Source organism: Salmo salar, chromosome ssa25 (assembly GCF_905237065.1).
Source record: "Salmo salar chromosome ssa25, Ssal_v3.1, whole genome shotgun sequence".
In the NCBI taxonomy this organism is placed as follows: domain Eukaryota; kingdom Metazoa; phylum Chordata; class Actinopteri; order Salmoniformes; family Salmonidae; genus Salmo; species Salmo salar.
This window is the reverse complement of record NC_059466.1, coordinates 25,208,281-25,280,369: the sequence shown is the minus strand read 5'-3', so window position 1 is coordinate 25,280,369 and position 72,089 is coordinate 25,208,281. Positions and strand designations below refer to the sequence as shown.

Genomic DNA, 72,089 nt, shown 5'->3' with positions numbered 1-72,089 from the left:
TGACTTTTGAACTTAAAAACAAACAAATTGCATCTTAAGTTGGAGTGACCGGATAGAATGTAAATGTTGTGTGTCCACATCAGAACATGAGAATGACCTACCTCTCAATTACACACTCTCTCTCTCTCTCTCTCTCTCTCTCTCTCTCTCTCTCTCTCTCTCTCTCTCTCTCTCTCTCTCTCTCTCTCTCTCTCACCTCAAGAGAGGGGAGAACACCCTCTGAGCTGTAATATGCCAAAACATCTGGTCTGAAAAGCAAATTTTCTTATGTTTGGCACACATAGGGCGTGCATGAACACACACACACACACACAAGCACACACACACACACTCGCAGGCGCATGCACGTACACATACACACGCTCACTTTTAAGCAGTGTTGTAGGCCTAGTGTAGCCTAAAAGCTTTCTGAACCTTTTGCATGTTGTTTGCCCTTAATACAACTGTATTAAGAATATTAAAGTGTTAAAGTGAACTGTAGAATCAAGGTAAATGAAAAGGTAGACTGAATTTAAACTTATTTAAACAAATAACATGGTGAAGAACCACGGAGAAGGAGATGAAGGACTGTGGCCTGTCATGGAAAGCCATCCTGAAAAAAAGCAGAAGATCGACAGCAAGGTCACGCTCTCATGGATGCCTTATGATCCAAATAGGAACAAAGAGGATTAAGTAATGTGTTATTGCAGGGTTTGTTATTGCATGAAATGTTATGTCAACTAACACTATATTATTGCTTATATTATCATGTTATAGAGAAGCATTACATTTTATGGCTAGCATAGTCTTTTTAGCATTGGCCTATAATGATGAATGTCATATATACACTACAGTTCTACTACATTTTTTTGTCCATTAAAATAACATCAAATTGATCAGAAATACAGTGTCGACATTGTTAATGTTGTAATTAACTATTGTAGCTGGAAACGGCTGATCTTTTATGTAATATCTACATAGGCGTACAAAGGCCCATTATCAGCAACCATCACTCCTGTGTTCCAATGGCATGTTGTGTTAGCTAATCCAAGTTTATCATTTTAAAAGTATAACTGATCATTAGAAAACCTTTTTCCAATTATGTTAGCACAGCAGAAACCTGTTGTTCTGATAAAAGAAGCAATAAAACTGGCCTTCTTTAGACTAGTTGAGTATCTGGAGCATCAGCATTTGTGGGTTCGATTACAGGCTCAAAATGCCTTGAAACAAAGACCTTTCTTCTGAAACCCATCAGTCTATTCTTGTTCTGAGGAATGAAGGCTTTTCCATGTTAGAAATGGCCAAGAAACTGAAGATCTGGTACAACACTGTGTACTACTCCCTTCACAGAACAGTGCAAACTGACTCGTGTCCTCAACTGGCAGCTTCATTAAATAGTAACCACAAAACACCAGTCTCAACGTCAACAGTGAAGAGGTGACTCTGGGATGGTGGCCTGGGCAGAGTTCCTCTGTCCAGTGTCTGTGTTCTTTTGCCTATCTTAATCTTTTATTTTTATTGGCCAGTTATTGGCTAGTCTGAGATATGGCTTTTTCTTTGCAATTCTGCCTAGAAGGCCAGCATCCTTCTGCCTCTTCACTGTGGTTCCCAATGTAGAATAATACTGAAGGCATCAAAATTATGAAATAAACCATATGGAATCATGTAGTAACCAATTCAAACAAATCAAAATATATACTGCTCAAAAAAATAAAGGGAACACTTAAACAACACATCCTAGATCTGAATGAAATAAATAATCTTATTAAATACTTTTTTCTTTACATAGTTGAATGTGCTGACAACAAAATCACACAAAAATAATTAATGGAAATCCAATTTATCAACCCATGGAGGTCTGGATTTGGAGTCAAACTCAAAATTAAATTGGAAAACCACACTACAGGCAGATCCAACTTTGATGTAATGTCCTTAAAACAAGTCAAAATGAGGCTCAGTAGTTTGTGTGGCGTCCACGTGCCTGTATGACCTCCCTACAATGCCTGGGCATGCTCCTGATGAGGTGGCGGATGGTCTCCTGAGGGATCTCCTCCCAGACCTGGACTAAAGCATCCGCCAACTCCTGGACAGTCTGTGGTGCAACGTGGCGTTGGTGGATGGAGCGAGACATGTTGTCCCAGATGTGCTCAATTGGATTCAGGTCTGGGGAACGGGCGGGCCAGTCCATAGCATCAATGCCTTCCTCTTGCAGGAACTGCTGACACACTCCAGCCACATGAGGTCTAGCATTGTCTTGCATTAGGAGGAACCCAGGGCCAACCGCACCAGGATATGGTCTCACAAAGGGTCTGAGGATCTCATCTCGGTACCTAATGGCAGTCAGGCTACCTCTGGCGAGCACATGGAGGGCTGTGCGGCCCCCCAAAGAAATGCCACCCCACACCATGACTGACCCACCGCCAAACCGGTCATGCTGGAGGATGTTGCAGGCAGCAGAATGTTCTCCACGGCGTCTCCAGACTCTGTCACGTCTGTCATGTGCTCAGTGTGAACCTGCTTTCATCTGTGAAGAGCACAGGGCGCCACAAATGCCAAACGTCCTGCACGGTGTTGGGCTGTAAGCAAAACCCCCACCTGTGGACGTCGGGCCCTCATACCACCCTCATGGAGTCTGTTTCTGACCGTTTGAGCAGACACATGCACATTTGTGGCCTGCTGGAGGTCATTTTGCAGGGCTCTGGCAGTGCTTCTCCTGCTCCTCCTTGCACAAAGGCGGAGGTAGCGGTCCTGCTGCTGGGTTGTTGCCCTCCTACGGCCTCCTCCATGTCTCCTGATGTACTGGCCTGTCTCCTGGTAACGCCTTCATGCTCTGGACACTACGCTGACAGACACAGCAAACCTTCTTGCCACAGCTCGCATTGATGTGTCATCCTGGATGAGCTGCACTACCTGAGCCACTTGTGTGGGTTGTAAACTCCGTCTCATGCTACCACTAGAGTGAAAGCACCGCCAGCATTCAAAAGTGACCAAAACATCAGCCAGGAAGCATAGGAACTGAGAAGTGGTCTGTGGTCCCCACCTGCAGAACCACTCCTTTATTGGGGGTGTCTTGCTAATTGCCTATAATTTCCACCTGTTGTCTATTCCATTTGCACAACAGCATGTGAAATTTATTGTCAATCAGTGTTGCTTCCTAAGTGGACAGTTTGATTTCACAGAAGTGTGATTGACTTGGAGTTACATTGTGTTGTTTAAGTGTTCCCTTTATTTTTTTGAGCAGTATATTTTATAGTTGTGATCCTTCAAATTACCCACTCTTTGCCTTGATTACAGCTTTGCACACTCGCTCTCAACCATCTTTATGAGGTAGTCACCTGGAATATTAAAAGTTAATTTGTGGAATTTCTTTCCTTCATAATGCGTTTGAGCCAATCAGTTGTGCTGTGACAAGTTAGGGGTGGTATACAGAATATAGCCCTATTTGGTAAAATACCAAGTCCATATTATGGCAAGAACAGCTCGAAAAAGCAAAGAGAAACAACAGTCCCATCCATACTTTAAGATATGAAGGTCAGTCAATCTGGATAATTTCAAGAACTTTGAAAGTTTCCTCAAGTAGAGTCGCAAAAACAGTCAAGCGCTACGATGAAACTGGCTCTCATGAGGACCGCCACAGGAAAGGAAGACCCAGAGTTACCTTTTCTGCAGAGGATAAATTCAGCCTCAGAAATGAACAATTAACTTCACCTCAGATTCCAGCCCAAATAAATGCTTCACAGAGTACAAGTAACAGACACATCTCAACATCAGCTGTTCAGAGGAGACTGTGTGGTCGAATTTCTACAAAGAAACCACTACTAACGGACACCAATAATAATAAGAGACTTGCTTGGGCCAAGAAACATGAGCAATGGACATTAGACATGTGGAAATCTATCCTTCGGTCTGATGAGTCCAAATTTGAGATTTTTGGTTCCAACCGCCGTGTCTTTGTGAAACGCAGAGTAAGTGAATAGATTATCTCCACATGTGTGGTTCCCAATTTGAAGCATGGAGGAGGAGGTGTGACGGGTGGGGGTGCTTTGCTGGTGACATTGTCTGTTATTTTTTTTTAAATTCAAGGCACACAACCTCTTAAGGATCGGACCCTTTTTTTCAATTTTCGCCTAAAAGACATACCCAAATCTAACTGCCTGTAGCTCAGGCCCTGAAGCAAGGATATGCATATTCTTGATACCATTTGAAAGGAAACACTTTGAAGGTTGTGGAAAAGTGAAAGGAATGTAGGAGAATGTAACACATTAGATCTGGTAAAAGATAATACAAAGAAAAAAAAACATTTTTTGTAATTTTTTTTGTACCATCATCTTTGAAATGCAAAAGAAAGGCCATAATGTATTAATCCAGCCCAGGTCCAATTTAGATTTTGGCCACTAGATGGCATCAGTGTATGTGCAAAGTTTTAGATTGATCCAATGAACCATTGCATTTGTGTTCCAAATTCTGTATGAAGACTGCCCAAATGTGCCTAATTTGTTTATTAAGCAGCATGGCTACCACAGCATTCTGCAGCGATACACAATCCCATCTGGTTTGCTCTTAGTGGGACTATCCTTTTTCAACAGGTCAATGACCCAAAACACACCTCCAGGCTGTGGAAGGGCTATTTGACCAAGAAGTAGAGTGATGGAGTGCTGCATCAGATGACCTGGCCTCCACAATCACCCAACCTCAACCCAATTGAGATGGTTTGGCATGAGTTGGACTGCAGAGTGAAGGAAAATCAGCCAACAAGTGCTCAGCATATGTGGAAACTCCTTCAAGACTGTTGGAAAAGCATTACAGGTGTCTACCTCATGAAGCTGGTTGAGGGATTGCCAATAGTGTGCAAAGCTATCATCAAGGCAAAGGGTCGCTACTTTGAAGAATATAACATATAAAATATATTTTGATGTGTTTGATTTGGTTACTAGATGATTCCATATGCGTTATTTCATAGTTTTGATGCCTTCACTGTTATTCTACAATGTAGAAAATAGTACAAATAAAGAAAAACCCTTGAATGAGTAGGTGTGTCCAAACCTTTGACTGGTACTGTATATATATTGGTTAATTTTAGAACAACTACGGCTGAACACATAGTCCAAATAACATTCAGAGATTCAGAGAAAACACAATGAACTCATAATTCTAGAATGATAATGCTATGAAAATATGAAACCCGGAAGAGACTTGTGCCACCTGGCATAAGTATTACACTTTGAGCCTCAGTTTAAATCCCCTACGCTTCATCTTAAATGTTAAGCAAATAGCCCCATTTTTACTATATATCCTTCCTCTGTCCTTTTTTCAAATGTTCCTTGATTTCTTCCCCAAAAACGTAGAAAATGGGAAGTTTGCCATTTTTGCTTTTAAAGGTCACAAGGGACAGTTTTTTTGCATGAGTGCAGAATAAATAACAATGCATTGAACTGTATGACACTAACTTTTTCACTGAAACTGTAGTTCTGACCTTACACCACAGGGGGGAGTTAGACTATAACCTGAGAGGTTACCACATCATGACACATTTAGCATAAAGCTAGCAGTGGGATGACTCAATGTGTGCTTTTCAAATGGCACCCTATTCACGTTATAGTGCACACATTTTTACCACAACCCCTTGGGACATGGTGAAAAGTCATCCACTGCATAGGGAATAAGGTGTCATTTGGGAGAGTACCATTTGGGACACACAATGGCTCAAGCTGGTACCAACAAGTTTACTGTCTCAGTGTCTCTTCATTTGACACATTGGAGCATCTTCTCATTTAGACACATTGTTTTTAAAATACGACTTAATGTGATGAGCATTTAATATCGATGACAACAACCTAAGTGATTAAGAAATATAATTCTTATTCCTGGCTCTAAACCATTTCCAATGGCTGCCTTTTATCATTTTAATAACACCTCAAATGCAATTCAGACCACTCTATTATGTTTTTTTTGGTGTGTAATTTCATTATTTTAAAGATCGCTCCTCTGACAGTATCTTCTTAATGCTGTCAATTACATCATTCTTTCCATGGATCTTTATGAAACAGAAGCAGAAAATTATGATGTTCTGTGTGTGCGTGTGCGTGCGTGCGTGCGTGCGTGCGTGTGTGTGTGTGTGTGTGTGTGTGTGTGCGCGTGTGTTTTCCTGCCTGGGCTCCCCTGGTTCCAGTGGTGTAGCTAATCTAATACATAAGTCCCTGATTTGTTTAATGGATGAGTCTTTGCTGCATGAGGCGAGCCAATAAATCCATAGCAGCCTCCAGAGGGCTAATGCCTCATAATGATTCCACACACACAATGTTCTGCAACTTATGAAGCAACTTTATCATACTCCTCCTCACACATCACAGTGCTTATTTGTTTCACTGCTACCCTGCAACCAAGGCAATCTCTCCCCCTGCAGCAAGGTTATTCAAAAAGGCCCTGCATCCAAAATATTATCCTATTCCCTATATAGTGCTCTACTTTGCTCTGCTCTGGACCAAAGTAATGCACTATATAGGCAATAGGGTGACATTAGAACCATGTGGCTGTCACAATAGAACCATGTGTTGCAGCAGAAAGGAAAGACACCATGCGTAGTGTATTCAATGTATAGTAGTGTATGGTTATGTAATGTATAGTAGTGTATGGTTATGTAATTTATAGTAGTGTATGGTTATGTAATTTATAGTAGTGTATGGTTATGTAATGTATAGCACAAGCTAACAGCCTCCGATAGACAGTGATGTCAGCAGAAATAGTGATGTCAGCAGAAATACATAAATGTCCGTTTTGCAGATTGAATACCAATGATCACATTAATATATAATAACCATGTATGGATTTGCCATTGGAAAGTATGCTGAAGCTTTGACTGCATGGTAGTCTTGGAAAACATTTTCTTATGGGCAACATGTTTATTGATATGCTGGAAGTATATGTTAAGAAGCGCAGGATACTGTGGGCAACACATCATTCCATACCATATATATTTCAATACATACTGTATCTTGAAATATCTGGAAATAGGAAAACGTCATTCAGTTTTATGCTTTCATTTCATATTGAACACATGAACTTGTGATGGTAGTGATGTGGCTCAGTTGGTAGAGCATGGTGTTTGCAACGCCAGGGTTGTGGGTTTGTTTCCCATGGGGGACCAGTACAGAAAAAAAAAAAATGTATGAAATGTATGCATTCACTACTGTAAGTCACTCTGGATAAGAACGTCTGCTAAATGACTAAAATGTAAAATGTAACCATGTTTCACATAATGATAAGCAACAGTGTTAATGAGTTTATATTTATCTTGAACAGGAGGACCGAATGTTCTCTCAAAATAGATTGATCTGAATAGAAAATCTAATGCCTAAAGATGATAGAGAACATGAGACACATGACTAATATGTCATTCAAAGTGTGATTTGTGTCCAATTTCAAGACACTGTTTGTGTCCCAAATGGCACCCTATTCCCTACATAGTGTATTTCTTTTTATGGGCCCAGGTCAAAAGTTGTGCATTATATAGGGAATAGAGTGCCATTTAGGACGCAAACACTGAGCCTGTGGAAAAGTAGCAGTACAGACATTTGTTATTGTCAGAGCTAAACTTTTCTTTCAATATACAGTACCAGTCAAAAGTTTGGACACACCTACTCATTCAAGGGTTTTTCTTTATTTGTACTATTTTCTACATTGTAGAATAATAGTGAAGACATTAAAACAATGAAAGAACACATATGGAATCATGTAGTAACCAAAAAAGTGTTAAACAAATCAAAATATATTTTATATTTGAGGTTCTTCAAAGTAGCCACCCTTTGCCTTGATGACAGCTTTGCACCCTCTTGGCATTCTCTCAACCAGCTTCATGAGGTAGTCACCTGGAATGCATTTCAATTAACAGGTGTGCCTTGTTAAAAGTTCATTTGTGGAATTTCTTTCCTTCTTAATGCGTTTGAGCCAATCAGTTGTATTGTGACAAGGTAGGGGTGGTAATCAGAAGATAGCCCTATTTGGTAAAACACCAAGTCCATATTATGGCAAGATCAGCTCAAATAAACAGTCCATCATTACTTTAAGACATTGAGGTCAGTCAATCTGGGAAATTTCAAGAACTTTTAAAATTTCGTCAAGTGCATTTTCGCAAAAACCGTCAAGCGCTACGATGAAACTGGCTCTCATGAGGACCTCCACAGGAAAGGAAGACCCAGAGTTACCTCTGCTGCAGAGGATAAGTTCATTAGAGTTACCAGCCTCAGAAATTGCAGCCCAAATGAATGCTTCACAGAGTTCAAGTAACAGACACATCTCAACATCAACTGTTCAGAGGAGACTGTGTGAATCAGGCCTTCATGGTCAAATATCTGCAAAGAAACCACTACTAAAGGACACCAATAATAATAAGAGACTTGTTTGGGCCAAGAAACACGAGAAATGGACATTAGAACTCCAAATTTGAGATGTTTGGTTCCAACTGCCGTGTCTTTGTGAGACACAGAGTAAGTGAACGAATGATCTCCGCATGTGTAGTTCCCACCATGAAGCATGGAAGAGGAGGTGTGATTGTGTGGGGGTGCTTTGCTGGTGACACATTGTCAGTGATTTACTTACAATTCAAGGCACACTTAACCAGCTTGGCTACCCTAGCATTCTGCAGTGATACACCATCCCACCTGGTTTGCGCTTAGTGGGACTGTCATTCGTTTTTCAACAGGACAATGACCCAACACATCTCCAAGCTGTGTAAGGGCTATTTGACCAAGAAGGAGAGTGATGGAGTGCTGCATCAGATAACCTGGCCTCCACAATCACCCGATCTCAACCCAATTGAGATGGTTTTGGATGAGTTGGACCTCAGAGTGAAGGAAAAGCACCCAACAAGTGCTCAGCATATGTGGGAACTCCTTCAAGATTGTTGAAAAAGAATTCCAGGTGAAGCTGGTTGAGAGAATGCCAAGAGTTTGCAAAGCTGTCATCAAGGCAAATGGTGGCTCCTTTGAAGATTCTAAAATATATCTGGATGGTTTTTGATGGTTTTTTGGTGGGTTACTACATGATTCCACATGATTTCATAGTTTTGATGTCTTCACTAATATTTGACAATGTATAAAATTGTAAAAATAAAGAAAAACCCTTGAATGAGTGTGTGTGTCCAAACTTTTGACTGGTACTGTATGAATAATGAATTCAAGGTATTACATGTCCTCTCGTAAGTGGATTTTATTTTCCCAGAAAAGCAAACACTTTCAATGACAATCTGTACTGTACAGTAGTGTACACTGGCTACATTAGAGTGTGCAGTAGATCAAGAGAACCAACCATGTAGGAGTGTTGCTGTTCACAGTATAAGCCTCAGCATTCTTTATCTAAAATGAAAAATAAATACAAATGTCTGTGTGTGACTATAAGGTGCAGTGCCAGCAGTAGGCATTTCATTGTACGGTATACACCCCATTGTATCCTGAATTTTTAGGCTATACCCAGAAGCTGTAGGGTTGGAGGGGTTAAATATTCAGGTTAGGAGGAGTTAAAAACTAGTGATGATTCCTGAATGACAGGGGTTAATAGTTCCCTCAGAGTCTGTCTCTGTCTCTATTTTCCTCAACTCTACGGCTCGGCTCATAGCTACAGCGATTCACTGAGCAATAAGCTGCATTACCACATTACACACACAGGATTACGTGGCCACTTCCTCAGCCAATGACTCTCATCAGAAGTCACTGAAGAACCCACTGACTGTGTAATTGTTTCCCATTAGGGGAAATGTTCACTCCCATCCCATCCCGTCTCACCCTAGCTATGTGTGCTGACAGATGCAGGATGCTCAGTGGCCTGGCAGTGAGTCTAGATGATTCTGTATAAGGAAGGGGTAGTGGGTTGTGGGGTTGTAGATGCTCAGTATCCAGTCAGAGGCAGGATTATTGTCTACAGTATAGGGGCAGTGATGTTGTGGGCTCCTTCTGTTTGAGGGGAAGTGGGGTTGTGGACATCATAGTTCCCAATCAGTCCAACTCCTTGGACTCCTCCTCCTTGAAGTTTGCAGTTGTGTTTAAAAACACTATTTTGCTCAAAACATATTTTTTACCCTTTAGTGTGTGTACTTTACACTTTTTATACGTGCAATATTGCTTTTCAATAATACATTTAAAAAAAATCACTACAGGATGTATTTAATGTGAATGATGTTATTGATAGTAGTGAAATACGAGTAAGAGTTTGTATGATGTACACTGCTTCCATCTACTGAATAAAATAAATAATTGTATCTCTGCTGTGTTATTGTTTTACCTCTGAAAAATACTGCCATCTATTGGCACCTAAATGAACTGCATTCACTGTACATGTATGGCAAAATATCTCATTATTATCCCAACGAGTTTCCAAAAGAGCCTAATCATTCCTATCATTACACTGCTGTAGAGTAATTCAATGATTTTATTCAGATGTTATCTTAATCACATAGCTTCTCTCTTTTTTGTGAAGCCTTTTATCTCAATGTACTGCCACTGGAGGGCAGCACAAGCATGAGAATAAGGTAATGGGATAATTCCCTTATTACAGGACTATTGTGGTCTTTACATGATTGTAAAAGTGCGTGTGTGTGGCAGGACTTGCCCACAGCTTGTGTTGATGTCTGCCCTCAAAATTAACCATCAGTGTGGAAACAAGATTGAATTACTGGTTTTATCTGAGCAATACTGAGAGTACAATCTTAATACCACTCTGCACTTGATGTCAGCGTGTGGGGGTAGGGACTGGAGGACTTTTACAAAGTAGGGTTAGATAATATCACATTGGTTACATTGACTCATCAATACTATCTGTCACCTGATGTGACTAAAGGAAACTTGATGATGTGAGATCATTTCAGTCAAACCACAGGCTTCCAATACTATAAACAATGACGTCCAGGAATTTAACATGATTATTGTACAGTTTTTCTTTGAATACGGTTATAGAAGACATGACCAAAACTAGGGGCCTTATAATCCTACAGTTTGATCATCTTTGAGATTGTAACCCACCAATCCAGGCACGTTTTACCAGGATCCCATCACTTATACTAGTAGCAACATCCCCACTACACCACAAGACACCTCACTACACCAGAGAAGACCAGTGAGTGTCTACCAACTTATCTGTCAGTTTCTAGAACTCAACCCTTGTCCTTGCATCTCTACCCTGTACATTGCATTAGATCTGCTCTGTTTGCATGCATTGAACTGCTATACCTATAAAAAGTTCAGAGGGCTTTATGGAACATCCTTTTTACATCTTTCTCTGAGTGTTGTGTTGTGTTTAAGCCCTATTCACTCCTCTCTTGACCCCAGGCCCAGCAACCGCAAAACTAACAAAAGCGTTGACATTTAAAAGAGGAGAAAATCGTGCCTAAGTGCTTAGTTGCAGAAATGGCACGTTTTCTATTTTTTCTCTCTCTTTTTTTTCCAGGAGGGTGTCTCCTTTCAGCAGCCTCAAAGAGAGACGGGTAGCTAGGTACAGTGAAGTCACAGACAGTCTATCTATTGTGGTATTTACATATATTTCCTGTTTTCACTTCAACTCTTGGCAGCTGTGCATCCATTTCTGTCAGACAACGGCCATCTGTATCCCTGCATCCCCAAACCTACCTCCCAGCTTAAACCCACAGCTCTCCCCAACATCACAACCTCTCTCTCTATCAATTCATTTCAATTCATTTGAATTCAATTCAATGGGCTTTATTGGCATGGGAAACATGGGAAACATATGTTAACATTGCCAAAGAAAGCATATCTCTCTCTCTCTCTCTCTCTCTCTCTCTCACTTCCCAATAATACAGTAACAAGCCTAGCAACCCTGCAGCTGTACTTTGCTCAGCCATTTTCTCCTCTTATCAGATGCACTAATTGCTCTCCTTTCTCATATCTCTCCTTTATCTCTGTCTGTCTGTCTGTCTGTCTGTCTGTCTGTCTGTCTGTCTGTCTGTCTGTCTGTCTGTCTGTCTGTCTGTCTGTCTGTCTGTCTGTCTGTCTGTCTGTCTGTCTGTCTGTCTGTGTCTGTCTGTCTGTCTGTCTGTCTGTCTGTCTGTCTGTCTGTCTGTCTCTGTCTGTCTGCCTGCCTGCCTGCCTGCAGCACTGTCAATCACCCTTCACACTGCTGCAGGACACCACCTTCCCTCCCCTTTAGTTAGTGTGTGTTTGCAGTCATAAGAGAATAAGCAAATAGTTGTGATGCTGATAGACTTTCACATGCTATTCCTAACTGAAGTGTGTGCATCCAGCAAATATAACCACACCTATATAAAACCCTTCAATGGAAGCAGCTGTGTCTGCATGTGTGTATATGTGTGTGTGGTGGTGACAATTAAGACAGTAATGGGCCTCACCATCGTGTTCTAACCGGACAACCCTATAACGGGCAGAACCAAGTCAAATCAGCATGAAGGTCATAGCGGGTTTGGGCTCAGAAGCCAACCACTCAGACCAGCTCCAGCTAGCTGTTTTTACATGTCTGTCTGTCTGACAGTCTGTACGTCCCTCTCTCTCTTTCTCTCTCTCTTGCCTTCTCTGTCAGTATCTCCCTTTCTATCTATCTATCTATCTATCTATCTATCTATCTATCTATCTATCTATCTATCTATCTATCTATCTATCTATCTATCTATCTATCTATCTATCTATCTATCTATCTATCTATCTATCTATCTATCTATCTATCTATCTATCTATCTATCTATCTATCTATCTATCTATCTATCTATCTATCTATCCATCTATCCATCACTCACTCACTCACTCACTCACTCACTCACTCACTCACTCACTCACTCACTCTCACACACACTCCCTCTCTCTCTCTGCAAGTTGTTTGGCCCACAGCAGAGGCAGGAAGGTGGAAGTTCCCCCACAGTCCAACATCCTCCCCACATGTAGCTCTCCACCCGCTCTTTGAGCTGCCTGACCACAAACCAGCCCTTTGCACTGACACCAGGTCTTTGCATTGTTGCTTTATCATATCCCTAACCCTAGACACACAAACTCTCCCACGAAGAGGTTGGAGCACAGGGTGAGTTGCAGACTAGTGCAGCGCCCCTGGACCAGTTTAGGGTTCGGGTTATGCCCCTTGCTTAAGGGCACAATGGCAGGAGCTGGTGGCTTGGACACTATGAGTAGTTCAACACCCAGATTAAATAACATTCCACTGTCACTCTGTGTGATGGGTTCATTTTTAAACAATGACAGTCCTGTGAGAACAGACAACTGTTTCCTGTTTAATCCAGTGTAGCACCAGATGAATGCCTACACCTGTGGATTCCCCTAACAACACTCCAACACTCCCCAGTGTTACAGCTCCTGTCTGGAGGCCCCTCCCCGAACTACTCCCTATTGTTACTGACATGGCTCTGACACTGTGATGTGTTGTAACATCAGTCAATCACCAGACACACACACACACACACACACACACACACACACACACACAGAGAGGTACAGTAACCTGGGTTAGCCATAGAACCACTTTTGGTTCTCACACCATTTCTCTAGCAGTGTACAGCCTGTTGCTGTATTGTCTTGTGATGTGTGCTGGGTGTGTCTTGGAGCGAGAGAGAGAGAGATGGTTTAGCAGACCAGCCCTAACATCCCCATAGCCAGGCAGGAAAAACAGGAATAGGAGTCACCAGGTAGAGATTGCACAACCACCGAGCGGCTATATCTGGGCTTAAGATATCTGGAACCTCCTACTGTAACATCAAACTCACAAGACAACCCACTGGGCACAAACCTGGTTAATCAACGTTGTTTCAACGTAATTTGTCAACGTATTGTGAAGTGGAATTTCCACTATCAGAAAAAAAAGAATAGTCAGGCAGCACCTCCTACTGGAAGTTGATCTATCTACAGATACCTTTTGGTCTCCCATCCAGGGTCTTAACTAAGCCCGGCTTAGCTATGATATTTGTCGCTGACTATAACCAATGTGCTATCGTGAGTATTATTGTTGACTTCCACTTAAAAACAAAATCATTTCAAAGGATAGGTTTAACAGAGAAAATGAAATGTGACCAGGGTAGCCTAGTGGTTAGAGCTCTGGGCTAGTAACCGAAAGGTTGCAAGTTTGAATCCCCCAGCTGACAAGGTACAAATCTGTCGTTCTGTCCCTGAACAAGGCAGTTAACCCACTGTTCCTAGGCTGTCATTGAAAATAAGAATTTGTTCTTAACTGACTTGCCTAGTTAAATAAAGATTAAATAAAAATACTTTAACACTCATACCATCAATGATGCATGTTATTTAAGCCTATATAACATTTGCAAAGTCATCAACAGCTATTGTTTAAATTCAACCCCAGGATTCAACTAAACATAGGCCTAGGGTTTCAAACTCTGGTTGATTTAAAATGTAATGACATTTAGTGATATCGAATTGTGTTTGGTTGTCAACGCAACCAAATATCAACATTTGAAGGTGATGTATTGTCTGCTCGGATAGTTCCATTTCTGCCACTAAGTCTGACTTTAATTCGAGTTTGTCTACAAATTGGATGTACTTCCAAATTCTCAAAAAAGATGTAGAGAAATTAAAATTCAATTCTCTGGCAACAGCTCTGGTGGACATTCCTGCAGTCAGCATGTCAATTGCAGGCTCCCTCAAAACTTGAGACATCTGTGGCATTGTGTTGAGTGACAAAACAGCACATTCTAGAGTGGCCTTTTATTGTCCCCAGCACAAGGAGCACCTGTAAGGGTCCTGTGTGTAGCTGGTGTAGAGAGTCAGGCGCAGGACAGCAGCTATGAGTAATCAACGTACTTTTACTCAAAAAGACAAATATACAAAGTAACATAACGAGCCCACAAAGACGGACCGAATTACAATAAACAATCACTCACAAACACAACATGGGGAACAGAGGGTTAAATAATAAACAAGTCATTGGTTGAGTGAAGCCAGGTGTGTAAGACAAAGACAGAACAAATGGAAAATGAAAAGTGGATCGACGTCGACCGCCGAACGCCGCCCGAACAAGGAGAGGGACCGACTTCGGCGGAAGTCGTGACAGCACCTGTGTAGTGACGATACTGTTTAATCAGCTTCTTGGTATGCCACACCTGTCAGGTGGATGGATTATCTTGGCAAAGGAGAAATGCTCACTAACAGGGATGTAAACAAATTTGTGCACAACATTTTAGAGAAATACGCTTTTTGTGCATATGGACAATTTACAGGATTTTTTATTTCAACTCATGAAACATGGGACCAACAATTTACATGTTGCCTTTACATTTTTGTTCAGTGCACATTATTAATTTGTAGACAAACTGGAATTAAAGCCAGACTAAATCAGTGGCACAGACGAAACTCTCCAAGCAGATCTCCTTCAAATGTTGATATTTGGTTGCATTGACAACCAAACAAAATTCAATATCAGTTTTGAAATACAATAAATAGTATACTAACTTGTCGACAAGTTAACATATTATTTGTTGGAATCACATCTCCAACTCAACCAACAATAAAAGTTATAAAATGGGATTAAGCCAGTGGCTCAGATCAAACTACCAAGCAGTTTATAGAGCTACATCTCCTTAAAATTGTGATATTTGGTTGAGTTGTAAACTAAACACAATTCAATATTACTTTTGTAATACAGTTCATAGACTAAAGTTAACACTTTCTTACAAAGTGATGTAACATTCAAACTTAAAAATAGCCACATTTTGAGTTACTGTAACTATATATTTCTTTGTAATCATATAAAGCGTGCATGTTCCAAAATGTATAGGTCGTCGCAGGTCTGTGGAGATCTTCACAATTGCTGTAATCTTCACAATTGCTGTAATCACCTTTGCAGAATCTTGACCGGTCTTGAAAACTTGCACCATGTACTATTAATGTAATTTTAACTCAACTGCAATTTAGGTTATTTGGTTCTGCTATTAGATGAAGCACAGGGATAACACATTAATCTATTACATGAAAATAAAACATATCTGATATTCTATTTCCATTTGAATATTGCTGTGGTTTAAAATGGTTGAAAGCGCAGTGATAGAAATTGAGTTGACTTCTGAACCAAAAATCTGACATTGTTTTTCCATTGGAAATTGGTTGTGCTTTTAGATGGTTGAAAGTATAGTGATAACACATTGGAAAATCAACTAACTTTTGGCTTTCGTTTTGGGTGGGTGAATATACTGTAGGCTATAATCTCAATGATCAGTATCTCAACCAAATATTACCCAATTATCCATGTTGAAACCATGTGTTGTGCCTAGTGTGAATGACCTGCCATCCATCCATCCAAACTGCTGGTTATTTTCCAAGCTTAGACAAAGCCAAACTGCAGTAACCTTTCTGGGATGAGATGAATCAACAGGGTCACATCTTAGATCTGCTCAGTTTATTTGGACATTTCAGGATCATTCAGGATTGCAGAGGAGGGCTTCAGTAGTGTTACTGAGCTGCCTGACTTGATGAACTGTCATGGGGTTGATTCTGTCAGATCTTGGCTGAGCCTATCCACAGCACAAATGTGTGTGAATAGCTGCTGTGTCCCCAACACCTCTGAACAACACTTACTGTACAGTATCTTCACACTGGATCCGTAGCACAAGAAGCAGGCCGCATGTTGCCCAAATGCCAGAGAAACATCACAGAGGAAGTCTCTCTCAAACCCATGGTTCATCTTAGCACAGGGAGGCCAGGGGCCACTTAGTCTTTTCTCGCCCACGGGAGTCTGGCTGAATGGCCCCCTACACACTTGAGTTGTACCGCACATTTGGAACAACGGTTGAGATACAACTGAGGGTTTTTATGCACAAACATGAATACTCAAGGGTTGTGGGGAGACACCACACCTTGATTGTATAAAAAAAGAAATGTGCAGACTCTTCGTTGTCACATAAATAACCATTGTGTCGAATGTGTTGAACATCAGTTGAAACAACCTGAGTGGGAACAGGGTGTGAGAGAGACAGTCCTACTGGGTCACAGGTGAGGACCAAGAACGGGTTACATCTTTTTACAATCCTGTGTCCACATTTACTGTATATGCAGAATTGCAGGTATTAAAATACATAGATTGTATGTGTATATACTGTATTTTAACATATAAACAGGTAATGCTGATATTCAACTAGTACATATTGTAAACATCTTGACATCCATATAAGTAAAATCTATACTTTAAAAGTGGGAAGCCCATGCCTTATAAACATATATTAGCCATTTCCAGCCCTGTATCTTCTTCTCATGTCAACGATATTAGCAACATTGGTTTTGGTAATACCTCAATATTCTCTTGAGGTATTTGAATTTTGTAATCCACCAAATTCAGAGATTGACCTATTAATTAAAGCAATTAATAAGCAATATTGTGTCATATATAGAATTAAAGGAGCAAGAGTCCTTAATAAGAGATGTATTTCTTCTTTCAATGAACATAATTTGAAGCTGTAAACATGCTTGTATACAAGCAGAGTGGCTGGTGTTTCTATCGGCAACGTAAACGTGCAAGTTAAATGATTGTGATACAATTACATTTTTAATTTTTTTAAGCAATACCCCAAATTATGATTTTGAGATTTTGTTGATAAAGAAATGATGTATTCCAAGATGTACTGGAAGAAATACAACAGTGTATAGAAGTACATAGAATACAAATACCTGAGACCCCCACATGATAATAATTTCATCATCAGTGCGTATCTGTGCACATTACTAACCCATTTTAATATAGTGCCAGAATATTCACCATTCATATTATGTACACAAAAGTACACAGCAACCCGCTCATTTACCAGTATTGTTCGTTAGCACTTGTTATGTAATAATAATAAAAAACATAATTTTTACAAAACAATTCAAATTTTACATTTACCAAGAAAAATTGAAATCCAGTGCAGTTTTTAGTACATATAAAATACACCCCAATCGAGTGTCACTAATTCTGCTTCAAGTATGCTCTTCATCTAAGAGTGTGGAGTCTGTCAATAAGATCACTTCTTCTTTGTGTTCATATAGGCTCATATATAGTTTGTAGCCTCCAGATATATTTACACACAATGCTTCAACATTATATTTATCACTCTTTAACAAGGTTGTACAGTACTTACAGAGGTAAGACGGATCATACAGCTCCAAAACAACCCACATACAATGCCCCTACAACCCACTGGGCACACACTGGATGAATCAACGTCGTTTCCACGTCATTTCAATGAACCAACGTGGAATGGACGTTGAATTGATGCCTGTGCACAGTGGGAAAGCACTTTATGAGCTAAGGCCTTTCCATAGACACATATAGATGTAGGATCTTAATTTGAGCCAGTTTGCTAAAGCAGGAAAATAATCCTGCAGCAACAGGAAATGTGAATTATTATGTGGAGCATAAATAATAGATATTTTTGTAGGGATTGACATTTTTCGTAAGGGAAAAACAAGTCTGAAATTTCTAAGGGGAAATTACTAACTTTGGAAGCCTTTTTAAACCTCAAATGCATTGCAGGAAAGTTCTCTTACAACAGGGTGAACAAATTAAGATCCTACATCTGTAGTAAAAAAAAAATCCAGAAAAATAAATGTAACTACAATATCGATCTCACTTTCACAGACAATAATCTATTATTTTTCTTCCCGGTGCGGTAGTCTGACTTTTTGTTATGTAGAAAATTCTTAAAAAGTCTAATCTTGGTGCTCACATTGTCTCCCTCAATTGATGTACACATGGGACAAATCAGAATACAGTAAGATTATCTACAATGACAAGTAAAACATACAATGCCCCTACAGCAATTATTTCATAACAGATAGTAAAGCAATAGTGTGCACTTTGCTACAGGTGGGCTGACATAAGTTTTTCAAATACTCTAAAACTATTTGTTAGCATCCATGCTTGCTTCAAAAAGAATAGTAATGATTCTGGATTTGTTTTAAAAAAAACAATAGGCGGACATACAGTAGATTGAAGACATAACATTGAATAGGCCTATACCGGTGCATTAGAACATCTATAGAAATATGAATTATCAAAGATAAAGCTGTGAGTAAATACAAAATAGGGGCTTTCATTTAAAAAGAATAATGCATTGAGGGAATGCAGAATGCATGTAATAGCTACTACAATAGCTAAAAGATGTAAACAAACACGATTGCCAATACTTTACAGTAACAATAAGCTGTTGCAATAAAAGTACAGTATGTGTTTTGAAATATAAAGAGAAATAAGCTGCCACTTTGACTGGGGAGGTTGCATACCGTACCACATAACATACAGAAGGAGTGAAGAAGTTTGAACTGAACAATGAACTGAGCCTGGCCATATACATATAGGGCCATTCCTATGGCCAAAGACCATCAGGGCAAAAGACTGTGGCAATTCAAAATATGGTATATGACGCATAATAAACACAACATCAGAGACATTACATATTTTGCCAGCAAAATATTTGTTATCAAAAGAGCAACATGTACATTGTCTTAAGCATTTGTCCAAGTGCACATAGATTATTTTATTTGATCCACATACATACCATCACCGTTCACTGGCATTTTACTTCTAAAAAACCCTAAACCACACTGCTATCTATCTACGAAACAGTACCAGTGCATCAGCTTAATTGTACTGGGCACAATGCTTTCCACATCACATTCACATGCAATGCACAGCAGGGTTGGTATCAATGCCATTCCAATTCTATCAATGTAAGAAATAAACTGCAAATCCAAATTCCAATTTTCCTCATAGATTTTTTTAAATTAACTGAATTAAAATGGCATTGATCCCAACCGAGGAGTAGAGCGCATGCACTGACATGGCGCTTGCAGAAAGCAGCCTGTCTACTATAAGACACATGAGTGGGTTAAAGGCAACTTGCGAGCTGGAGATTTGAAGTTACTATTGAACCATCAAAACAGGGATTGGCTTCAAAACTGGGAATCCCTTTCCGTCCTCCCCATCCGTCAAGGCATCAGGCTGCTAGTGAAAGAACAGGTTTAGGGAGGAGGCGGGCTGCAGTGCAGTGCTTTTCCTTTCCTCTGTGAAGTGCTGTGAAACTGAGAAGGTTACAGGAACTGTTCTACAGAAAACAGATATTTAGCTAGGGTAATGAACGAAACAATAACAAATCTGTAGACAATGTCTGAAAAGGTAAATCATGAGTAAGTTTCTCCGTCTCCGTCTCTGTTTCTCGCTCTCTCTCTCTCTCACACACACTCTCTGTCTCGCTATCTCTCTCTCTCTGTCTCACTCTCTTTCTCTCTCTGTCTCTCTCTCTCCGTCTCTTTCTCCCTCTCCCTCACTTTCTTCCATATTTGTCGTTTTTTTTGTCTCTCTCTTTGTCTTTCTCCCTTTCTTTCTTGCTCTCTCTCTTTCTCTCTCACTACTCTCTTTCCCTCTGCAGAAAATGTAATTCTTTAATGTGGCTAGTGTGACAACCCGCCTGTGCAGTTAGCAGTTAGAAAGACAGAGGAGATATACAGTCTGTTGCAAGAAATCATGCAAGAAAGAATATTATATTCTAAAGTATGGTTCAGTTGGTGGGGTCATGGAAAGCCCCCTTGATAAGTTGAGTCCTTACATGGCAGTCTATGTGGCAATGAACAAGTCCAACAGTACATTATTCAGCAAGAAAGGAACAGTGATAAACTATAATAGAACTACTCACAGTATTAGCTGCTCTGTGACAATCTGAGACACACCATGACAAAACTGTCTAGGTGTACTACTTCTTTGTGATCTTCTTCACTCCCCCAAAAAATCCCTCACTTGAGATACATATCTCAACCTCAAATTCTTCAAAACACCTTGTAAAATTAAAATGTGTATTTGGCCCAGACCTTCATATATTTGTTTGGAATGATATATAGCTAGTATCATTATGCTGCAGCAAATGTTGGTTAGTTCTCTCTCTCCTGGTTGGTTGCATTGACCACACACAGTTAGTTCAACATCACTGTCCTGAGGTGGGATGGGGCAGGGACCAGTGGTGGCTCCTGTCCAGTCCAGCCCTCTAGTTGAAGGTGTGTTCCCCGCGGACGATGTGAGATGAGAACTCATAGCGGTCCTTACTGCGGTGGCCACAGATGTTGCACTCCAGCGGGTCCCTGTAACCATGACAACCCATGTGGATGGTGTACATGACATGGTCCAGGAAGAGAATGTGGCAGTGTTCACACTGGAACACCCTCATCTTCCGCCCCTCTCGCCCAAACACACGCACCCCTTCCCGACTTATAGGCCTCTCTGCCGCCACTCCCTGGGCCACCTCAGCCCCGCCTCGCCCCTCCTCTCTGCCGCCGTATGCTGGGATGGATCTGGGACGGTGGTGGGGGTTGTTCCAGTGGTAACCCAGCCTATCCTGTGGGCTGCTCTGGGCGGAGTCGGCCGAGTCCAGCCCACTGTTGCTAGGAGACTCTTTTTCCTCTCTGGTACCCTGTGGGTGGTGCTGCTTGGGTCTGGTGAGGGCGATGGGCCCGTTGGAGGAGGGATGGAAGTCAGGAGGAGGTGGAGGCAGAGGTGAAGGATGAGGTGGGGCGTCGCGGCTACCCGGTCCGTCCATACGCAGCCCTGACCCCAGAGGGTAGACGTGGTGGAAGAGGGGGTTGACCATGGGTACCACCTCAGCCATAGAAAGAGACGGCTGTGGACCGTGGGGACCATGGGGGTGGGGATGGTGGACCAGGGGTCTCAGGGAGTCAGAGCCCAGGTAAGAGATGGCGTTGTTGATAGCCTGGTCCATCATGTGAGCCTGCATCAGCTCTGCCTCCTTCTCATACTTCAGACCCATCTCATAGCTCAGCTCCGGGTAACTGTAACGCATCATCTTCTCACCTGCAGAGCACAGCTTGCATATTACCACAATGAAACTCACATATGCATAAGCTCACCGTAAGAGAAACTGTCCGGTCGAATGACACCATTGGATAATACAGAATACATACAACTGTAACTCTGTAGAATATGAAAGAGTGCCTTAATTTTGTGTGCGTGTCTAACCTTTCCATTTTTTAATAAGCTAAACACTATCAAAGTTCTCTTGTTTTCGTCTTATTGTATTTTCTCTTGTGTTGTTTAATAGTGGAAAGCCCCATCCATCTGAATGCACTGTTTAACCCCTCCAAAACAGGGATGCGGTGAGCTGTTTTGCTCTTCTCTCGATAAGAGCTATTGCAGAGATACAGGTGTAACAAACCACAGAGTGAAAACATGTCCTCGTCGCTCTCATCCGCTCTCTGTGTCTCGTTCGATCTTTTCCTCTATCTAATAGAGCAGTAAATAATAAAAACTAATTAATTGTCTTCCACGCTAATATGCAAAAATTGCCAGTTATATGCCAACAAAATGTTTGCAACACCGTAACAATTGTTTCGTAATACAAAACAAATATATTTTTCAAATGTATGTATTAAAAAATTATCAAAATGTTAAAATTACAAATGAAAAGATTGAGAAATATTCAGAGTGGAACAACCAGATCTGAAATGTGAAATCTACATTAATAAAACTAAAGTGTGCAGTATGTGAATAGTGTCTTCATTTCTACCATTAAGTCAAGGTCATCTGTTAGATGCAAAACAACAGTATCATGTTTCAATGTACCTCTGCCCAGGCACGCAATTCAATTCCTTTTTTGCATGTATACACTCATTCTGTTGCAGTGACTGTATGTTGAACTGAACATAACAAATAAACAGTCAAAACTGTAAACTGAATTTAATCCAACAGAACAGGTCAAATTCAATCCCAAAATGGGATTAAATAAATACCCTATTGATACCCTTAATACCATAATTATGAAAATTACAAATTAGTTATTGTCCTTTTATATACAATAATTATCTAAGCTACAATTAATAATTGTGAGTTAGTGATCCTTATGGTGAACACATTATGGGGCTCTCAGACAGGAAGTGATGCAATGATGCTTACCCACAAACTTCTGTGGAGTGGTACTCTTCCTCTTCCCTACGTTACTCTGCAGTTTCTCAATGACAGGTGGCCGGTTTAATGTTGCCATGGCAGCGGCCTCCGCCAGGGGCCTCTGCTCTTTAGGGATCTCACCTGGGGGTCAGGGGTCAGAGGATGAGAGTGTGTGAGAGGTCTGCACCAAGGCTTTAGGTAGTACTGTAGTACTGTAGGTGGCTGGTGTGTAAAAGTAACATAAGTAGAGTTCACAGGATAGTCACACAACCTATAAAAAGGAAGTAGGAAGAGAAACTAAAATGATCTTTAATTTAACTTCATACCTAAATTATAAATGATTAAAGGTTAAAGTGCAAGGTGTAAAAAAGGTGCAAAAAGAGAAAGCAAATGTTTGAGTCTATGCCATCAACAGAGATACCATATAGCAGGTCTCTGTACCAGAGCAGGACATTCACACTCACCTGGATAAGGCCCAGTGACAGAGGTGGGATCCATGCCAGCACTCTCAAGGTAGTTATGGCAGCGCTCTTTATGCTCCTCCAATGACGTCCTCTGTTTGTAGCTCCGCCCACAGTAGTCACACTTGTGTGGTTTACCCACTAAATTAGAGAAATGACATCAAAGGAAAAAAACGATTAATTTCATTCATTCATCAACTCACATAAACAGACCGGTAACGCAATTCTATGTGAACTCTCTAGGAGGTTTTAGTAAACACATAGAACCCGTGGAGAACACAGAAACTAGAGCAGGGCTATGAGCTCATGGAGTGATAATGTTCCATTAGTGGGATCCCACACACCATCATTACAAACCAGACAGAGAAGGTGTGGGCAGGCGAGATATACCAAAATACTCGAATACACACATTTGCCTTTCATACGCCCTGGAACAACTGGTAAAGCCTACAACTCTTCCGGGAGCCCATCACTACTACTATGGTGCACAACTCAATTGGCCTGCTGTACACAGACACAGATCCCGTAGAAGAAGGAAAATAACTCTAACGTCAGACCTAAACAACGTCTGTGTTTCTCCTCAGCAGCTGGAGGTGGGGAGTGATTCATGTTGCCAGTTCCATTCTGATGGAGTCTATGCTGGTGAGACTGTGCAAAACCTCCTCTAGCTTTCCCCTAGAGAAGGTCCATCCATTGATCCTTCCTTCCGTCCTCCCTTCCTTCCAATCTTCCGCCATTCATTTATTAACTGTACTTCAATCATTCACTCACTCATGAATTACTCATGAATGAATGAATACATTCACCGTGATTTGGCAACTAAAGGCTGAATCTACTGAAAAGTACTACTCAAAGTCTTCTGTAGTAGAAACAAGGCTCTGAAAGTCTTCGGGATGAGTCATCAAGGGGGAACTGTTGTCCAGACGACACCAAGCAGTGGCCCAGACACTGGCCCAAAATAGGTGCCGTTCACGTGAGAAAATATTCTAGTACCAGAGGTGACACCAGTTACTAGAAACTCCCTGACCTGTTACTGTGGGAATAACATGTTTCAGTCTGACAAGTACTTTGAAAGTAAGACACAGATAGGCTTAGGCAACATTTCACTAAGTCTATGGGAATTGATTGGAAATATTGGTGAGTGTGTGAACGTCTGGCTTACGTTTTTTCATGCTGATCTCAAATGACTGTATAGGTTACTTGTCTTAATGCAATTTTGTGGCCTGTGAATGCCAATTGGTTTAGTGTATTTGAAACTGTGGTTCATGAGTAAGCTTTATACTAGCAATGGCATTATCATGTAATTTACAGGTCATGATCATCATCATTACATAACACTTTCTTTATTTTACTTATGAGTCTCTCCATATGTAGCCTAATACAATGTCCTTGTAATTGAAAAACACCCTGAACTGTCTGTCTGCTCCAATGATATTGGCCACAGCACCTGCTAACTGTAGCCAGCCGGATTGGGCAGTCACACTTTCATATTGGAATAGGCCACACACACACACATGCACGCGCACGCGCACACACACACACACACATTTTATGCTATTACTCATTTACAAAACCTCCAGCCATTTGCAGATGTTGGATGTATCACAAAAATCCCACTTTCAGCAGCTATTCTTGAACATGCAAATAGCCTCAACTCTCTCTGCCTTCAGATACAGTTGGCTGCATCCAGTTGGGTGATAAACAGGAACCTCTCTCAGAAACGTATTGTTGTCTCATGTAATGTCAAAAATGAGTGAGCCCATCACTCTTAATGTAGCATCTTAAACACCTTCACGATTAACCATTTGCACATATTTGAACAGCAATTCAAAGAATAACTTGATATTCATATTTAACAATGTGTTTGGGAGGGGTTCAGATACAACACAGTCCATGTAGTGCCACTCTGTGTCTTGACAGGGGAAAGTATACTCTTGTCTTGCCCCTCGGATTGCACAATACATCAAAGCATTCACCTGTCGCTGTCTCTCTCTCTGTTTCTCTGTCTCTCTCCCAACTCAATCTATCTCCCCACACCTAACCTCCCTCTCTCGTCACTCCACCTGTTTCCTGGCAGTGTGCCAGGGGGCAGGGAGACGGAGGGAGAGAGGCAGAGAGAGAGAGGAGAAAGGAGAAGAGGCCTTTCATCTAGAGAACGCCATTCCAACCAACTCCCTACGCCACAGAAGAGTTCCTAACATTCCTTTCAACCCTCAGGTAGTGTAATATTCCATTCAACCCTCAGCTAGTGTAGTATAGGCAGGCTGAGGGGATTCATACAGCACTACTACATACTATAGCACTGCATAGGGAACTACAGTACACCTAAATGTGCCGTCTACACTGACTGGAGGAGGGTAAAGAATTAATTTAGCCTAACAAAACAGGAAGTGAAAATTAGAAAAAGGTCAAAAGAGAAAAAAAGAGACATGGAAAGAGTGTCTGAGAGCATTGACAGAAAAAGAGAGAGAGATACAAAGGGCTCTATTTTAACAAACTTAACGCCATGGTAAATCTGGTACCGCTATAAGTCCGGGGAAATATTTATTCTATTTTCACAACCAGAATTATGTGCGCAGTAGCTGGCGATGGCGTGAAAGAGCTGGGTTTTGATTTTTTTAAATGTTGCGGGTATGTCGAGGGTTGACACCTCACTGGCCAATCAGAATATGCTCCATGGTTAAATATGTGGTTGCTTCAAGTTGTCTATTTACGGTTTTCATGTATTGCATTGTACTCAACTCCAATGTTGATTGTTAGTCCGTTATAGCCTAATTCGTTAAATAGCCCGACCCATATCTGCTAAATATGTTAAACATGGTAAATATGTTAAACACAGACAAGGCAACTTAGACTATGGATGGTTTTACGCACATCCAACCTTTTCAAATGCGCTGGACAAAGATCCAATATAAAGAGAAAGGGGGAATATCCACTCACCATTATAATGCTCCCAAATGAATGTTTTACAAACACCATGGAACCATCTTACAGATCATATTTGCACTTCTCCAGAAATAGCAGACATAATTGCATTGCATTCGAGCCATGTACAGAACATATTTACACCCCTTGACTTTTTCCGCATTTTGTTGAGTTACAGCCTAAATTTAAAATTGATTCAATTTAGATTTTGTTTCACTGGCCTACACACAATACCCCATAATGTCAAAGTGGAATTAAGTTTAAACCCCTACGTAAAATACTTTGTAAAAGCGCCTTTGGCAGTAAGTCTCTGAGCTTTCCATACATGGATTGTGTAACATTTACCCATTATTATTTTCTAATTTCTTCAAGCTCTGTCAAATTGGTTGTTGATCATTGCGAGACAACAATTTTCAGGTCTTGCCAGAGATTTTCAAGTAGATTTAAGTCAAAACTGTAACTCGACCAGTCAGGAACATTCACTGTCTTCTTGGTATGCAACTCCAGTGTAGATTTGGCATTATGTTTTAGGTTATTGTCCTGCTGAAAGGTGAATTAATCTCCTAGCTTTTGGTGGAAAGCAGACCTAACCAGGTTTTCCTCTAGGATTTTGCCTGTGCTCAACTCCATTCCATTTCTTTTTCATCCTGAAAAACACCCCAGTCTTTAAGGATTACAAGCATACCCATAACATGATGCAGCCATCACTATGCTTGAAAATATGGAGAGTGTTACTCAGTAATGTGTTGTATTGGATTTACCCCAAACATAACACTTTGTATTCAGGACAAAAAGTGAATTTCTTTGCCACATTTTTATTAGTATTACTTTTGTGCCTTGTGTCAAACAGGATGCATGTTTTGGAATATTTTTTATTCTGTACAGGCTTCATTCTTTTCACTCTGTAAATTAGGTTAGTATTGTGGAATAACTACACTCCTAGAAAAAAAAGGTGCAATCTAGAACCTAAGAGGGTTCTAGAACCCTTTGAAGAACCCTTTTTGGTTCCAGGTATAACCCTTTTGGGTTCAATGTAGAACCCTTTACACAGAGGGTTCTACATGGAACGAAAAGGCTTCTCCTATGGGGCCAAAGTCACCAATGGCCTCATGGTGAAATCCCTGAGTTAGGAAGTATGCCTGAATCTTTGTAGTGAAAAGTAGACATTGAATATCACTTTGAGCATGGTGAAGTTATTAATTACACTTTGGATTGTATATCAACACACCTTGTCACTACCAAGATACAGGCGTACTTCCTAACTCAGTTGCCGGAGAGGAAGGAAACCGCTCCGTGATTTCACCATGAGGCCAATGGTGAATATAAAACAGTTTCAGAGTTTAATGGCTGTGATAAGAGAAAACTGAGGATGGATCAACAGCATTGTAGTCACTCAACAATACTAACCTAAATGACAGAGTGAAAAGAAGAAAGCCTGTACAGAATTAAAATATAATCAAAACATGCATCCTGTTTGCAATATGGCACTAAAGTTAAACTGCATAAAATGTGGCAAAGAAATGAACTTTACTAAGTTATGTTTGGGACAAATCCAAGACATCACTGAGTACCACTCTTTACACTGTCAAGCATGGTGGTGACTGCATCATGTTATGGGTATACTTGTCATTGGCAAGGACTAGGGAGTTTTTTTTAAAGAAAACTGAATAGAGCTAAGCACAGGAAAAATAAGATAGGAAAATCTGCTTCAGTCTGCTTTTGAAAAGACACTGGGAGACAAATTCACCTTTCAGCAGGAGATTAACCTAAAACACAAGGCCAAATATACACTGCAGTTCCTTACAAAGATGACATTGAATGTTCCTGAGTGGCCAAGTTACAGTTTTGCCTTAAATCGGCTTGAAAATTTATGGCAAGACTTGAAAATGGCTGTCTCTTCTCTTAAACTTGATAGAGCTTAAATTTGTTTTTAAACAATAATGTGTTTTTATTGTACAATCCACGTATGCAAAGCTCTTAGAGAATTACCCAGAAAGACTCACAGCTGTAATCACTGCCAAAGGTGATTCTGACATGAAATGATTCAGGGGTGTGAATAATTATGTAAATTAGATATTTCTGTATTTCATTTCCAATACATTTGCAAAAATGTCTAAAAACATGTTTTCACTTTATCATTATCGGGTGCACTGTTGGATCTAGGAACATGAGTATTTCGCTACACCCGCAATAACATCTGCTAAATATGTGTATGTGACCAATAACATTTTATTTGAAGACGGGTGAGATTTTTTTGTATCCATTTTGAATTCAGACTGTAACACAACATCATAAGTCAAGGGGTATGAACACTTTCTGAAGGCACTGTATATTCTCAACATAAGTTTGGTTTTTAAAACCTTTTACTGCAGTGGGCTAAATCAAGGTCACACAGAGTGTTTCTTGGATGTGTTAAACAAATTAAAAGTATACACCTCACACACATGATTATGGGCTTTAAATTAAAGACAGCTGAAACATGTCAGAAATAATACTTTTTTAATTTAACCTTTATTTAACTAGGCAAGTCAGTTAAGAACAAATTCTTATTTACAATGACGGCCTAGGAACAGTGGGTTAACTGTCTTGTTCAGGGGCAGAACGACAGATTTTGACCTTGTCAGCTCAGGTGTCACGCCCTGGACATAGAGAGGGTTTAATTCTCTATTTTGGTTAGGCCAGGGTGTGACTAGGGTGGGCATTCCTTGTCCTTTTTTCTGTTTTGTATTTCTTTGTTTTGGCCGGGTATGGTTCTCAATCAGGGACAGCTGTATATCGTTGTCTCTGATTGGGAGCCATACTTAGGCAGCCTGTTTTCCTTTGGGTTTTGTGGGTGGTTACTTTCTGTTTAGTTCATGTTCCTGACAGAACTGTTTAGCTGTCGTTCGTTTTCTTGTTTTGTTGAAAGTGTTCCATTAAAGGTTAATGATGAGCACTCACCACGCTGTGCCTTGGTCTACTCCTTGCAACAGCAGTTACAGAACCACCAACCACAAGAAGACCAAGCAGCGTGGTATGGAGGAACAGAGGGTTATGGACTCCTGGACTTGGGAGATGATTTTGGATGGAAAGGGACCCTGGACAACACCTGGGGAGTATCGCCGCCTGCAGTGGGAGTTCGAGGCAGCGAAGGCGGAACGGCGATACTGGGAGGAACAGGCAAGTCAGCTACAGGAGCCTGAGAGGCAGCCCCAAAACATTTTTTGGGGGAGGCACACGGGGAGTTGGGGTAAGTCAGGTTGGAGACCTGAGCCCAACTCCCCGTGCTTATTATGAGGTGCGACGAATCAAGCAAGCACCCTGTTGGCTGAGTTACGCACTGGGGTAAGTCAGGTTGGAGACCTGAGCCCAACTCCCCGTGCTTATTATGAGGTGCGACGAATCAAGCAAGCACCCTGTTGGCTGAGTTACGCACTGGGGTAAGTCAGGTTGGAGACCTGAGCCCAACTCCCCGTGCTTATTATGAGGTGCGACGAATCAAGCAAGCACCCTGTTATGCTGAGTTACGCACTGTGTCACCATTGCGCAGCTATAGCCCGGTGCGGTCGATACGAGCTCCTCAGCGTTGCCGTGCTAGAGTTGGCACTCAGCCAGGGAGAAGTGCGCCGGCACAGCACATCTGGCCACCAGTGTGTCTCATAGGTCCAGCCTACCCTGCGCCTGCTCTACGCACGGCAGCCATCATTCCCCAGCACAGCCCAGTTCATCCTGTGCCAGCGCTTCGCCCGTGCCGGGCTACAGAGACAACTCAGCCAGGACGGGTGGTGTCAAGCCTACGCACCAGATCTCCAGTGCTCCCCCACAGCCCGGTCTATCCTGTGCCTGCTCCCAGAGCCAGGCCTCCTGCATTTCTCCCCAGCCTGGTGAGTCCTGTGCCTGCTCCCAGAGCTAGGCCTCCTGCATGTCTCCCCAGCCTGGTGAATCCTGTGCCTGCTCCCAGAGCCAGGCCTGCATGTCTCCCCAGCCTGGTGAGTCCTGTGCCTGCTCCCAGAACCAGGCCTCCTGCATGTCTCCCCAGCCTGGTGAGTCCTGTGCCTGCTCCCAGAGCCAGGCCTCCTGCATGTCTCCCCAGCATGGTGAATCCTTTGCCTGCTCCCAGAGCCAGGCCTCCTGCAGAGTCGCCCGCCTGTCCGGAGCTGCCAGAGTCGCCCGCCTGTCCGGAGCTGCCAGAGTCGCCCGCCTGTCCGGAGCTGCCAGAGTCGCCCGCCTGTCCGGAGCTGCCAGAGTCGCCTGCCTGTCCGGAGCTGCCAGAGTCGCCCGCCTGTCCGGGGCCCGCTGCAAGGGTCCCCAGTCCGGGGTCAGCGGCGAGGGTCCCCACTCCAGAGGCGCCACCTAAGTGGGCCAAGCCGAAGGTGGAGCGGGGTCCACGTCCCGCACCAGAGCCGCCGCCGTTAGGAAGGCCCACCCGGACCCTCCCCTTTAGAGTCAGGTTTTGCAGCCGGAGTCCGCACCTTTGGGGGGGGGGTACTGTCACGCCCTGGCCATAGAGAGGGTTTTATTCTCTATTTTGGTTAGGCCAGGGTGTGACTAGGGTGGGCATTCTATGTCCTTTTTTCTATGTTTTGTATTTCTTTGTTTTGACTGGGTATGGTTCTCAATCAGGGACAGCTGTATATTGTTGTCTCTGATTGGGAGCCATACTTAGGCAGCCTGTTTTCCTTTGGGTTTTGTGGGTGGTTACTTTCTGTTTAGTTCATGTTCCTGACAGAACTGTTTAGCTGTCGTTCGTTTTCTTGTTTTGTTGAAAGTGTTCTATTACAAGTTAATGATGACCACTCACCACGCTGCGCCTTGGTCTACTCCTTGCAACAGCCGTTACATCAGGGAGTCGATCTAGCAACCTTTCAGTTACTGGCCCAACGCTCTAATCACTAGGCTACCTGCCGCAAATAGAGTTGAAATGTACTACATTTTGACTTTGCATCCCAATAGGATACTTTATATATATATCACAGAAGACTGAAATATAACAAAATCATTTGACATAGAAACACCAGATTTTCTGCATAAAATAAATAAATAATGTTTATTAATTATGAAACTATTAAAAAGTATTAATAAAATTCCACCCATGAGGCCACTAGGTCATTTGACTGCAGGAAAGGGGAACTCAAATTAAAGGGAAAACAATCAATATATATTTTTTAACAACAACAATATTTCTAAATAGGATCGGGTCAGAAGCAGAATATCATAAATCTCTCGTTCCATGAGCATAAAGCAATGTGTGCACACTGTAGGCCTAATGGCTCTTCCCTGGAGCCATGGATGTTTTCCTATCCATTGAAGATAGTTTATTAAATAGTGTACATGTAGCCTAGCCGATCTAGTTGTTTTTACTGGCTTCAACATGGAAATACAGGTAACTGCCAAAATAATGGAAACACTTGAGTAAATGAGGGATAAAAAGTATATTGAAAGCAGGGGCTTCCACACAGGAATGGTTCCTGAGTTAATTAAGCAATTAATGTCCCATTATTCTTAGGGTCATTAATAAAAATGCTGGGCAGGCCATTATTTTGGCTACCATGGCTATTCCCCCATACAATGACAATGTCCCCATCCAAAGGGCATGAGTGGTCACTGAATGGTTTGATGAGCATGAAAACTATGTAAACCATATGCCATGGCTGTGTCAGTCATCAGATCTTAACCTAATTGACCACTTATGGGAGATTCCTGAGCAGCAACTGACTGCGTTTCCATCCACCATTAACAAAACACTAAATGATGGTAATTTCTTGTGGAAGAATGGTGTTGCAACCCTCCGATAGAGTTCCAGACACTTGTAGAATCTATGCCAAGGTGCATTGAAGCTGCTCGTGGTGACCCAATGCCCTCATAAGACACAGCCTTATTCTAAAATAGATTCAATAATTTTTTTCGCTCATAAATCTACACACAATACCCCATAATGACAAATTGAAAACAGGTTTTTAGAAATGTTTTCAAATGTATTAAAAATGTAAAACAGGAACAGGGAGGTGACCAAGAACCCGATGGTCACTCTGACAGAGCTCCAGAGTTCCTATGTGGAGATGGTAGAACGTTCCAGAAGGACAACCATCTATGCAGCACTTCACCAATCAGGCCTTTATGGTAGAGTGGCCAGACGGAAGCCACTCCTCAGTAAAAGGCACATGACAGCCCGCTTGGAGTTTTCCAAAAGGCACCTAAAGGACTCTCAGACCATGAGCAACAAGATTCTCTGGTCTGATGAAACCAAGATTGACCTCTTTGGCCTGAATGCCAAGCATCACATCTGGAGGAAACCTGGCACCATCCCTACAGTGAAGCACGGTGGTGGCAGCATCATGCTGTGGTGATGATTTTCAACGGCAGGGACTGGGGGAGACTTGTCAGGATTGAGGGAAGATGAGCAGAGCAAAGTATGGAGAAATCCTTGATGAAAACCTGCTCCAGAGCGCTCTGGACCTCAGACTGGGGAGAAGGTTCACCATCCAACAGGACATTGACCCTAAGCCCACAGCCAAGACAAGGCATGGATGGCTTCGGGACAAGTCTGTGAATGTTCTTGAGTGGTCCAGCCAGAGCCTGGACTTGAACCCGATCGAACAACTCTGGAGAGACCTGATAATAGCTGTGCAGTGACGCTCCCCATCCAACCTGAGAGCGCTTGAGAGGATCTGCAGAGAATAATGGGAGAAACTCCCCAAATACAGGTGTGCCAAGCTTGTAGCGTCATACCCAAGAAGACTCAAGGCTGTAATTGCTGCCAAAGGTGCTTCAACAAAGTACTGAGTAAAGGGTCTGAATACTTATGTAAATGTGATATTTCAGTTTTTACATTTATAATTTCTAAAACCTGTGTTTGCTTTGTCATTAAGGGGTAATGTGTGTAGATTAATGAGGAAAAAAAACAAACAATTTAGTCAGTTTTAGAATAAGGCTGTAACGTAACAAAATATGGAAAAAGTCAAGGGGTCTGAATACTTTCCGAATGCACTGTACATGTGAGTACTTCTAAGAGGACAACACTAGAGATGAGGTTATACTGTTGTCTGTCCCGGATCTCAAAGAAGAGGCAGGAGAGAACACAGAGACAGAGGCCTATGACGCAGAGATAGGAAAGTGGGTTACAGTTAGAGCAGGGCAGTGTTTTTCTGGTCTCCCCATACTGTATCTCTACAGATAACAGACAGAGTTCCTCTCTGAGGAGACGTGAGCTGAGCAGGTTATAGGAACAGCATGTCCTGGGTGCCTAACCACAGCCCTTGTCTGTCTGCACAAAAATCCCCAGATAGATGCATCCATCCAACAATACAAAACCCTGTCAGGGTTAGATATTAGTGGGTCTGTTGCTAATCTGTCACAAAAACTTAGACACAGGTCAGACCAAATCATGCTTTAAGTTACATCGAGACAGGCTGGTTCTATAGCATCAACATAGTATGGACTATTTTAGAAGTTATTGAAACCAGGATAAATACTAAGGAGTAACCACAGTAATAAAACAGTTATAGGAAGCATGGACCCAAGACAAAGGGAATAGTGAGACAAGGAGAAAAAAGAGGAAGAGGATAAGAACATAGAGGAAGAAACCAAAAAAGAGAGGAGGTAGAGGAGCTGACCTGAGTGTGTGCGTAGGTGGCCTGTAAGTGCGTCACGACGGCGGCAGGCGTAGCTGCAGAAGGGGCATTTGAAGGGCTTCTCCCCCGTGTGCAGTTTGATGTGTCTCAACAGATTGCCCTTCTGAGTGAACGACACGCCACACTGGTTACACTGGAACGGCCTATCACCTGAGAGGGGCACAGGAAGTGTTACACTGGAACGGCCTATCACTTGAAGGGGCACAGGAAGTGCAGGCGCTCATCTCTCACTCCCCCTTTTACATGTAGCCAGAAAAGCAACACACAATACCCACAGACCACCAGCCACCTAGTCTTGAGTTTTCACTCGGCTAATGGACCGAACAAACTTGATAAAGACGGAAATGGAGGTTCACAGCTACTCAACAGCAATCAACACATTGCAATGGTAAAACATGGTTTGATTGGTAAAGGCAAGCAACACGCCTTAGCTGAGAACGTTGTAACATCTCAAATAATGCAGAGAATATATTTCTAGGAGGATTGTCAGTGGGTAGAAAAACACTAAAGTGTGGTGCCTGACGTGTGCTGTGTACAATTGATACATTTGAACTATGGTCTACTGCTACTACAGTAATAGTGTCTGGAGTGTGGCGAGATGAGGTGTTAGATCTCCACCCTAATAGCTCTGCTCTGGGTCTCTTCTACAGCTCCCTCTCTCACCACAGAGTAGGTGTAGAAATACAGTGAGTTTTCATCCTTCACCAGGCGCCCTGTAGGGCTGTATGTGTTCTACCCACAGATACACAAACACCACCAACACCACTAAGTTGGTATAAGTTAATAAGGTTTAGTGTGGCCGTCAACGTCTTTTCAGATAGTAAATGGTTAAGACTTAAGGAGTCTTACAGTGTGTCATAAAATCTTCCATTGTGTTAAAGTGCTGTACATCTTTAATACCAGCTTTACCATGGAAGTATGTTTGTCTGTATCTATGCAAAAAGTTTGCCCGGTTCACCAGTAAATGACAGTAGTCTCATCATCATCTTGATGATCGTCTCTTGATCTGCGGCCGAACGTTTGGAAAAGTGAAATGTTATCCTAAATCTGTGAAGACCGAGGCACAGTAATGGCGTCAGTTAAGGGCTCGGGAACAGGTTGTGGAGGATTCCTGGGATGTTATCCATGAAAATCATTCCAAGGCTAAACTATTGTATTCTACAAAACAGCAAAGCTCTCACACCCGTAGAAACAATTTCTGACTCACAGATTTTTTTTTAAATCATAGGATGAGTGACGTACAATTGCTTGAGTCTGTAAAATTCATATCTCATAGGGAGCTACAACGTGAAGTATAATGTATTCATCATTTATTAACGTATAACTAATGGGTTTTTGCAGTTTGTTAGATGTTAATGGTAAAACATTGACAATCCTTAGATACATCAGAGAGTATTGAGTCATTGTTGATCAATATAAAGTACATTAGGTTTGGGCCATATACTGTGAAAGGGACATAAGGGGTAACAACTTTAGAGAAACATTTACCATTGGGCAGCCGAGTTCCTGGGTCACATGACCCATCTGACCCAGGAACCCCATCCTGTAGGTTGTTTGGGCTGTCAATCATGGGCTCTTCCAATCCCGATTCCTCTTCCCCACTTTGTCCCATATCCTCAGCTGTGGTCCTCCTGTCCCTTTCATCTTCTGTCTCTTCTTCTTGTTTGATGGTGTGTTCTGGAAGAGACAGGTATGACCAATCCAATTACAGTTTTTCAGACAATCACATGACAATCACATGACATGGCTTTAGTGGATGATCCTTGTTCTTCCAGTAAGAGGTGCAGTGGCTCTAGGTTACGAGTCTAAACCTTGTAAATCTGTTTCTCTTTGAAAGTAAACATCCATTGATTGGAACAAGTTCATCAAATCTGCATGTTATTTCCCCTGGAGAAATAAGTAATATAATGATGCTCAACATAAATTGCCAAAGTTAATGCTAACCCCTAGAGGCGGGGACTCACCAAATCTGACAAAAATATTGTTAGTTATTGGTATGTTATTGTTAATAACATGCCATTATTTTTTTATTTTACCTTTATTTAACTAGGCAAGTCAGTTAAGAACAAATTCTTATTTAAAATGATGGCCTACCCCGGCCAAACCCTAACGACGCTGGGCCAATTGTGCGCCGCCCTATGGGACTCCCAATCACGGCTGGTTGTGATACAGCCTGGAATTGAACCAGGGTCTGTAGTGACACCTCTAGCACTGAGATGCAGTGCCTTAGACCACTGTGCCACTCAGGAGCTCAATTATTTCTGTTATCTATTTTAAACCTGAGACTTCTGGAATGTACACAGTAAAGTAGTTATGTGGAGAAAAACGGGGTTAGTCCCAGAAGTGGACGGGCGATACGTGACTTGGTCTGAACATTAGAGATTTGTGGAGGGAGAGCTGAGAAACAGGCTGGTCTAGTTCCACTCAGTCCTTGGCAGGGCTGGGGTCAATTCTAATTGAAGGCAGTCAAGTAAACTTAAATAACAATTCAAAATTGAATACATTTTTTAAATCTATTTTCATTTTATTTTTAATTAAAATCACTTCCTGAATTGACTGCCTTTGATTCGAATTGACCCCAGCCCTGGTCCCTGGGGAGGAGGAGGAGGAGGAGAGGAAGAGCGGAGTGCTGCGGCCAGGTGCTTCTTAGCCCCTGTGGGTTTCGATTTGACTGGCACTGGGAGACTGGCTGGATGGCTTGATGGGGGGGGGGGGGACTCTGACTGACTAAAGGCACAAAGGCCTCAACTCTACTGGGTTGGCCACCAGACTCTCAGTATCCCTCATCCGACATTATAGGGAGACTGACACACAGACACACAAATATGGCCCAGATACATACTCCTCCAGTCTGGCTTTAGTAACTTTTGACTCTTGAGTCACTAGGGACACACACACATAGCCACAGAATAATTAGAGATCGTCATCTCCCACACAACTTTTGAAGGTACAATATGCAGAAATTGTCCTGCTATTTCCTGGTTGCTTAAATTCAAATCGTTTTCCTAATTTCAGTTTGTTTGACAAAACAAGCAATCTATTATGTAGAGAATCGTGGTACCATCTAAAATATATTTTCAATAACCAAGATTATTGTATTTTCAGCCGTTTAAAACTGGTGTATAAAACTGAAAGTAAAAGACACAAAAATAAAACTTAAGAACGGGACGCATAGAAACAGCACACATAGAACATATCTACCGCTTCTTAGACTTACGTTCAATGGAAATGACAGATCTATCTCACGTTTCTATGTGAATTTGGTCGAGTTACCCAAAAAGTAGTATTTTGCAGCTTTAAGATTCTGGTATGCTTAGCATATACGTAGGGACCTTAATCTTGAACATTTGGAATTTGTTTTTTTATTAGGATCCCCATTAAGTGTTGCAGAAGCAGCAGCTACTGTACTTTTCGTGGGGTCCACACAAAACATAAAGCATGACAAAATACATAACTCTATTAGACAAGAACAGAAACACACATTTTAAATAAGAACAATAGAACACATTTCTTTCCTGTACTGCATATGCATATAACATATTCATATACAGCATATACAGTACATACAAGTTTTTAGGTCATACAAGGTCAGAGGCATCATGCCGTGAGAAGGAGACTTCTTGAATTCCTCTACAGTAGTCTGAAGGAAAACCTGATACGGACGATAATCATAACCATCCAGTCAAGCCTGTTTGTGATTTGTGACTGAAACCATAATCATAGCGTAGGTATGGAAGGAGCCAGAGCAAAAACCCCAAACCTCTCACATCCATATAATCCACCTCCTGACTGTCTCTTCAGGCTCCTAGGCTCCATTAAAGGGTATTTTGGCAATAAGGCCACTTACAGTTTCTACGTCCCGAGAGTCAGATGAACTCGTGAGTACCATTTTTATGTTTGCATCCAGTATGAAGGAAGTTAAAGGTTGTATGAGCCAATGCTAACTAGCTTAGCACAGAAACTTGAAGTCTTCCTTCATACTAGACCAGGCACTTGCACAGATGGAGCCCTAGGTGTGCTGGAGCACCTGCCCCTTTGCCGAACAGTTTGGGCAACACGTTAATATGACCCATCTATGGAAAGATGAGACTCTCACGAACACGTACATGTTTTTCTCTAGGACACCCACAAGCTTCCCAAGACTTGTCTGAAGGTAGCCTGGTACCAGTTCAAATGTTTGTGCCTAAAAAAAGGGGTTAAATATGTTTCAAATATATATATAAATAAGTTCATGATCTTTCCTATATCTCTCAGACACAAACTTCGTTTAGATTTTTTTTTACCATCTGTTTTTCCATGTATGAATCTTTTATTCAACCTGTTTCGATGAGTTAATAGCAATAAGACCAAACTCAATATTTCATCCAACATTTATTTTATATACAAGTGGAGTGTGGCGATAGCTAGGGTTGACTGTGTACTTATTGCATTAGGGTTGACAACAACATTTACTGTGGTGATTGCTATAGGGTTGATACTAGGTCATGGTGAATGCAATAGGGTTGACAATAAGTCATGGTGATTAATAAAAGGTTGACAATAAGTAATGGTGACTGCTATAGGGTTGACACTAAGTCAAGTTGATTAATATAGAGTTGACACTAAGTCATGTTGATTGCTATAGGATTGACACTAAGTAATTGGGATTACTATAGGGTTGACACTAAGTCATTGGGATTGCTATAGGGTTGACACTAAGTCATGTTGATTGCTATAGGGTTGACACTAAGGCATTGGGATTACTATAGAGTTGACACTAAGTCATTGGGATTACTATAGGGTTGACACTAAGTCATGGGGATTGCTATAGGGTTGACACTAAATCATGGTGATTGCTATAGGGTTGACACTAAATCATGGTGATTGCTATAGGGTTGACACTAAGTCATGGGGATTGCTATAAGGGTTGACACTAAGTCATGGGGATTGCTATAGTGTGACACTAAGTAATGGTGACTGCTATAGGGTTGACACTAAGTCATGGTGATTGCTATAGGGTTGACACTAAGTCATGGGGATTGCTATAGGGTTGACACTAAGTCATGGGGATTGCTATAAGAATTGACACTAAGTCATGGTGACTGCTATAGGGTTGACACTAAGTCATGGGGATTGCTATAGGTGTGACACTAAGTCATGGTGACTGCTATAGGGTTGACACTAAGTCATGGGGATTGCTATAGGGTTGACACTAAGTCATGGGGATTGCTATAGGGTTGACACTAAGTCATGGTGATTGCTATAGGGTTGACACTAAGTCATGGTGATTGCTATAGGGTTGACACTAAGTCATGGTGATTGCTATAGGGTTGACACTAAGTCATGGGGATTGCTATAGGGTTGACACTAAGTCATTGGGATTGCTATAGGGTTGACACTAAGTCATGTTGATTGCTATAGGGTTGACACTAAGGCATTGGGATTACTATAGAGTTGACACTAAGTCATTGGGATTACTATAGGGTTGACACTAAGTCATGGGGATTGCTATAGGGTTGACACTAAATCATGGTGATTGCTATAGGGTTGACACTAAATCATGGTGATTGCTATAGGGTTGACACTAAGTCATGGGGATTGCTATAAGGGTTGACACTAAGTCATGGGGATTGCTATAGTGTGACACTAAGTAATGGTGACTGCTATAGGGTTGACACTAAGTCATGGTGATTGCTATAGGGTTGACACTAAGTCATGGGGATTGCTATAGGGTTGACACTAAGTCATGGGGATTGCTATAAGAATTGACACTAAGTCATGGTGACTGCTATAGGGTTGACACTAAGTCATGGGGATTGCTATAGGTGTGACACTAAGTCATGGTGACTGCTATAGGGTTGACACTAAGTCATGGGGATTGCTATAGGGTTGACACTAAGTCATGGGGATTGCTATAGGGTTGACACTAAGTCATGGTGATTGCTATAGGGTTGACACTAAGTCATGGTGATTGCTATAGGGTTGACACTAAGTCATGGTGATTGCTATAGGGTTGACACTAAGTCATGGGGATTGCTATAGGGTTGACACTAAGTCATGGTGACTGCTATAGGGTTGACACTAAGTCATGGGGATTGCTATAAGAATTGACACTAAGTCATGGTGACTGCTATAGGGTTGACACTAAGTCATGGGGATTGCTATAGGTGTGACACTAAGTCATGGTGACTGCTATAGGGTTGACACTAAGTCATGGGGATTGCTATAAGAATTGACACTAAGTCATGGTGACTGCTATAGGGTTGACACTAAGTCATGGGGATTGCTATAAGGTTTGACACTAAGTCATGGTGACTGCTATAGGGTTGACACTAAGTCATGGGGATTGCTATAGGGTTGACACTAAGTCATGGGGATTGCTATAGGGTTGACACTAAGTCATGGTGACTGCTATAGGGTTGACACTAAGTCATGGGGATTGCTATAGGTTTGACACTAAGTCATGGGGATTGCTATAGGGTTGACACTAAGTCATGGGGATTGCTATAGGGTTGACACTAAGTCATGGGGATTGCTATAGGTTTGACACTAAGTCATGGGGATTGCTATAAGGTTGACACTAAGTCATGGGGATTGCTATAGGGTTGACACTAAGTCATGGGGATTGTTTTAGGGCGACACTAAGTCATGGGGATTGCTATAAGGGTTGACACTAAGTAATGGGGACTGCTATAGGGTTGACACTAAGTAATGGTGATTGCTATAGGGTTGACACTAAGTAATGGTGACTGCTATAGGGTTGACACTAAGTCATGGGGATTGCTATAGGTTTGACACTAAGTCATGGGGATTGCTATAAGGTTGACACTAAGTCATGGGGATTGCTATAGGGTTGACACTAAGTCATGGGGATTGTTTTAGGGTTGACACTAAGTCATGGGGATTGCTATAAGGGTTGACACTAAGTAATGGTGACTGCTATAGGGTTGACACTAAGTAATGGTGATTGCTATAGGGTTGACACTAAGTAATGGTGACTGCTATAGGGTTGACACTAAGTCATGGGGATTGCTATAAGAGTTGACACTAAGTCATGGTGACTGCTATAGGGTTGACACTAAGTCATGGGGATTGTTTTAGGATTGACACTAAGTCATGGGGATTGTTTTAGGATTGACACTAAGTCATGGGGATTGCTATAGGGTTGACACTAAGTCATGGGGATTGCTATAAGGGTTGACACTAAGTAATGGTGACTGCTATAGGGTTGACACTAAGTAATGGTGATTGCTATAGGGTTGACACTAAGTAATGGTGACTGCTATAGGGTTGACACTAAGTCACATTATCCACTCCACTGAGGTGATATGATTGACAACTTCCATCTATCTTCCAACACAGACCACATAGACTTCTGGAGTCCTGCTATTGTTAGCAATGACATGGCAATCTCTGTAACAACATGGCAGTATTTTCTTAAGCAATATTTCCCCTTTTATCTTTTAGCCTTGTGTGAACTGAAAGAGCTCCTCTTTTACTAACACCATGACATTGAATTTATCCTCCAGAGCTGTATCCTGGCAACATGGAGCTAGCAGATTGAGGGGTATTGTAGGTGGGGTATACACATGAAGAGCTCGCCACTCTCTGTCGAAGCTGGCTGAACTTGAGATGGTTGCTGCGACAACAGCATTTTATAGAACCCAGATAAATAAAATATAAAGAAACTCCCGAAGCATGACGGGTCATGTTACCAAGGAGGAGAAACTACAGTAGGTATCCAAGCTAAGTGAAAAGTGCTATCATAAGCTAATCTGAGTAAGGATACCTGTCCCATACCTGGCTGTGTATTGAACACCTCATAGTTTACATTACTCAAGGGTCAGAGATCAAGAAGGTCAAGAAGAGCCACCCATAAGGTATTTTGCTAGTAGAACTGTAGAGGTATTTTGCTGAAGTGAATGAAAAAATACTTTAAAATGCTATACCATACTAATAGTTTGATTCTAAACATAAGTGTATAGGCAAACATGTTTTGTAGTTTTGTACACACTGACACAACTGCTTAATTTCAGTGTTGTGTTACAAAAGTGGTGTCATGGCGGAGTGGTGTTAGGCAACCTCTGTGTCGGGATGACACAAGCTGTATCTGTGAGAGTCTCTCTCCCTCTGACACAGATCTAGGACCAGGCTACTAATACTGGGGGATGCTGCGGGAAACAACTTCCCTTTTCTGGTTCAGCCACCTCATGGTGACATGTCTGAGGACAATGAGAAGAATGGCACCATGTCTCAGCTCTTCCTATTTCTGTTCATTTAAGGGAAGGGAACTACGCAAGACCCTTCAGATAAGACATACATTTCTGATGACACTTTGATAAAAGAAAATAAACTGTTTCTTGACGTGTGTGTGTGTGTGTGCGTGTGTGTGTGTCTGTGTGTGTGTGTGTGTGTGTGTGTGTGTGTGTGTGTGTGTGTGTGTGTGTGTGTGTGTGTGTGTGTGTGTGTGTGTGTGTGTGTGTGTGTGTGTGTGTGTGTGTGTGTGTGTGTGTGTGTGTGTGTATCCACTCACCAGTCGGTGAATAAGGACCCTGGGGCTGCTGTGCGTTGGGTGTGTTTGCCGACAGGTCCACCAACATTCTAGAGTTCTCTGTCTTCTTGGGAGAGCAGTCTCCGTTACCTGGGTGACAGACAGACAACAAGAGAGCTGGGAACATCGCATTGCACACCATTGCACTGCACAGTATACATATACAGTACATACTGTACATACAAACTCCATCTCTCCAAATGTCATGACATCCTCACATAAATGCCTTGAGAGGTGTCAATTGTAGCAATCACACCATCTAAAAAAAAGTGTAAAAATGTCTGATTATACGCGGAGATACTTAGCTAGGGGATCATTTAATGCTGTATTTCACACTTCTAATTCATAACAGGAAATCATTCTGTACCACTTTCAGTAGCAAACAGATGTTCTGTGGATGATCTGCCAACCAGACCCAGCACTTGCTTAGCTTCTAGGTGCTAACCAGTACAGTACCAGAGTGCAAGGTGGTATGGCTCCTGTCTGCCGGCTACTTTTTCTATCAGCCTCGTGTCCTCTCCATACAGATCAGATCAGATTGCGGCCTGTCAGCACCCTCCCTGACACAGGCAATGCCATGGGATAGCTATAGCTGTGGGTCCTGTCCTGTCCACTCAGAAGGAGAGCTGTACAATCCCTTATCCCGTTACAGCCTGGCCCCAGCACAGCCTCTCAGACAATACAGCAGCAGCAGCAGCAACACCACAGCACCCCCACTGACCCAGGTGTCAAATCCCACAGGAGCCAGACCACAGCAAAGACAACACGGTACCAGGTAGCACCTGGGAGTATTTTGTTAATATAGGTTTACAGGAAAGTACCTGAAAGTAACAGTCTAACAGTTAATCTTCGCCAAAGCTTTTCTCATGGAAGCTAAAACAAAATGCTTGTATTTTATGTGGTGTTACATTGTTGTGATTGGCTGCTGCTGAGTGAGACACACTGGGAGTTGTGGTCCATGACCATGATGACACAATCCCTGGGTCTGGTCTCCGATTGCACGCCATGCTGGGGTTGGATGAAATCTCAGGTGACTGACAGGTGGCTATCCAATGGCAGTGGTGTCTGTTGTAGAGATAGGGGTGGCCCAGATTTGTCATGAAGGATTTTCCATTACTGTGCTAAGTGTTGACGCCTTGACGGCTGCCTGGCAGCTCTGTAGGGCCTCTCAGGTCAGGTAAAGGCTCAGTGTGTCTCAAAGGTGGTGTGTACTCGTAGCACCTGAATGTTGATGTTCATATGTTTTATGTACTTGTAATTATTACTGAAACCCTTAAAGGCATTTCACTGAAACTGGTTTCAAAGACGAACTGTGGTAGGACTTCTTATATACAGTATACACACTTGCTAACCCTAGGAAACTATTTTCCACCTTCTCCTCCCTCCTTAATCCTCCCCCCTCCCTCCTCCCTCTCTGAGGACAACTTTGTCAACCACTTTAAAAAGAAGATTGACGACATCCGCTTTTCATTCACTCTTATTCACTCTTATTCATTCACAGCTTATTGAGTCCACTGGTCGCACTCACACATAACTACCCCACGCTTTGACCTCTTTCTCCCCTCTCTCTCCAGATGAAATCCTGTGACTAGTGAGGTCAGGCCACCCAACAACCTGCCCGCTCGACCCCATCCCCTCCTCCTGTCTCCAGACAATCTCTGGAAACCTTTTCCCATTCCTCACTTCCCTCATCAACTCATCCTTGACCACTGTCGCACCCCTCCTCAAGAAACCAACACTTGACCCCTCTGACGTCAAAAACTACAGACTGGTATTACTTCTTTATTTTCTTTCCAAAACACTTGAGCGTGCCGTCTCTGACCGTCTCTCTCCCTATCTCTCTCAGAACCATCTTCTTAACCTGTTAGGGCTAGGGGGCAGCATTTGCACGTCTGGATAAAAAAAATGTACCCGATTTAATCTGGTTACTAATCCTACCCAGTAACTAGAATATGCATATACTTATTATATATGGATAGAAAACACTCTAAAGTTTCTAAAACTGTTTGAATGGTGTCTGTGAGTATAACAGAACTCATTTGGCAGGCAAAACCCTGAGACATTTTCTGACAGGAAGTGGATACCTGATGTGTTGTATTGACTTTAAACCTATCCCATTGAAAAACACAGGGGCTGAGGAATATTTTGGCACTTCCTATTGCTTCCACTAGATGTCACCAGCCTTTACAAAGTGTTTTGAGTCTTCTGGAGGGAGATCTGACCGAACAAGAGCCATGGAACGATGATGTCCCATTAGACACCTGGCGCGCGAGTTCATGTTGGGTACCCTCGTTCCAATACGTTATAAAAGAGTATGCATTCGTCCACCTTGAATATTATTCATGTTCTGGTTAAAAAAGGCCCTAATGATTTATGCTATACAACGTTTGACATGTTTGAACGAACGGAAATATATTTTTTCCCCTCGTTCATGACGAGAAGTCCGGCTGGCTTAGATCATGTGCTAACAAGACGGAGATTTTTGGACATAAATGATGAGCTTTTTTGAACAAAACTACATTCGTTATGGACCTGTGATACCTGGAAGTGACATCTGATGAAGAGAATCAAAGGTAATGGATTATTTACATAGTATTTTCGATTTTAGATCTCCCCAACATGACGTCTAGTCTGTATCGCAACGCGTATTTTTCTGGGCGCAGTGCTCAGATTATTGCAAAGTGTGATTTCCCAGTAAGGTTATTTTTAAATCTGGCAAGTTGATTGCGTTCAAGAGATGTAAATCTATAATTCTTTAAATGACAATATAATATTTTACCAATGTTTTCTAATTTTAATTATTTAATTTGTGACGCTGACTTGACTGCCGGTTATTGGAGGGAAACGATTTCCTCAACATCAATGCCATAGTAAAACGCTGTTTTTGGATATAAATATGAACTTGATAGAACTAAAAATGCATGCATTGTCTAACATAATGTCCTAGGAGTGTCATCTGATGGAGATTGTAAAAGGTTAGTGCATCATTTTAGCTGGTTTTATGGTTTTGGTGACCCTGTCTTTGACTTGACAAAACATTACACACAACTCTTGTAAATGTACTGTCCTAACATACTCTAAATTTATGCTTTCGCCGTAAAACCTTTTTGAAATCGTAAAACGTGGTTAGATTAAGGAGATGTTTATCTTTCAAATGGTGTAAAATAGTTGTATTTTTGAAAAATTTGAATTTTGACATTTATTTGGATTCAAATTTGCCGCTCTTGAAATGCACCTGCTGTTGATGGAGTGCACCACGGGTGGCACGCTAGCGTCCCACCTAGCCCATAGAGGTTAACCCTAACCAGTCAGTCTTCAAGACAGGTCACTCAACCCAAACTGATCTTCTCTGTCACGGAGGCTCTCCACACTGCCAAAGCTGAATCTCTCTCCTCTGTTCTCATCCTCCTAGATCTATCCGCTGCCTTCGAAACCGTGAACCATCAGATCCTCTTCTCCACCCTCTCAGGGCTGGGAGTCTCAGGCTCTGCACACTCTTGGATTGCATCCTACTTGGCAGTCTACTCCTACCAGGTGATGTGGAGAGGATCTGCGTCTCTCACTACTCACTACTCTCACTACTGGTGTCCCCCAGGGCTCGGTTCCAGGCCCTCTCCTCTTCTCTCTATAAACCAAGTCACTCGGCTCCGTCATATCCTCACATGGTCTCTCCTATCATTGCTATGCAGATGGCACTCAACTTCTTTTCTCCTTTCCCCTTCTGACACCCAGGTGGTGATATGCATCTCTGTGTGCCTGGCAAATATCTCAGGTTGGATGTCAGCCCACCACCTCAATCTCAACCTCAACAAGACGGAGCTGATCTTCCTCCTGGGGAAGGCCTGCCCACTCCAAGACCTCTTCATCATGGTTGACAACTTAATGGTGTCCCCCTTCCAGAGTGCAAAGAACCTTGGCATGACCCTGGACAACACCCTGTCGTTCTCTGCAAACATCAAAGAATCTCACTACAATACAACACAGTCCACTACAATACCATGGTACTTGCCTATGGAGCAGCAAGATGAACTGCCACTCCATACCTTCTGGCTCTGCTCAAGGGAGGGCAACTCCCACTCAGTCCAGTCCAAGCTTTTCTCTGTCTTGGGACCCCAAGGACAGCAGATACCCTGCCCCTCTTCTGAAAACATCTGAAACCCTACATCTTCAAAGAGTATCTTAAATAATCCCACAGCACCCCCCCTCGCACCCCTTCCTCACACCTCCCCCCACCAAAAATAAATAAATTAATAACAATAATTAATAAAGTATTTAGTGAACTAACACTCACACTTAGCTCTGAAATGTTTTTTGTTGTTGTTGTACTTTTACCCTTTTTTCTCCCCAATTTTGTGGTATCCAATTGCTAGTTACAGTCTTGTCCCATCGCTGCAACTCCCCTACGGACTCGGGAGAGAGGAAGGTCGAGAGCCATGCGTCCTCCGAAACACGACCCTGGCAAGCCGCACTGCTCCTTGACACGCTGCTGCCTTAACCCGGAAGCCAGCTGCACCAATGTGTCGGAGGAAACATTGTCCAACTGGCGACCAAAGTCAGTTTGCAGGCACCCGGCCCGCCACAAGAAGTCACTAGAGCGTGATGGAACAAGGAAATCCCGGCCGGCCAAACCCTCCCCTGACCCGGACAATGCTGGGCCAATTGTGCCCCGCCTCATGGGTCTACCAGTCACGATCCCAGTTCTGTAGTGACGTCTCAAGCACAGCGATGCAGTTCCTTACACCACTGCGTGACTCGGGAGGCAGATATCTACATTATTGACAAAAAATGTACTTACTATGACTGTGATATGTGGTTGTCCCACCTAGCTATCTTAAGATGAATGCACTAACTGTAAGTAGCTCTGGATAAGAGCATCTGCTAAATGACTCAAATGTAAATGTAATGGTTTGATACAGTCATATGTGTGCACTCAAACACACTCACTTGTTTATCATCTGCCATTCCTCATACAATAGTTACAATTGCAGCTCGCAGCTCGCTGCCCCCAAAGTGATGCATGCTGGAACCCGTGGGCCAGGTTGAGGAGACAGTGTATGGCCACATCAGCGACTGGGGCCAACAGCACACACACACACACACACACACACACAGTCTGCTAAGTCAGAATCAGAGCTTTGATTCACACCACTTGTTAGCTGACTCAATACTGTATTTACCACCACACCATGGCCCAGATGACTTGTATAGACAGTGGAGGCTTCATTGGAAGAAGACAATGGATTGTTCCATGTGTTGGCGTTGCCAAAAGGAAAATAAAATGTATGAAAATGACAAAGAGAGAACAAGAAATCATGATATAGGCTACCGTGTATATGATTTTTCTTATCAGACATGTTAGTTACTGCAGGTTGTCTTATGAAGTGAGATTGAGAACGTGTTGTGTTAAACTATCAGCAACAAGTGGTTGGCTGGTTATAAAAATGCCATAATTTCTGAGTGGGAGGACTATAATGAGCCACAGAAACAGGAATGACACAAAGTAAGAACGATCAAGGGTTGGAACTGTGCAGGATTTCTCCCCCCGGATGACAGAGTAACTATGTTGTGGCTTGTTGGAAACACACAGGCTGGAGCAAGGATCTGGTTTTTCCTGTCAAACTCTCAACCTCCGGACCTTCCCTCTAGACTGTGAGAGAACTCATTCACCAACTTGCCTACGAACATGTTAGTGGAGATATGGCAGTATACTTCAAGCATTAACCAAAATAGATGTGTATCAGCGATGTGAATGAAAGCAGAAGGCACTATATCCTACTTCATCCTACTTTTTTCCTTCACACTATAACGTTCATGTTTTTGACCACTCATCCCAAACCTATTACCAACAAACACAAGAAGGAGTTGTCAAACTCCAGATTGTCAGTATGTTCTATCAGTGGGAATCTGTGAAGGGGAATGTAAAGAGGAGGGAAGTACCACTGTCTACCTGGTACAGAACCACCCTACTGATGATAAGACATCTCTAGGAGAGCGAAGTTGTCAGGATCGTTTTACAGGATCAGAACACATGTAGCTTGTGAAGGAGAAGGAGGTTGGGAGAGGAGAGGGGATACCTCCTTCTCCTAGCAGGACTGTCCGCCCCTGCTCCTACACCTGGTCCATCTGCCCAATATCCCTGTAGGCCTAGGCCTCTCATCAGGGAACCAGAACAATATAACATCTACAATTTCTTTGGATACGGACGGATATGCTTCAAACGTGATTAGAAAGACCAGTTTGTATAAAACCATAAAATGACAATTGAGAGACACATCCAGCATCTGCAATGTGAAACAGGATCTCGCTAATACAACTTTTCAAAAGTTTAAAGAATTAGAATAGGTCAGGAAGCTTCAGGTTAGAGACATTGAAGAGTTGACTTACTTGCAGAATATCCATCAGTTGCCTCTGTTTCCATAGTCGGTGGAGAGCTTTGGGTATCAAAAGAAACAATAAATTAGAAGAGCACTTGAGCTGAACCACGATGCTTACTCACTGGGCACACAGAGGTTGAATCAACTTTGTTTCCACATCATTTCAATGAAATGAAGTTGAACCAACTTGGAATAGATGTAGATCCTAACCTCTTCTAAATCCTTATGAAATCATCCATATTATACTGTTTGTTTGGAGTGATTTTTTTATTTTTTACGCGATCATTGTACATTTAGGCAACACTTCATAATACATTTAATTAATAACCCATTATGAATGATAATAAATATTTATAAATGCTAAAATAGCCAAATTAGAGGATATTTTAATTTTGAAAAAGGCAATGATTAATTTGCGATATTTCACTAATATTTTACGATAAAGGTTGAGTGAAAATACATTAAACTCATTATGACTGATACAATTATACGATGTATAAAAATGATACAGTGTTCAAATACAACTGAAGCCGAAAAGTTCACACCACCAGTTTATTGTCTCGCCACATAAAACTCTATGGTTCAACTCCCCCAAAAGCAGCCTTTGAATAGAATGAAGTGGCTCATTGAAAGTTGCACTGTTAGAGAAGTAACACATATATTCAGCTAAAACTATAATATGGGCTATACATGTACATGGAGTGAGAACACACACTGCAGTTCTAGTAGTTTCACGTCCTCTGACAAAGGCCTTAAGCTAAAAATAAATATGTCTGAGAGAACAGTAGTGAGGTGCAAAAAAAAACCTGGCCAACCTAATGTCTGCTATCAGTATCAACGGAAATGTAGTAGACATGTATTATCTGTTGGTGGTTCACATGAAATTGTGTAGTATTGATGTTTGATGCACAAGATAATTATGACCCACAAGAGGAGTACAGCTTCATAGTGTGACCCCACAAGAGGAGTTTGTCCTCATAGTATGACCCACAAGAGGGCTAAGCCCTCATAGTATGACCCACAAGAGGGCTAAGCCCTCATAGTATGACCCACAAGGGGGATAAGCCCTCATAGTTCAGTTAAAAAAAAAAAGAAACCCAATCTTGAGGACTGACAGAGCAAAACATTTTCTACTAGGAACTAGAATACAAATGTCAACATTTTGGCAAATGTCTTGTAAATGATTACCACTTCTTTCTACATACAATACAATAAAAATCACACAAGACATATTCATAATCAGTCAATAAAAAACGGCATGCACTTACATTTTCCCTAGTAATTGACTCTTCAATAATTTGGATATCTACTAGCCTACAATGCAAACGATTCATACATAAGACTAAGAGCCATGATATGTTTATATTTTCTCTTGAATTTATAGTCAGTCATACATGGGTAGACTAGGCTATTCAAATACATAAATACATAACAGTTGTTTTAGTGATAAGCAACCTAAGTTATTCGATTAATTCCATCAACATAATTTACCTTTATATTTTTGACAATTGAAATTAGAAGTGCTTCATCTGCAATAAACGGAAAGCCCATAAGAAGTATTTTCACCAGCGATCCGCGCCTCCGTGGTGGACACCTGTCTCTACAAACGCTCCGCCGTGCACGTGTGTAGGCTTACTGACAGCCCAAGATCTCCCTTCAGTTTAAGAAAAACTATATGGGTTGATTTTTTCTCTCATTTATATTATATGAATCAAGGCATTTGATTGACACAATCGGCCGTCCCCTGTTATGACATGAGCAATCAAATGGGATACACTGTCAATGTGTCGATCAATCGCTCCTAAACAGTACGCAGAGGGAGCATCGTCGAAGTTGATATATTGCGTCCAGATAAAACAATTATGAAAAGTTATTATGAACGTATTACAAAGTTACATAACCTTGTCTTTTAAGGATGGTAGCCTAATCGTTTTCAGTGCATTATAATGTGTAGGATGCCTGTAACTTGATAAATTGACAAAATATTTGATTGGACATTACCTTTTGTGTCTCCCCTGTTCAAGTGATAATCAGTGATCTTCGTCAGCGGAAGTTGCACCTCTTAAAATTCAAATGCAAATGCTCAGTAGCCTAATATGTTTTTGGTAGACAATAACAAACAAAACAATGAGGGGATACTCTCCTCCAAAAAAAGTGGGATGCCCCCCCAAAAAACTTCAGTTGAGTATAACACTGTCCTGTCCTGCATACAACCTGAATAAAGTTCAGGAACAGAGCAGTGCACTCCTCAATAAGTAGCTTTGGTAGTTACTTCCTCTGTGCTGAACTAGACCGTCAACTTTTCCACCTCAAACGTGACCCCCGCACACACCTTCCCTGTATCCTACAGTATTCTATGAAGTACACTTTCATAAGCCTAAATATGGCCACGTCAACATTTATAGACTGTGTATTACTGGATGTTGTTTTTACTACAGCAGCAATGAGGTCGAAGACTCAACTTGTTTTGAGGCTAAATGAAATAAAGAACGAGGGGATAAAACTGGATCCACCGGTTCCTGAGGAAGTAGCCATAGAAAAGGAGTAAGGAGCAGCCTATTTTAAACCGAGGGGGGCTAAGGAATCAGAAAAGCATACGTAGGATATTCAAAAGGTATTGGATGAAGTCGGAGTGAGTGAGTGAGTCAGTAGGCAGTCCCTGAGAGATATGCCAGATAACATGCTGTCTCATACTAACCTGCCAAAATATTCACAGGTGCCGTGAGAAATACATTTCAGTAGAGACAGAACGTCTCCTCAACTATAGTGCCCATTCAGTCTAATTCAATTAGGTTTACATAAGATGATAGAGTGTCTCTCTTGGCATTGCTGTTTGGGGGAAAAAAACCCATTTCGAATGGTGTCATAGAGAGTTCGCAGAACCCCCCACTCCTGCATCAACAGGTATCGGATCACGGTTGAGTCGCGAGCCGTCTGGCTTTCATACGTGAGACCCACCTGTCTCGCTGGATGTCGTGGAGACAGCAGCACGCATTGCATTGTCTGGATGAATCAATGGTCGGATGTTGAGCGTTTATCCACGGGCATATTTTATATGTCATTATAGCAGAGTAACCGTTATCCTTGTAGGCTAAATATCATCACTGAGTTGCATTGGTTTTCTTTCTTTCTTTACCTTATAAACGCAGGAGATTGAATAATGCCACCACCTATGCTCGGAAATTAGGACTAGCCAACACATTTCACCCATAGGAATATCTTTCTTGGATCACACTGTAACATATTACATTAGTGGCGCAGGCAGCAACAGTTAATCCGCCGATACTTCCTCCATATTAGAAAGAAAAGCAGACGAGTCCGCGAGTGTCTATTCTGGGAACTTGGTCTAACACAGAGAAACGGATCTCTCTCTCTCTGACTGCCTGTCTGTGTTCGGCAATCGATTACAGGACTTCACAGCCTGTTTCTTTGGCATATAACATATTGACATTACATTTAGCTAAAATAACACTAACACATTTTGATTCTGAGTAAATGGTGAAAACAATGATTGAATAGGATACAATAGGATGATAATAATAATAATAGGGGAGTAATAAAGCGATACTGCTACTTAATAATTACAGTAGATACAATTCTCATAATAATATGAATTGTATTAGCCTATTAAACTGTTACTAAAAAGTGCATATCAACCAAGCTGATGGGCTATAAAGTAGGCTGTGACTTAAAATCAATATTTTGATAGAACATGAACATATATTAATAACACTTCATTATTATCATCATTATTATTGTTATTATTGTTGTTATTATTATTATAGGGGGGATTCCAGTTATTTTCACATGTTCGACAGCACATTTGCCTGCATATTGCCTAAGAGTTCTAAATAATAAAAAACATGGACAAAAGCAAAAATACATTATATAGAGTGCCTTCAGAAAGTGTTCAGACCCCTTGACTTTTTCCACATTGTGTTACTTTACAGCCTTGTTCTAGAATTGACTAAATTTCCCCCTCCCCCCATTCCTGCACACAATACCCTATAATGACAATGCAAAAACAAGATTTCTGAGATTTTTGCTAATTTATATATATATAAAAAAAAAACGGAAATATCATATTTACATAAGTATTCAGACCCTTTACTCAGTACTTTGTTGAAGCACCTTTGGCAGCAATTACAGCATCGATTCTTCTTGGGTATGACGCTACACGCTTGGCATACCTGTATTTGGGCAGTTTCTCCCATTCTTCTCAAGCACTGTCAGATTGGATGGGGAGTGTCACTGCACAGCTATTTTCAGGTCTCTCCAGAGATGTTAGATCGGGTTCAAGCCCAGGATCTGGCTGGGCCTCTCAAGGACATTCAGACGCTTGTTCCGAAGCCACTCCTGCATTGTCTTGGCTGTGTGCTTAGGGTCATTGTCCTGTTGGATGGTGAACCTTTACCTCAGTCTGAGGTCCTGAGCTTTCTGGAGCAGGTTTTCATCAAGGATCTTTCTGTACTTTGCTCCGTTCGTCTTTGCCTCGATCCTGACTAGTCTCCCAGTCCCTGCCACCACCGTGCTTCACCGTAGGGAGGATGCCAGGTTTTCTCCAGAAGTGAAATTTGGAATTCAGGCCAAGGAGTTCAATCTTGGTTTCATCAGACAAGAGAATTGTGTTTCTCATGGTCTGTCATGTGCCTTTTACTGAGGAGTGGCTTCAGTCTGGCCACTCTACCATAAAGGCCTGATTGGTGGAATGCTGCAGAGATGGTAGTCCTTCTGGAAGGTTCTCCCATCTCCACAGAGGAATAGGAGAGCTCTACCAGAGTGACCATCGGGTTCTTGGTCACCTCCCTGACCAAGGCCCTTTCCCCCCGATTGATCAATTTGGCTGGTCTCTAGGAAGAGTCTTGGTAGTTCCAGACTTCTTCCATTTAAGAATGATGGAGCCCACTGTGTTCTTGGGGACCTTCAATGCTGCAGAATTTTTTTGTTGGTACCCTTCTCCAGATCTGTGCCTCAACACAATCCTGTCTCGGAGCTCTACGGACAATTCCTTCGACCTCATGGCTTGGTTTTTGATCTGACATGCACTGTCAACTGTGGGACCTTATATAGACAGGTGTGTGCCTTTCCAAATCATGTCCAATCAATTGAATTTACCACAGGTGGACTCCAATCAAGTTGTAGAAACATCTCAAGGATGATCATTGGAAACAGTGAGGATCGACACTGGAGACCTTAGAAAGCAGGTACAGGGAGAACATTTAAAGAATAACGGACATGAAACAGGACAGGAACAGCGTCTGGACAGGGGAAAAATAACTACATCAATGCTGACACAAGGAATAATGTGAGGAGCAGACAGATAAAGAAGGGGTAATCAACAAATGGAGTCCATGTGAGTCCAATATTGCGCAGCGGCGCGTAATGATGGTGACAGGTGTGCGTAATGATGGACATCCTGGTGCCCGCAAGCACCAGAGTGGGGGAGTGGGAGCAAGCGTGACAGAAACAGGATGCACCTCAGCTCAATTTCGAGTCTCATAGCAAAGGGGCAGAATACCTATCCAAATAAGGTATTTCTGTTTCTTATTTGTAATGAATTTGCAAACATTTCTAAAAACCTGTTTTTTCTCTGTCATTATGGGGTATTGTGTGTTACTTGCTGAGGAATATGTTTAAGTTAATCAATTTTAGAAAAAGGCTATAATGTAACAAAACTTGGAAAAAGTCAAGGGGTCTGAATGCTTTCCGAAGGTATTGTATATATAGATAGGTATTCAGCCCCTTTGCGATCTAAAATGGATATACACAGTTCCAGTCAAAAGTTTGGACACACCTACTCATTCAAGGGTTTTTATTTTTACCATTTTCTACATGGTAGAATAATAGTAAAGACATCAAATCAACACTATGAAATAACACATATGGAATCTTGAATTAACCACAAAAGTGTTAAACAAATCAAAATACAGTTTCTATATTATATTCTTCAAAGTAGCCACCCTTTTCCGTGATGACAGCTTTGCACACTATTGGAATTCTCTCAACCAGCTTCATGAGGTAGTCACCTGAAATGCATTTCAATTAACAGGTGTGCCTTGTTAAAAGTTAAATAGTGGAATTTCTTTCCTTCTTAATGCGTTTGAGCCAATCAGTTATGTTGTGACAAGCTGGGGTGGTATACAGACGATAGACCTATTTGGTAAAAGACTAAGTCCATAATGGCAAGAACAGTTCAAATAAGCAAAGATAAACGACAGTCCATCATTACCTTTAAGACATGAAGGTAGTCAATTTCAAAAACCATCAAGCGCTATGATGAAACTGGCTCTCATGAGGACCGCCACAGGAAAGGAAGACCCAGAGTTACCTCTGCTGCAGAGGACAAGTTCATTAGAGTTAACTGCTCCTCAGATTGCAGCCCAAATAAATGCTTCACAGAGTTCAAGTAACAGACAAATCTCAACTGTTCAGAGGAGACTGAGCGATTCAGGCCTTCATGGTCGAAATGCTGCAAAGAAACCACTACTAAAGGACACTAATAAGAAGAAGAGACTTGCTTGGGCTAAGAAATATGAGCAATGGACATTCGAACGGTGGAAATCTGTCCTTTGGTCTGATGAGTTGAGTTGGTGAACGGATGATCTCAGCATGTGTGGTTCCCACAATGAAGCATGGAGGAGGAGGTGTGGTGGTGATTTGCTGGTGACAATGTCAGTGCTTTATTTATAAACCAAGGCACACTTAACCAGCATGGCAACTCAGCTTTCTGCAGTGATACGCCATCCCATCTAATTTGCGCTTAGTGGGACTATCATTTGTTTTGTCGACAGGAAAATGACCCAACACACCTCCAGGCTGTAAGGGGTATTTGACCAAAAAGGAGAGTGATGGAGTGCTGCGTCAGATGACCTGACCTTCACAATCACCTGACCTCAACCCAATTGAGATGGACCGCAGAGTGAAGGAAAATCAGTCAACAAGTGCTCAGAATATGTGGGAACTCCTTCAAGACTGTTGGAAAAGCTTTCCAGGTGAAGCTGGTTGGGAGAATGCCAAGATTGTGCAAAGCTGTGGCTACTTTGAAGAATCATAAATATAAAATATTTTTGATTTGTTTAACACTTTTTTGGTTACTACATGATTACATGTGTTCTTTCATAGTTTTGTTGTCTTCACAATTATTCTGCAATGTACAAAATAGTAAAAATTAAGAAAAACCCTTGAATGAGTAGGTGTGTCCAAACTTTTGACTGGTACTGCATATATATTATTGTTTATTTATTTTAATGTTTTCTTGTGAGACGTGGAATAAACAGTAAGCTCTGTTCTGTATTGTAGATGCATTATTTGCCTCTGCTGCTCACTCCTGTGGTAAAGACCAGACTTGTCTGAAATGACCTAGCAACTGTTTGTCAATGCCGGTTCTAAAAGTTGCTGTACACTCAGAATGAAAATAAACAAAAAAATGTAATTGAGAGAGGTTTGACATTCTATGTTTTCATGTGATGCGTTGTTCCTATGTCACGCATGTGAACTTCTGGTCATGTTAGTCACTTCCAACAAGTGGTTAGATGTTTCATTCTTTGGATTTGAATACCAAAAAGACTGCTGATGTGATATGACACTTTACTTACTGGTAATAAAAACAAGATAATGTGAAGCACCTTTAGCCAACATGATACACTTCCGTCACATCAAAGATACATAATCAAATAAAATACATGTTCAACATTTAATTTCTATTATACAGAACTTTTGATATAAAGAAATGAGTCACACTTTATTTGGATAGTCTGCATAGTTCGTCTGTAGATGCTCTAAAGATGATCATGCGATCAACAAACTAACTGTTGATAAGCAAATGCTTGCTGAGGTTACAGTTAGGTTTAGAGTAAGGGTTAAGATAAGGGTTAGGGTTAACCCTTAGGGCAAGGCTAAGGGTTACAGTAGGTTTAAGACTTAGGGTTAAGATAAGGGTTAGGGTTAAGGCTAGGAATGAATCCCCAAATACATATACATTTACATTTTTGAATTATAAGGATTATAAAAATGCATAACATGAATAAAAGTAATCAATTACTCACTTATCAATAGTATATATAGTTTGTAATGCAGAATAAGTGTGACATTTATCGATTGTGTCCTGAACATTTTTATTTAGTATAAGATGAATTGGAGAATTATTTGAGAAAAATGGAGTTGCACAGTACCTAGGACATTACACTGTCAGAAAAATAAATAAAATGTGTAAACAAATTATCAAAATTAGAAGAGAGAAGCGTATGATAAATCGAAGAATTCACACTTTTTCAGTTTGAGTTTCTTTTTTTTCCTGCATGATCACATTTGCAATCTTGGAAAGTGTTTACCTCAGCGTTCATCTTTTACAGTAGCAGCTCCTGGATTGAAAGGAGTTTGACAGTAGACACCCACCCTGGGAGTGAGCGTAAGGGAAGTTTCCACTGCAGGTTGGCGTTTGAAGTGGAGGGAAAACCGTTACAAGCCCCCAACCACACCTTTCTCTATTGCTCTCTCTGTCTCTGTCTCTCTCTCTCTAACTCCACACACACACACACACACACACACACACACACACACACACACACACACACACACACACACACACACACACACATCTCATAAGAATGAAGACATCTTAGTGTGGGTTCTCCAAGACAAGGGTATGTTTGTGTAACAGTAGTGGTTTGGTGAACTATGTTTGAATAACTCTCAATGGTTCAAGGGATAGTTACCTACTACACACAGCATCTACACTCTTAGAAAAAAGGGTTTCAAAAGGGTCTTCGGCTGTCCCCATAGGAGAACCGTTTTATGGTTCCAGATAGAACCCTTTCTGATTCAAGGTAGAACTATTTTGGTTCCATGTAGAACCCTCTGTGGAAAGGGTTTTACATGGAACCCTAAAGGGTTCTAGCTGGAACCAAAAAGGGTTCTTCAAATGGTTCTTCCATGGGGACAGACAAAGAACCCGTATTGGTTCTAGATAGCACCTTTTTTTCTAAGAGTGTACTCTGTACAGTACGAGTCTGGGAGGATATGACTTCACTCACAGTAAAAGTTTAAACAACGTTGAATTATCACTGGAATATAAAATAATGTCCCTGAAAACCATATAAAAACAAAACCATAGAGAATTGTGTCACAAAACCACTAATTACAAAAACAGCCAGGGCCCTAAACCACAAGGCCATCTCTCTTCCTCGTATTTAGAGCCTAGTCCTCTATCTCTAACTCCCTTTTTTCACTTTCCTCCACAACATCAAACTAAAATAATTTGCCACACGAATGGTTGTCATTAACCTTATAGGCTAGGCTCTCTTTCAGAAGAGAGAAAAGTGAGAAGGCATAACCTCAGGGTAAAGCGAGTGCCTCTTCACACCCACGTTAAGGTCACAGATGATGTTGTGGCTTGAAATTCTGCATGCTCCTGCAATGGATATAAGGACAGCAAAGGTGTGAAACTACCTTCAATACAGCCTCATAACAGCTTTGCACTTTTAAACAGGAAATGTTGATCTATAGAAGGTAATTAGCACGATAAAGAGAGAGTTCAGTGAGTTAAGACTTGTAGCAATGTACCTCAATGCTGCCATCCACTGTTCAAAACGTGACTGTGTACTGGGGGAGCACATCTGTTTGATCATGCTGTTGATACACATTCATGAATGTAACACACATTGTTATTCATTATTTCTCAATATCCAGTGGCACACAGTGTGCCAATTACACATCCAGTAACCATTACATGAATTAATATCTACTTTAGGTATTATAGGCTCAAAATAACTATAGTATAACCAAGCGATGGTAGAGGGCACTAGTGCTCTCCTAAAGGCTTTGTCTGGATACATCCCAGATGGAAAGAGAAAGTATTGTTATTGACTCTTAAAGTTAGTGATCTACATCACAGTTCATATGTCCGCAAGGCAATCAAACAAGCTAAGTGTCAGTACAGAGACAAAGAAGAGTCGCAATTCAACGGCTCAGACACGAGAGGTATGTGGCAGGGTCTACAGTCAATCACCGACTACAAAAGGAAAACCAGCCCCGTCGCGGAGCACGATGTCTTGCTCCCAGACAAACTAAACAACTTCTTTGCTTGCTTTGAGGACAACACAGTGCCACTCACACGGCCCGCTACCAAAACCTGCGGGCTCTCCTTCACTGCAGCCAACGTGAGTAAAACATTTAAACGTGTTAACCATCGCAAGGCTGCCGGCCCAGACGGCATCCCCAGCCGCGTCCTCAGAGCATGCGCAGACCAGCTGGCTGGTGTGTTTACGGACATATTCAATCAATCCTTATCCCAGTCTGCTGTTCTCACATGCTTCAAGAGGGCCACCATTGTTCCTGTTCCCAAGAAAGCGAAGGTCACTGAGCTAAATGACTATCGCCCTGTAGCACTCACTTCCATCATCATGAAGTGCTTTGAGAGACTAGTCAAGGACCATATCACCTCCACCCTACCTAACACCCTAGACCCACTCCAATTTGCTTACCGCCCCAATAGGTCCACAGACGACGCAATTGCAATCACACTGCACACTGCCCTAACGCATCTGGACAAGAGGAATACCTATGTAAGAATGCTGTTCATCGACTACAGCTCAGCATGTAACACCATAGTACCCTCCAAACTCGTCATTAAGGACCTCGCCCTGTGCAACTGGGTCCTGGACTTCCTGACGGGCCGCCCCCAGGTGGTGAGGGTAGGTAACAACATCTCCACCCCGCTGAACACTGGGTCCCCACAAGGGTGCGTTCTCAGCCCTCTCCTGTACTCCCTGTTCACCCATGACTGCGTGGCCATGCACGCCTCCAACTCAATCATCAAGTTTGCAGACGACACTACAGTGGTAGGCTTGATTACCAACAACGACGAGACGGCCTACAGGGAGGAGGTGAGGGCCCTCGGAGTGTGGTGTCAGGAAAATAACCTCACACTCAATGTCAACAAAACAAAGGAGATAATCGTGGACTTCAGGAAACAGCGGAGGGAGCAGCCCCCTATCCACATCGACGGGACAGTAATGGAGAAGGTGGAAAGTTTTAAGTTCCTCGCCGTACACATCACAGACAAACTGAAATGGTCCACCCACACAAACAGCGTCGTGAAGAAGGCGCAGCAGCACCTCTTCAACCTCAGGAGGCTGAAGAATTTTGGCTTGTCACCAAAAACACTCACAAACTCTCACAGATGCACAATCGGGAGCATCCTGTTGGGCTGCATCACCGACTGGTACGGCAACTGCTCCGCCCACAACCGTAAGGCTCTCCAGAGGGTAGTGAGGTCTGCACAACGCATCACTGTGGGCAAACTACCTGCCCTCCAGGACACCTACACCACCCGATGTCACAGGAAGGCCATAAAGATCATCAAGGACAACAACCACCCAAGCCACTGCCTGTTCACCCCGCTATCATCCAGAAGGCGAGGTCAGTTCAGGTGCATCAAAGCGGGGACCGAGAGACTGAAAAACAGCTTCTATTTCAAGGCCATCAAACTGTTAAACAGCCATCACTAACATTGAGTGGCTGCTGCCAACATACTGACTCATCTCTGGCCACTTTAATAATGAAAAATTGATGTAATAAATGTGTCACTAGCCACTTTAAACAATGCCACTTTATATAATGTTTACATACCCTATATTACTCATCTCATATGTATGTACTGTACTCTATACCATCTACTGCATCTTGCCTATGCCGTTCGGCCATCGCTCATTCATATATTTTTATGTACATATTCTTATTCATTCCTTTACACTTGTGTGTATGAGGTAGTTGTTGTGAAATTGTTAGGTTAGATTACTTGTTAGATATTACTGCATGGTCTGAACTAGAAGCACAAGCATTTCGCTACACTCGCATTAACATCTGCTAACCATGTGTATGTGACAAATAAAATTGGATTTGATTTGATTTGAAAAGGATTATGATGACTTGCTGTCTCTGCCTGGCCGGTTTCCCCTCTTTCCACTGGGATTCTCTGCCTCTACCCCTATTACGGGTGCTGAGTCACTGGCTTACTGGTGTTCTTCCATACGGTGCAGAGATGGGGGTGTAGAGTAGAGAGAGAGAGGAAGAGAGACAGAGGAATAGCGAGAGATGAAGAGAGAGAGAGGCAAGGTGAGAGAGCGAGAGGGGGGGGTCTGAGAGTTATTAGTGTAGGCCCGGGTGTAAGTCTTCACGCCACGGCTGCATATCTTACACAGACAGCGGAGGGGATTGCATCGTATTTCACACCCAGGCGGCTATCGAGGGCGAGCAGCATGCCATGTAAACCTAACATAAGTTCGTCAAATGGAACATCCTCTTCCCCGCTGGGCACACACTGGTTGACTTAACGTTGTTTCCAAGTCATTTCAACTAAATTACGTTGAACCAGCGTGGAATAGATATTGAATTGACGTCTGTGCCCTGTTGGACTCTTCTTGTCATGAAAACTGTTTTGACATGCTTTCAAAGCTGGCTGTAAATTCATTTTGTAGAAACTTTCATTTCTAGACAACATGACATCCTGATACTGGTATCTTTGTTGTAGTTGCTCTCTCGTCTCATTCGAGTCATCCTGACACACTCTGCAGTTTACATCCCCTGTGAGACAACACCTCAGATCAAACCATAAGTCTCTCTCACCAGTCTGTATATGATTGTTTTTTACCCAGTGTATGGGCAGAACAGGGTTGGGTAGGTCACTTTCGAAATGTAATCCATTACAGTTACTTGTTACCTGTCCCAAATTTTAATCAGTAACTTAATTACCCAAACGCAGTAACGTAACGTAATTACCCAAACTCAGTAACGTAATTACCCAAACTCAGTAACGTAACGTAATTACCCAAACTCAGTAACGTAATTACCCAAACTCAGTAACGTAACGTAATTACCCAAACTCAGTAACGTAATTACCCAAACTCAGTAACGTAACGTAATTACCCAAACTCAGTAACGTAATTACCCATATTCAGTAACGTAACGTAATTACCCAAACTCAGTAACGTAATTACCCATACTCAGTAACGTAACGTAATTACCCAAACTCAGTAACGTAATTACCCATATTCAGTAACGTAACGTAATTACCCAAACTCAGTAACGTAATTACCCATACTCAGTAACGTAACGTAATTACCCAAACTCAGTAACGTAATTACCCATACTCAGTAACGTAACGTAATTACCCAAACTCAGTAACGTAATTACCCATATTCAGTAACGTAACGTAATTACCCAAACTCAGTAACGTAATTACCCATATTCAGTAACGTAATGTAATTACCCAAACTCAGTAACGTAATTACCCATACTCAGTAACGTAACGTAATTACCCAAACTCAGTAACGTAATTACCCATACTCAGTAACGTAATTACCCAAACTCAGTAACGTAATTACCCAAACTCAGTAACGTAATTACCCATACTCAGTAACGTAATTACCCAAACTCAGTAACGTAATTACCCAAACTCAGTAACGTAATTACCCATACTCAGTAACGTAATGTAATTACCCAAACTCAGTAACGTAATCTGATTATGTTCAGTTACTTTTGGTTTACTTTCCTCTTAAGAGGCATTAGAAGAAGACAAAAAGGATCCACCAATCATATTTGTGGTGTCATCATAGTTGTCTCTAAGTTGTGGGCATACTCAAAGAACAAATTTAAACTTGTGTCTTTTTTCAATGCAAAATCAAATGTTATTGAGAAAAGAGAAAGGTGTCATAATGTACCGTAAATTCCGCACTATAAGGCGCAACTTTTTTCCCAGGCTTTGAACTTCGCGGCTTAAACAATGACGCGGCTAATATATGGATTTTTCCCGCTTTCAATTTTTTTTCTCCAAAAAAACACAATTTGTGACGTGCTCAGTTTTTTGGCGGCATGAAGCTTTCATTAGACCAATGAAATTGCCGAACGGGTTACAGTCAAACAACTTTTTTGTTTACTGTTTAGATTAAATCGAGTGCTCTCAAACTTCCCATCATTCTGATTACGGTAGTCATTTTGTCACCCTCATCATGGCAAAGACACGGAGAAATGCATACGATGCAGCTTTCAAGTTGAAGGCGATTGATCTGGATGTTGGAAAAGGAAATAGAGCTGCTGCACGGGAGCTTGGTCTTAATGAGTCGATGATAAGACGTTGGAAACAGCATTGTGAGGAATTGCAAAAAGACAACTAAAGCTTACTGATAATTTTTTATTTTTTGTTACAAGCCTTGTTTCGTTAAAGCCTATTTATTTTTGTTACAAGCCGTGTTTCGTTAAAGCCTGTGTAAAGTTCATTTGTTTCAATGTACCGGTAGGTGTAACAGTGTAGGTTCCGTCCCTCTCTTCACCCCAACCTGGGCTCGAACCAGGGACCCTTGCACACATCAACAACTGACACCCCACGAAGCATCGTTACCCTTGCAACGCAAGGGGAAACCCTACTTCAAGTCTCAGAGCGAGTGACGTCACTGATTGAAATGCTATTAGCGCGCACCACCGCTAACTAACTAGCCATTTCACATTGGTTACACTCACCCCCCTTTTGACCTCCTCCTTTTCCGCAGCAACCAATGATCCGGGTCAACAGCATCAATGTAACGGTCTAGGTTCCGTCCCTCTCTTCGCCCCAACCCGGGCTCGAACCAGGGACCCTTGCACACATCAACAACTGACACCCCACGAAGCATCGTTACCCATCGCGCCACAAAAGCCGCGGCCCTTGCAACGCAAGCGGAAACCCTACTTCAAGTCTCAGAGCGAGTGACGTCACTAATTGAAACGCTAATAGCGCGCACCACCGCTAACTAACTAGCCATTTTACATCGGTTACATAGGCACCTGCGGCTTATAGACATGTGCGGCTTATTTATGTTCAAAATAATATCTTTTTTTTTAAATTCAGTGGGTGCAGCTTATATTCAGGTGCGTTTAATAGTCCGGAAATTACGTTATATATTTTTTTTCTCTCAAACCTCCTTTCTACATTTAAAAGTAATCCAAGTAATCATCCAGTTTTTCAAAAGTATCTGGAATCTGATTACAATATTTTTGCAGGTAACGTAAATTATTACAATTAATAATCAGATTACAAGTAATCAGTTACTCCCCAACCCTGGGGCAGAAGAAAGTGCTGTCTGACAAATGTTCCCATGTTAGTATCTGAAGATTCACAGAAACCTATACATGATCCACTTTGATAAGTTATTTGTGAGATGTACATTTGCTATTTGCAAGATATTGAACATGTTGGCTTGATCTATGTTGTAAATTCCTAGTCAGTTGCATAACTGAATGGATTCAACCGCAATGTGTCTTCCACATTTAACCCAACCCCTCTGAATCAGAGAGGTGCGGGGGGCTGCCTTAATCAACATCATTGGTTGTTCAGCATCATTGTTGTAGGGGTTAACTGGTCTCAACTTGCTCAAGAGCAGAACAGCACTTGCCGGCTTGGTGATTCATTCAAGCAACCTTTCGGATACTGTCCCAACACTCAAACCGCTAGGCTACCTGGGTTGGCTGACTGAGTGGTCCCATTTACCTGAATCCCAATACACACACACACACACACACACACACACACACAGATACGCTGATCTCTGCGCTGTCTGATCCACTCAGGCTTGTCTAACACACACCATGGAGCCACAGCGAATCACAGCATGTCACTCAAAGCCTGACTGGGTTTCTTGTCAAATACATTTCTGAGAAACGAGACGAAACAAGATATCAATAGAATGTCCAACAGAGCAGGAACACACTATGGGCCCTGGTCAAAAGTAGTGCACTATGTTGGGCAGGGCTCTCCAACCCTGTTACTGGAGAGCTATCCTCCTGTAGGTTTTCGCTACAAACCCATTTGTAACTAACCTGATTCAGTTTATCAACCAACCAATTACTAGAATTAGGTGAACTAGATTGTTGGAGCGAAAACCTACAGGACGGTAGCTCGCCAGGAAGAGGGATGGAGAGCGCTGATGTAGGGAATAGGTACTAATTGGGAAGCAGTCATAGCCGCGGGAAGTAGGGGTGCTGAAGGTGCTGCAGCACCCCCCTGAAAAATCTTTATAAAAAATTATAAAAAATGAATACAAAAGTAGTGCACTGGGCCTTTTAATAGTCCCGTATTAGATAATATAATCATCTAGTTTTTCAAAAGTATACGCAATCTGATTACAATATTTTTGCAGGTAATGTAACTGATTACAATTAATAACCAGATTACCAGTAAGCAGTTACTCCCCAACCCTGTGGCAGAAGAAAGTGCTGTCTGACAAATGTTCTCATGTTAGTATCTGAAGATTCACAGAAACCTATCCGTGATCCTCTTTGATAAGTTATTTGTGAGATGTACGTTTGCTGTTTGCAAGATATTGAACATGTTGGCTTGATCTATGTTGTAAATGCCTTTAATAATCCCGTATTAGCGGACTGATATTTCCGTCTGCAGCGTGGGCAAAAAAAACATCTACCACCCCCACACCCCCCACCCCCCAAACTACTTCCCTCAGCTATGGAAGCAGTCAACAACAACTCCAACTAAATTCTATTTTTACCAACATACTGCATAGCCTCTTTATGATGATAGAGATTTGCGTTTCTTATTATATCTGATTTAGCTGGAGTTAGATAACCGGTCAGGCTTTTAACCCTGAAGTAAACACATTACTTGTCTTCTATTGCAACAGGTCAGCAGTATGTCCAATGATCGGGTTCATTAATTATTAATAGAAAAAACCTGCAGCTAAAGATAAAGCTTTGTTACTAGCATCTTACATTCAGTAGAGCTGGAGAGAGCTCTTGTTGTTTTCAAGTAATTTATAATTTAAACATAATAATCCTTTTACGATAGAGTTAATCTATGTCTGTTCTGAGTGATGACATCTTTCCCAAGCTGGTTGAAAATACTTTATTACAATTGGTTTATAACTTAGTTCAAAGTTGGTAACATTTGGTTCATTTTCATTTAGTTTAAGTGATTTTCAGATATGCAGACAAAGAGAGAGCCATGATTGTTTAATTAACTCTCATTTGTGTCTAAAGACCCTGGGCTGTGAAATTGCAGAACAGCATTTTAAGAAAATAAAGAGATTATAAACAATCAGATGTACATATCTCCACCCACACAGAGCAAAGTCAAAGTCTCTGTCTCTTCCTAACAACAACCTCCCTGTCATTTGTGTGTGTATTCGCACATGTGCATGGGTGTGTTTGTGTGTATGCACGTCTGTGAGTGTCTACATTCTGTCTAGTGAAGTAAACCACAATCCACCATCCCTGACCTTGGTCACTAACATTGGACAGATTACAGAGAGAAATGTTGCAAAGGCAACATGACATATCGTCTCATTTTGTACTACATCACAGTGCAATCACAGAGCAGCACTGCCATCGCTCCAATCATTTCCTTCATTCTCTAAGGTACTTTGATGTCCTCTGTTAACCGAAGTTTAAATAATCATTCCTTTATGTGATGTGTCCTGTGAGGGCTGTGAAAACATAGATGTATTCAGAAAGCAAACTAACTAAGGCTGGATCACAAATACACTATACAAAAGTATGTGGACACACCTTCAAATTAGTGGATTCGGCTATTTCAGCCACACCCGTTGCTGATAGGTGTAGAAAATCGAGCACACAGTCATGCAATCTCCATAGACAAAAATTGACAGTAGAATGACCTTACTGAAGAGCTCAGTGACTTTCAACGTGGCACAGTCATAGGATGTCACCTTTCCAACAAGTCAGTTCATCAAATGTCTGCCCTGCTACAGCTGCCCGATCAACTGTGCTGTTATTGTGAAGTGGAAACATTTAGGAGCAACAACGGCTCAGCCGTGAAGTGGTAGGTCACAAAAGGTCACCAAACAGGACCGCCGAGTGCCAAAGTACGTAGCACATAAAAATTGTCTGTCAAAGGGTTGCAACACTCACTATCAAGTTCCAAACTGCCTATAGATGCAACATCAGCACAAGAACTGTTCGCCAGAAGCTTCATGAAATGGGTTTCCATGGCCAAGCAGCCACACATAAGCCTAAGATCCTCATACACAATGCCAAGTGTTGGCTGGAGTGGTGTAAAGTTCGCCGACATTGGACTCTGGAGCAGTCGAAACGCGTTCTCTGGAGTGAAAAATCATGCTTCACCATGTGGCAGTCAGACGGACTAATCTGGGTTTGGCGGATGCCAGGAGAACACTACCTGCCCGAACAAGGAATAATGGTCTGGGGCTGTTTTTCATGGCTCGGGCTAGGCCCCTTAGTTCCAGTGAAGAAAAATCTTAATGCTACAGCATACAATGACATTCAAGACAATTGTGTGCTTCCAACTTTGTGGCAACAGAAATGGTTTGTCGAGATCAGTGTGGAATAACTTCACTGGCCTGCCCAGAGCCCTGACCTCATCCCCATCAAACACCTTTGGGATGATTTGGCACGCCGACTGCGAGCCAGGCTAATCAGTCACCCGACCTCACCAATGATCTTGTGGCTGAATGGAAGCAAATCCCCGCAGCAATGTTCCAACATCTACTGGAAAGCCTTCCTAGAAGAGTGGAGGTTGATATTGCAGCAATGGGGGGACAAACTCGATATTAATGATTTTGGAATAAGATGTTTGATGAGCAGGTGTACACATACTTTTGGTCAAGTAGTTTAACACCGTATCCCTTATATAATGTACTACTTTTGATCAGAGTCTTATCGGCCCTGGTCAAAAGTAGTGAACTATGTAGGCTTGGAGAAAGGCTGATATTTGGGATGCAGATCAAATCACCATGCGTCTCAGATATTTTGTCTGACCAAATTTAAAGTCTTCCTATAAAGTCGTTCATTGAAAACAGGAGACATAACTTTCTCTTTCTGGCTGTCCCTCTGGCCTCCAGGGCTTAAGTAACAATAAAATAAACATGGTCAAATGCTTCAATCAATACTGGAAAAGAAGAGACATTGTCAGTGGTTTGTACCTTCACATTTGTTGTAATGACTGTTTTCAAACTGCCTGTACCCCATGAGGCTCAGTCCTGGTGGACTAGCTCATCGTGTGTGTGTGTGTGTGTGTGTGTGTGTGTGTGTGTGTGTGTGTGTGTGTGTGTGTGTGTGTGTGTGTGTGTGTGTGTGTGTGTGTGTGTGTGTGTGTGTGTGTGTGTGCATGCCGGCGTGCGTGCCACAAGGTTTTGAAGTTTGGTAATGGTGGACTAGCTCATCTCATCACCTTTGTGTCCGGTGTGTTTGGGTGTCTGGTAGCAGCAGTGTAGCTCCTACAGGGCTGTTCATTTTACCATCCTCTAGATCTGTGTCTAGGTGACTGGGCGGCCATTTTGGTTTGGTTGTGTTGATCACTAGTTGTTTCACTTCAGGGAGTTGGGGTTGGTGGTGTGATTGCTCTTGAGCCTGCAAAATCACAGGGGATCAACTCAACTGTATTGCTTTCCACTGATGGCTATCTACATTTATAGGAAACTGGAACTGTTGTCTGTTACAATGCCACAATTCCAGGAAATCGGAAACAGTAAGCGAATGATTGAGACTATTGGGATGTTACAGTATATGTTCACTGTAATTAAAACAATATCAAGGAAACAAACAGCAGATCTTCATTTAGGTAAATACAAAGTGAAATTGCATTTGCAGAGTTCTGACAAGCTGACAATAAAAGCAAGCCAGCTCCAAGGACATTGGATGAACTATGCATGGCCAATCATATTGGTCACAGCTTGTGTGTTGTAAAGTGACTTCACCATTCTCTACACGCTTATACTAGGTAGGAGGACATCAATCCATTTTCCTCTATGGCCTTAGAGAGAATAGCTGGCATCACTCTATTGGACATGCTAGGAAGGTTTTTATCATAGGGGTATTTTGTTGTCATGACAACTAGTGGAAATGTTCTAGTTGTTACATATTCTGTTTTTCATGTTGACCAGATGTGTCATACTTACTCTTTCCTTTCTGAACTCTGGGTGAAGTTTAGAAGGATATGAAAGGACAGTTTGTAGCCAGCTTACTGGAAATACTCAAAACAAGATGGACAAAGGTCTATGAATTTAAGTATTTTCAGAGAAGCCAACAGAATTATAGTAACTTTGGTTCTTAGTGGGGAGCCACAGTATATCTCCAGTGGTCTATACCTACAGTAGCATGGATACTACAGTAGCATGGAGACTGTGGGCTGGGTTTAGACTGTTTAGTGGTTTGGGATTGAGTCATCTGCCTCCTACACACTCTCTGAGTAGGTCTGGCTTAAACTCTCTCAACCTGAAGTAATTCCATTTACTGCAATCCATTCACTGTTACTCAGCTGCACATAGTACTTTTTATTTACGTAAACATGGATTGCAGTAATTCTGAAAGATTTTTTATTTTTTATTAAATAAATCATCTGTCAAATAAAGTAAATTGTCTGGAATTGTATGGCTCCATAAAGCCCCAACATGTATTTGCTGTAGAGACAACAATTCATAGGTTCATGATTGTGTGAAGGAGTTAAAATGGAATATGTTGGCTTTGATGTAGAAAGACAGTCACGTAAAAGCATTTTGTCGAAAGATGTTAGAGGAAAGTGTTGGTTGAGGTAAAGTGGCTTGCGAAAGTATTCACCCCCTTGGCATTTTTCCTATTTTGTTGCCTTACAACCGCCAATTAAAATAGATTTTTGGGGGGTTTGTATCATTTGATGTATATAACATGCCTATCACGTTGAAGATGCAATTTTTTTTAAATTGTGAAACAAACAACAAATAAGACAAAAAAAATGAAAACTTGCATAACTATTCACCAACCCCTCCCCCCCCCCCAAAAAAAGTCAAAACTTTGTCGAGCCACCTTTTGCAGCAATTACAGCTGCAAGTCTCTTGGGGTATGTCTCTATACGATTGGCACATCTAGCCACTGGGATTTTTGCCCATTCTTCAAGGCAAAACTGCTGCAGCTCCTTCAAGTTGGATGGGTTCTTCTGGTGTACAGCAATCTTTAAGTCAAACCACAAATTCTCAATTGGATTGAGGTCTGGGCTTTGACTAGGCCATTCCAAGACATTTAAATGTTTCCCCTTAAACCACTCAAGTGTTGCTTTAGCAGTATGCTTAGGGTCATTGTTCTGCCGAAAAGTGAACCTCTGTCCCAGTCTCAAATCTCTGGAAGACTGAAACAGGTTTCCCTCAAGAATTTCTCTGTATTTAGCGCCATCCATCATTCCTTCAATTCTGACCAGTTTCCCAGTCCCTGCAGATGAAAAACATCCCACAGTATGATGCTGCCACCACCATGCTTCACTGTGGGGATGATGTTCTTGGGGTGATGAGGGGTGTTGGTTTTGCACCAGACATAGCGTTTTCCTTGATGGCCAAAAAGCTACATTTTAGTCTCATCTGACCAGAGTACCTTCTTCCATATGTTTGGGGTCACATGCCTTTTGGACAGATACTCCAATCTCCGATGTGGAGCTTTGCAGCTCTTCAGGGTTATCTTTGGTCTCTTTGTTGCCTCTCTGAATAATGCCCTCCTTGCCTGGTCTGTGAGTTTTGGTGGGCGGCCCTCTCTTGGCAGGTTTTCTGTGGTGCCATATTCTTTCATTTTTTTTGGTAACGGATTTAATGGTGCTCTGTGGGATGTTCAAAGATTTTGATATTTTTTTATAACCCAACCCTGATCTGTACTTCTCCACAACTTTGTCCCTGACCTGTTTGGAGAGCTCCTTGGTCTTCATGGTGCCGCTTCCTTGGTGGTGCCCCTTGCTTAGTGGTGTTGCAGACTCTGGGGCCTTTCAGAACAGGTGTATATATACTGAGATCATGTGACACTTAGATTACACACAGGTGGACTTTATTTAACTAATTATGTGACTTCTGAAGGTAATTGGTTGCACCAGATCTTATTTAGGGGCTTCATAGCAAATGGAGTGAATACATTTGCGGCAGGTAGCTTAGTGGTTAGAGTGTTGGGCCAATACCTGAAAGGTTTCTAGATCGAATCCCTGAGCTGACAAAGTAAAAATCTGTCTTTCTGCCCCTGAACAAGGAAGTTAACTCACTGTTCCTAGGCTGTCATTGTAAATAAGAATTTGCGCTTAACTGACTTGCCTAGTTAAAAAAAAGGATAATAAATATGTACATGCCACTTTTCCGTTTTTTAATTTTTAAAATTTTTAGAAATACATAATTTTTTTTCGTTTCACTTTACCAATTTTGGACTATTTTGTGTATGTCCATTACATGAAATCCAAATAAAAATCAATTTAAATTACAGGTTGTAATGCAAGAATGTAAGGCACTGTACAATGTCCACCTGTCATCTTTGAGTCATCATTACACTTCTTATTCTCTCCTGATGCAATATTGTGAGGACCTGATGCATAAACTGTCACAGTAATTCTACACAAACCACACTGCCACTTGTCAATGTGACAACCACAGAACCCCTTTCGTGAATGTTAGCACAAGGGGGCATTTACTGTCTGAAGACCCTATTTTCACATCAGTAGTGTCCCTATTGTTAGGATAAACCACAGGCCTATATCCTGTATCCTGTATACACCTCCCATGAAGCCTACATTAGATCACTTTAATGATTAGTTATAAACTGAGCAATACATGGGAAACGTTTTGCTTTATTGTAGAATTATACTGTGCATATGGATATTCTAATTGCTCAGTGTTCTATTACCGTGACACTTTGTTCTATTTATGTTCTCTAAGCTTATGTCCTTTTTTCTATGGAAAACATTGTGAGATGATTTAGAGTGTAAATGTCATGATATGCAGCTTAAAACCCTTTTGTTTTTGAATGCTCATTATTTAGAGCCAGTGAGGCAGCAGCCAGGTGTGAATGTTAACATGCAGAGCCTCTAAGATAGGTAAAGGTCAATGGTTTCTCCCCACACTTTTTCCTATAACCACATCTTACAGTCTCTTACTGTGTAACTGACTCCAATCAGGTGGGTGGGGGAGGATCTCTCCATCTCTCCACTGGAAACCGTTGAGTTGAGGGAGGGAAGAGAGATCACACTAGAGAGGAAGGTATGGTGTAGCTAGCTACTAGAACCAAAGAATAACTGGAGTAATATAGAGCAATGAAAAGGAAGATGCATAAGTTCACTTAGGTCTCTGACTTTAATCAAGTTTGAACCAGATTCATGTGAAATGCAGGATATTAACCAGCCAGTTACCCGCCACAATGACATACATGTAGCAAAGGCAGAGAGGAAATGATATGTTTATTGTCAGGGTGGCACATTTGTGCATTCTGATGTGGTCTGCAGCGTGCACCAGCTCCAACCAGACCACCTCAGCCATTCTGAGCAGTGTAGTGTGGTACCCATAACTCTTACTGTAACTACCCTTCGTGCATA

The 72,089-nt window shown here is 41.8% G+C and overlaps 1 protein-coding gene across 4 annotated transcripts; it reads right to left on the bottom strand.

The window, feature by feature from the left end:
* Positions 1 to 17,558: 17,558 nt before the first annotated feature.
* ikzf2 (IKAROS family zinc finger 2) lies at positions 17,559 to 52,086 on the bottom strand. 4 transcript variants are annotated; one of them, XM_014173737.2, is made up of 8 exons: positions 51,900 to 52,086; positions 48,774 to 48,820; positions 42,372 to 42,479; positions 35,348 to 35,536; positions 33,842 to 34,009; positions 23,328 to 23,465; positions 22,873 to 23,004; positions 17,559 to 21,774 (listed from the first exon to the last, which is right to left on the bottom strand). In XM_014173737.2, the coding sequence occupies exons 2-8, from the start codon at positions 48,805 to 48,807 to the stop codon at positions 20,954 to 20,956; spliced, it is 1,590 nt and encodes a 529-aa protein (XP_014029212.2). In that variant the 5' UTR covers positions 48,808 to 48,820; positions 51,900 to 52,086; the 3' UTR covers positions 17,559 to 20,953. The 4 variants fall into 4 exon arrangements, with proteins under 4 accessions (XP_014029212.2, XP_014029210.2, XP_014029211.2 ...); XM_014173735.2 differs by having other exon boundaries at positions 51,722 to 52,069; XM_014173736.2 differs by lacking the exon at positions 51,900 to 52,086 and adding an exon at positions 50,765 to 51,230.
* Positions 52,087 to 72,089: the final 20,003 nt, after the last annotated feature.

What these genes read in the sequence shown, in the direction of transcription:
- ikzf2 (XM_014173735.2), bottom strand. Translation starts at nt 51,825, where the DNA reads ATGACATATAAAATATGCCCGTGGATAAACGCTCAACATCCGACCATT. An exon ending in CACGACATCCAGCGAGACAG is followed by an intron (nt 48,821 to 51,721) that starts GTGGGTCTCACG and finishes TGATACCCAAAG; the next exon opens with CTCTCCACCGACTATGGAAA. An exon ending in CCACCTACGCACACACTCAG is followed by an intron (nt 23,466 to 33,841) that starts GTCAGCTCCTCT and finishes TCTCTAATTTAG; the next exon opens with TGGGTAAACCACACAAGTGT.